The sequence below is a fragment of the Oncorhynchus keta genome, chromosome 30 (assembly GCF_023373465.1).
Source record: "Oncorhynchus keta strain PuntledgeMale-10-30-2019 chromosome 30, Oket_V2, whole genome shotgun sequence".
Taxonomy (NCBI): domain Eukaryota; kingdom Metazoa; phylum Chordata; class Actinopteri; order Salmoniformes; family Salmonidae; genus Oncorhynchus; species Oncorhynchus keta.
In genome coordinates, this window is record NC_068450.1 from 46,566,880 (window position 1) to 46,638,968 (window position 72,089).

The 72,089-nt window shown below is 41.0% G+C and overlaps 1 long non-coding RNA gene across 1 annotated transcript; it reads left to right on the forward strand.

Moving 5' to 3' along the window:
- The first annotated feature begins 22,243 nt into the window (after window positions 1-22,243).
- LOC118363113 (uncharacterized) lies at window positions 22,244-39,362 on the forward strand. The gene is made up of 3 exons (XR_004821353.2): window positions 22,244-22,530; window positions 37,298-37,390; window positions 37,651-39,362. It is a non-coding gene; the product is annotated as an uncharacterized LOC118363113 (long non-coding RNA).
- The last annotated feature ends 32,727 nt before the right edge of the window (window positions 39,363-72,089 follow it).

Here is a 72,089-nt window from a genome sequence, read left to right on the forward strand (position 1 = left end):
AGATAGTTTCCTTAGAGACAATGAAAATAATTACCAAGATGTCCTTGATCCAATTGAGGAGTAAGTAGGCTATTTTTAAGTTGTGATATCGTTAGGAAATATTTAGACCTATTGTGTTGATAAGGAAAATGTGGTTTATTTGAAAATAATACATTTTTGTTGATAACGAGTTGAAAGCACGTACGCAATATTATTTACTGTGTAGAGTAGGCTAGTGTACAATAATAACGCAATTTTTTATGTTATTATTATTTATCAATTCAATTGTACATTAAAATATACACATGTTGCTATAGGATATACATATTTTACATTGTAATACACTACCCCTACATGCCATTTTACTATAGGATATATACATATTTTACATTGTCATACGCTACACATACATGCCATTGTGTGCTGGAGCTATGGATTTGTTTTTCCACTGTCAATAGGCCTACACATTCACACTCAAACTGAATTGAATGGGGGATGCATAAGTACTGTTCACTGAAGAAGGGAAATGAGACACAACATACAACTTTGATCGAGGACCTAAAATCATGCCTTACAAGACCAATGAAATCATAACGGTATCCTAATATAATCTGGATACAGGGGTAGCCTATTTTACAATAATGTAACTGTATGTGCTAGTATTATGTATCTAATTGATCAATTAAATTGTAAATGTTGATGGGTATGATACATCATTAAATTGTACAAGGTAGATACAGGAGGAGCCTATAGCCTACAATAATAATGTCATTGAATGTGCTATAGTATAAGTTATTTCATTGATTAATACAATTGTAAATGGGGATGAGTGAATACTTCATTCAGTGCATACTGAAATATCTTGCTATCTGTGGGAGTATGTTAATTAAGGCTTTTCAGCTGTTGAACTATGCCAATGTCTAACTCATTTCTAAATCTATCTTTCTTTTAGTTAAGAAGTGATGAGCCAGAGAAAACAATCAGCGTCACTGCAGCTGTTCTACAAACCACCCACACTGCTCACCCTCCACTATCAACTGCATCCTCTTCTCCTGTTCTAACTCATTTGCTGCCACACTGAGAAGGATTGTACATACATACCACTGTGCCCATCTCATTGCAACATGATCCATCCCAGCCCTCAGCTGGATGCCGAAATTGTGAGAAATGTGAACAAGATGCTACAGTAGTGTGTGTGTGTGTGTGTGTGTGTGTGTGTGTGTGTGTGTGTGTGTGTGTGTGTGTGTGTGTGTGTGTGTGTGTATGGATGGAGTTCCAAGAAAAGACATGAGAAGATGGTAAAGGAGATAGTGATGACAGTAAAAGCATACAGTATGAAAATAAAGACCCCTTGGGATCTAAAATGAGTGTGGGGGGCCCTCTTGTGTCTCCTTTTTGTCCATTTTGAGGATACCACAGTCACCCCTACTGGGTGATGAAAACCTTCAAAGGTGGTTGTGCTATGTTGCGTGTTATCTTGAATACCTGGCAGATGTTTGAGTACAGAATGAAATGAGTTCAAACAAGGCTCTTTTTCTGTCACCAAAGGAGAACCCTTCTTGGTTCCAGGTAAACTCAGCAAAGAAAGAAAAATCCTCTCAATGTCAACTGCGTTTATTTTCAGTAAACCTAACGTGTAAATACGGTATTTGTATGAACATAACAAGATTCAAAAACTGAGACAAACTGAACATGTTTCGCAGACATGTGACTAACAGAAATTGAATAATGTCTCCCTGAACAAAGGGAATGTCAGAATCAAAAGTAACAATCAGTATCTGGTGTGGCCACCAGCTGCATTAAGTACTGCAGTGCATCTCCTCCTCATGGACTGCACCAGATTTGCCAGTTCTTGCTGTGAGATGTTACCCCACTCTTGCACCAGGCACCTGCAAGTTCCCAGACATTTCTGGGGAGAATGGCCCTAGCCCTCACCTTCCGATCTAACAGGTCCCAGACGTGCTCAATGGGATTGAGATCCGGGCTTTTCGCTGGCCATGGCAGAACACTGACATTCCAATCTTGCAGGAAATCATGCACAGAACGAGCAGTATGGCTGGTGGCATTGTCATGCTGGAGGGTCATGTCAGGATGAGTCTGCAGGAAGGGTACCACATGAGGGAGGAGGATGTCTTCCCTGTAACGCACAGCGTTGAAATTGCCTGCAATGACAACAAGCTCAGCCCGATGATGCTGTGACACACCGCCCCAGACCATGACGGACCCTGAGTACAGGCCTCAGTGTAACAATAATTCCTTCAACGATAAATGCGACTCCGACCATCACCCCTGCTGAGACAAAACTGCGACTCATCAGTGAAGAGCACTTGTTGCCAGTCCTGTCTGGTCCAGCGACGGTGAGTTTGTGTCTAACATGTCTAACATGCACCGTTATGCAATTATTAAGAGACTACAAATAGCTATTCCTGGCGACCAATGTTCTAGCATTAATTAACCAGAGATGTCAAGGTAATATGCTACAGTATATGTATAGTGTAAATAACAACTACCAATAGACTTACTGAATTATAAGCATTTAGTCAATCAATGAATTGCTCTGTAAAACGAGGAATGCAGGTATTCTATTAACTAATGGCTGAAAGAATTGACACTCAAACAATTAGTGTACGTGAAATACAATACAGAATAACACAGAGTATATGACTATGAACATTTCAAAAGACAGGAAAACACAGCCAGATTCAAATCTAATCAATTCATTGTAAATGATCGGAGTGCATCCTTTTTTCGCTCCCTCTTTGAACTTTCCGCTGGTTTGGATGAACGGACCAACCACACCCTCAAGACTGCCATGGGCAAGTCCCTTGTTAACCCTCGCAAGGCTGCTGGCCAGACGGCATACCTAGCCGCGTCGACAAAGCATGCACAGACCAGCTGGCTGTGTTTACGGACATATTAAATCAATCCCTATCCCAGTCTGCTGTGCCCACATGCTTCATGAGGGCCACCATTGTTCCTGTACCCAAGAAAGCTAAGGTAACTGAGCTAAATGACTATCACCCTTCTGTCATTATGAAGTGCTTTGAGAGACTAGTCATGGATCATATCACCTTTACAATACCTGATACCCTGGATCCACTCCAATTTGCCTACCACCCCAATAGGTCCACAGACGACGCAATCGAAATCACACTGCATACTGCCCTAACGCATCTAGACAAGAGGAATGCCTATGTAAGAATGCTGTTCATTGACTACAGCTCAGCATGTACCCTCCAAACTTGTCATTAAGCTCTTGAGACCCTGGGTCTCGACTCCGCCCTATGCAACTGGGTCCTTTCTATCGGGCCGCAGTGGTAGGCTTGATTACCAACAATGACGAGACTGCCTACAGGGAGGAGGTGAGGGCCCTCTGAGTGTGGTGTCAGGAAAAGAACCTCTCACTCAATGTCAACAAAACAAAGGAGATGATCGTGAACTTCAGGAAACAGCAGAGGTAGCACCCCCCTATCCACATCGACAGGACAATAGTGGAGGAGGTGGAAGGTTTTAAGTTCCTCGGCGTACACATCACGGACAAACTGAATTTATCCACCTACACAGACAGTGTGGTGAAGAAGACGCAACAGCGCCTCTTCAACCTCAGGAGGCTAAAGAAATTTGGTTTGTCACCCAAAACCCTGACAAACGTTTACAGATGCACAAACGAGAGCATCCTGTCCGGCTGTATCACCGCCTGGTACGGCAACTGCTCCGCCCACAACCATAAAGCTCTCCACAGGGTAGTGAGGTCTGCACAACACATCACCGGGGGCAAACTACCTGCCCTCCAGGACACCTACATCACCCGATGTCACAGGAAGGCCAAAAAGATAATCAAGGACAACAACCACCCGAGCCACTGCCTGTTCACCCCGCTATCATCCAGAAGGCGAGGTCAGTACAGGTGCATCAAACCTGGGACCCAAAGAGACTGAAAAACAGCTTCTATCTCAAGGCCATCAGACTGTTAAACACCCATCACTAACATTGAGTGGCTGCTGCCAACATACTGACTCAAATCTCTAGCCACTTTAATTATTGGATGTAATAAATGTATCACTGGTCACTTTAAACAATGCCACTTTATATAATGACTACATACCCTAGATTACTCATATCATACGTATATACTATACTCTATACCATCTACTGCATCTTGCCTATGCTGCTCGGCCATCGCTCATCCATATATTTATATGAACATATTCTTCATCCCTTTACACTCGTGTGTATAAAGTAGTTATTGTGAAATTGTTCGATTACTTGTTAGATTTTACTGCATTGTCGGAACTAGAAGCACAAGCATTTCGCTACACTCGCATTAACATCTGCTAACCATGTGTATGTGAGCGATACAATTTGATTCGATTTGAGTGTACAGAAAATCTGTGAAAGTAAATTGACACACCTTTACCAAAAAAAATTATATCTAAGTTTATATATTTAAATATATACTTAATATTTACTAAAATATTGCCAGGTTGGTTTTCACAGCTGTTTCACAAGGTGCTCATTATTGTAAGGTATTTGTTAGTTCAACATTATTAATTGTTGTATCCTAGGACCTACAATAGATACATTTAACCACAATGGTGTACTAATGAGCTATTCTTTTTTGTTATCCTAGCGGACTATTGAAATAATGTTTTTTCAGTGTAGACAAGGGAAGGCCAGCTTAAAATGAAAAGATGCTAGCCAGTCAAGCCAGTGTATAGGCGGCAGGTAGCCTTGCGGTTAAGAGTGTTGGGCCAGTAGTAAAAAGAGAATTACAGTACTGCTAAACAGCTTATACCTCCAAGCCATAAGACTTCTGAACATCTAGTCAAATGCCTACCTAGACTAGTTGCATTGCCCCCCCCCGCCCTCTCCACACCACTGCCACTCTCTGTTGTCATCTATGCAGTCACTTTCATAACTCTCTGTACTGGCACCCCCCTGTATATGTTGTTATTTCTTACTGCTGCTCTTTAATTACTTGTTACTTTTATATCTCTTATTCTTATCTGTATTCTTTTGAAACTGCACTGTTGGTTAGGGGCTCGTCAGTAAGAATTTCACTGGAAGGTCTACTACTCCTGTTCTATTCGGCACAGGTGACTAATAATATTTTATTTTATTTGATGCCGTTAACCTCTTGAATCCATCCTCATGTTTGTTATGTTTAAAAAAAAATGAGGGCGGCAGGTAGCCTAGCATTTAAAATGGTTAGGCCAGTAACCGGAAGGACGCTGGTTTTCATCCCTGAGCCAACTAGTTGAAAAAAATCTGTCGATGTGCCCTTGAGCAAGGCACTTAACCCTTTTTGTTTTACCCCGTTGCCTGTTTATTCATAAAAAGCAGATGATAGTAAATGTCATTAACTTTGAGATACCCCCCTTCTCTCAATTTCTGCCTGAAGACATACCCTAATCTAACTGTCTGTATCTCAGGCCCAGAATCAAGGATATGCATATGCTTGGGATCATTTAAAAGGAAACACTCTGAAGTTTGTGTAAATGTGAATTGAATGTTGGAGAATATAACACCATAGATCTGGTAGAAGAAAATACAAGGAAATAAACATACGTTTTCTGTTTTTTTATTGTTGTTGCATCTTCTTTCAACTGAACAAGAACAGCGGGCAAGAGGGCAACAATTTGAAAGATATTCAGAAAGATATCTTCAGGAATGAGTGAGCTACATGACATTGAGCATGTCGTCACCTAGGTGTCCCACACAAGTTGCCCAAATTTACCCAAGTGGCCAAATTGGTACAGTGACACATTTTGAAGTAAATGACTATATACAAAATACTAAAATGCTATTCTAACACCCCCCACCCAAAATGGCACTTTATTTTTAACTTTTTATGAAAATGAGAAAAAAATAGCAAGAGTAACTATTTACACACATTCAATGTATAATGTACAATATTGTGAAGACCCTCAGTCCTCTACACAATATTGTGCTGCTGATGACATGCCCAATAGCAGTCTCTTTCTGCTATAAAGCAGGGGGTTACTGAACAAGTGGTGCAGGTGATGGGGCATTTCCTGTGACAAAGCACAACACGACGCCTCCCCACTGTGCCCTTTTTGCCCTGAGGCACATTCATGCCTGTAGAGATGAATCTGGGCAGGTGAACACCACTGGTGGGAGCAGAAGGGACAGAGGTAGAGGGGACACTGAAGGTGCTGCAGTGGACTTGCTGTAGGAAGCAAGCTCCTGGATGAGCAGCTCTCGGAAGGCTAGCTGTGAGATGGGGGGCTGTACACAGCTCTTAGCCATTTCCTTCTGGAGGATGAAGGCATTCACCACAACAATGTCGATGAAATTATTGAGAAATGTCTTGTACCATTTCATTGTCTTGTGGAGAACATTGTAGTAACCTATCAGCGCGTCTGACGGGTCCACATCTCCCATGCCTTTGTTGTAATCCTTTATGGCTGCAGGAATGGGGGACATTTTTGGTGGTACATGCCCCAGTAGTGCACTTCACACGCCTGACGACGTGATCGCCACTGAAGGACTTGTGGATAGTGGTGCACATGACCACCTCTCTGGTAGCCATCCACTTCACAAAGAGCAGGCCATCTTGGTGAATCCATCTCATGGTACCGCGCTCAGCCCGCTTAGGCATGTCATTCACCTTGGTTTTCGGAAAGCCCACTCTGTTGGTCCGAATGGTGCCACAAGCCCACACACTTCCTCAGGGCTGTGAACAGGGTAGGGCTTGTGTAGAAGTTGTCCTCTCATCGATGGAAAGGTTCTGGGCGGGCTGAAAATAGGTCTTGCAGGCCTCAACCACACTGTGGTAGAGAGGTTTTATTTTGCAGAGCCTATCAAACCTTGCTGTGCCTCGCTTCATGAAGCGCCCGTGAGATTGTCAGAAACCTTTTGCATGACATGACAGTGGAGGGGAAAGGCACTTGATAGAGGGGAGCAGTTTTCCAGTAGTATTTCAGGGTTTTCAGCATCACAAGACCCATGTAAATGACCATTGACAGGTAACAAAAAAGATCTGACATGGACTTCCATCCCTCTTTCATGCCTGCCTGCTTCTCAGCACCATACTTATTAGTGTTCAACACCAGAGAATCAACAACTGACAAAGCGAAAAACAGCTGAAAAAGCTGCATGGTGCTGTACTTTGAGGTCATGTCCAGCTGAGTTCCTTGTGGCCTTTTCAGTCTGAATATTGGAGGTGGTGGCGCCAGATCCTCCTCCAGCACAGAGTGCCAACGACCCACCTGCTCTCTGATTGCAGGTTTATCTCTTCCCCACCTCCGCTTCTTTGTCACCGACTTCACACCTGGCTGGGTGGGGGTAGGTGTGGAGCCAGAGACAGCAAGGGTCCGGCTAGATGAACCAGCTCCTGTGGGGAATGGGCACCGTAGCAGTGGGGGCTCCCAATCAGAATCGGAGGGACTGTGAAATAAAGACATAGACACACATATTATATATAGCGTAGGGAACCCAATCACTATGGTGAGGTGCTGTTTCATTCCATGTTTAGATAAAATACATCTAAAAAATATTAAATATATAGATACAGACAGACATACATACACACACCCAGTGTAGAGCCATGTGTACTTCACACATTTCATTATTGATTATATATTTATACGTCAAATAAAATAAAAATATCTCCAAAACAACTCAAATGAATAATATTTGATATTATATTAATTTCAAACAACGGCATGAGAGGTACTTACCAGTCCAAAATTGCATCCTCTCCGTGCAAAAACGTTTCCTCAAATTGGGAGTCCAAATTTGTCTCACAATCTGACTCAGTGTCACTTTCTCTATCAACTTCGTCAATAATATCGTGTAGATCTGTATACCTGGACTTTGCAATGGCGAATGGCTGTGTTACGCTCGACTTTCGTTCAAGAGCTGGTCGTCCCGGATATAACCATTAGATATTGCCATTTACCTCAGCTCATTGGCCATCTACCAAGCCAGATTTCAAGACGATCAGTGGTCATTGGGCTGAAATACAGTCAATCAACGAAGCACTGGTCATATCATTGGCGCGCAATGAGGCCATTGTTTGGTGTGTTCAAATCATTTCCTTTCGGTCAATACGTCCCGCAAAAAGAACCATCATGTATGGATGTGTTACTAACAAACAGAGGACTGCAATGAAACCACCATGACTAGATAAACCTACGTTTAGTGTGAGTAATACATAGAATGTTTTGTCGAAAGATGAAGGAGACGGAATTCATGACAAAAGCCGTTTACAAAATGTTTCGTGTTATGCTATAAAAATGGATTTTATCGAACAAATGACCATTTATTGTGAAGATTGAACCTTTTGTATTGCCAAAAGAAGATCTTCAAAGGTAATTGGTTATTTTATTGCTATTTCTGACTTTCATGACGCTAATGCTTGGTTGGAAAATGCTAGTAATACTTGTGTGCGGGGCACTGTCTTCAGATTATCACATGGTATGCTTTCACCGTAAAGCCTTTTTCAAATCTGACACAGCGGTTTGATTAACAAGAAGTTAATCTTTTAGATGATGTAAGATACATGTATTTACAAGAATGTTTAATATTACGAATGGTGTATTTAGAATTTCACGTCCCACCTAGCCTCGGGAGGTTTTAAAATTGCAATGGTTAGCCTATGCAAATTAATAGGAAAACATTAAAAGACTAATTGGGAACAAATACAACATGGGGAAAAGTCAAAGGATCCTAGTCAATCCTAAAGGATCCTAGTCAATCTACTGCTGGTCAAATCCAGAGTAAATATAGGCCTTCATATGTATCAAATCCCTAGTCGATTGTGGGTTAAAACAATGACAAATATAGCTGGAATGTTCAGGCTTTATCATGATCTGTCATCAAAACAGGCTGTGGTGTTTTCGGTTCCGTTTAGCCTAAAGTTAAGGGGGAAGAACGAAACTGCACTGAAATGAATAGACTGACTCAATGTTATTATCCTGAATAATAAAGTATTTATCTGTTAAACTGTTTGGTGTATGGCTAGACCCACACCGATTCTATATTTCTTCTATTGGCATAGCCTACCGCTAATATTCTACACTTAATTAATCCATGTTTTCCTGTAATAGTGACACGTGATTTTTAATTAAAAGTGTATTTGTCAAAAGCCTGTAGGTCTACCAAGAAACCATGTTGAGGCTGAGCAAGACCTTCGATAGGCTAGTAGACTGTGGAAATAAAATCGGGGAGTAAATCTTGTTATAGCCCAGATTGTTTTACATAATCTGGACCGTTGTTATTTCTTAGGCTAAGCAAACAAGGGGTAGCATATGCCTTTTGCCCGTCTCCATAACAAGGGTTAGGCCTATATCCTCACATATCCCCTCATTTCGAGCCCTGCTTTTATCAGAAATGTATAGTCTACGGATTGCATGGTGACAGTGATTGTGTCTGTTAAACTAGGAACCCTGGGGGGGGGGACAAGGTCAAATCACGACATCAGTGATTTTCAGGTCAGAGAAAGATGCCCGAGTTTCTGAATTGTAATTCCGAGTTGGATGACCAGTTCAAATTATTTTTCCCAGTGGTAGCTCGTTTGTTTTCGAGTTCCCAGTTGTCTTGAAAGCACTGAAGATGGAAGTCAGAGATTTGCCGAGTTCTTTTGAATGCACCACTAGAGACCTAGGCTACCTCTTCTTTCTGAATATGGCTACCTTCAACAAAGAAGCCCTTGTGTCTATATTGATGTGAATAATAGGCATATCTACACAGTAATGGTGGATGGCTGTGATATCAACTCGCCTAATCATTTTTGTATTGAGGTGATATGTCTATTTCAGCTAAATCGACAAATGAAATTGATTTGATTACTCTGGAAATAAGAACTGATTTTTTACAAAATCATGTACATGTAGACGTTTGTAAGGCGTTCATGGTGAGATCTTTAATAATAAACTAAACAGACACGTGACGCATAACACATGTAGACGTTTTTAAGGTGTGCATGGTAAGATCATTCGTAATAAACTTACAAGCAAACTGACATGACGTCGACATGACGTGTATGTGTCACGTGACATAGCTGTGTTCGAATACTCATACTAACTGTACTATTTGTGATGTAATTTGGGTATATAGTATACTTATTGGTCATAGTATGGATATCATTAGTATGCCAAAAGTTCCCGGATGTCGCTTTTAGGGCCCATTCTTACGAAAATAGATGTGGCTTCACAACGTTTTCAAATTTGAAGAAAATTGTGAAAATATGCAACCGAAGAGCTGATACAACTTCATTGCTTTAACTTTTTGTAGCTGCAGGGGCAGTATTGAGTAGCTTGGATGAAAAGGTGCCCATTGTAAATGGCCAGCTCCTCAGTCTCAGTTGCTAATATATGCATATTATTATTAGTATTGGATAGAAAACATTCTGAAGATTCTAAAACTGTTTGAATTATGTCTGTGAGTTTAACAGAACTCATATAGCAGGCAAAAACCTGAGAAATTCCACTTCCTGTTTTTTTTCTTCTGGGGGTGGCAGATCTTCAACCAAGCTCTCATTGAAATTAGAGCGATATATGGATGAGTTTTCACTTCCTACTGCTTCCACTAGATATCAACAGTCAATAGAACCTTGTCTGATGACTATTCTGAAGGTGGGTCGAATGACACAGGAAATAGTCACCACTGCCACGAGTTGACCATGCATTCACTATGCGCGTTCACAGGGGAAGCACCTGCGTTCCACCGCTCATTTGAAGTCATTCTAATTCTCCGGTTGGAACGTTATTCTAGATATATGTAAATAACATTCTAAAGATTCAGTGATTCATTACATCGTTTGACATGTTTCTACTGACTGTTACAGAACTATTGGACATTTCGTCATGTTATAGCTTTGAAGACAACAAGTAATGACATCATTGTGCACCAATGATTTGCCCGCTGTTTTGTTGATTGACTGTATTTTAACCCAATAACCACTGATCGTCTTGAAATCTAGCTGGGTAGATTGCCAATGAGCTGAGGTAAATGGCAATATGTTATGTTTATGTGTTGGAAGACCAACCCATGTACGAAACTCCGACGTAAAGAGGGTAATTCGCCATTGAAGTTTCATACCGGAAGGAGCAACACATGTTGCGCACAGCGTTATTTTGGTAAAGCGCATATTCAGATGTTTATATATCGCGACTAAGTCAGGGAAAGCTATATCTAAGTCTAGATATACAGATGTACACACAATTTTAGAAGAAATTGATAGAGGACGATTAATTTAGCGATTCCCAAACGGAGGAATATTTTTTGAACGGAGAGGACATCGTTTTGGACTGGTAAGTTCTTCTCATGCTAATGCCATTGTTTGAAATTAATAATATAAAATATTATTTGTGAAATGAAATAGCTGAGGATGTTGAGGGGAGGGCAGGCCCACAAAAATGGCCAAAGTGAAACGGAGACAGTAGATACAGCTGGTCTGTTGTAATATAATAAAGACAGTAGATCTAGCTGGTCTGTCATAATATAATAGAGACAGTAGATCTAGCAGGTCTATAATAATATATTCAACCTTATGTTCCCTGTACTCTATATATATCTGTTTAATATACCTGTTGATACATGGCTCATATGTGAAACTATTCTAACTGAACATTTTCTTTCACAGTGACACTGACTCCGAATGGGAGCCCCCAGTGCCAAGGTGTCCATCCCCCACGGAAGCTGCCATAAGTGGTGTTCACCTGCCATATAGCTCACATAACGAAGGTTACATATGTAACCATGGTTATGTTTCACTATATTGGATCACTCCAATATATTGGTATACCCGTACCAGATTTAGTTGATGCTAGAGGGATCTGGCCAGCCAGCGGCTGGACCAAGACGCAGGGGATGCCCAGCACCGCTGAACCAAACGTGGAGGGAAGTGCCATATTTATCCGATAGTACCTAGTAAAGGTGCAAGAGGAAGCCCAGCTGGCCGCAGCACCGATATCAGCGAGGGGCACTCCTCTCAGTAGAGCCCAGGACTCAGCCACACCTTGTGTTGAATGTGACACCACAGATCCCAGCACCGGCCTGCCAGCCAGGCAGTATGCTGTCGTAATCATGTCCACGATCCAGTGAGAGAGCCTCTGCTTTGATGTAAAAGCAATTCACAGCACACACATAGAAGAAGCCAGTCGGCAAAATGTGTAAATTACAGTTTATGGCAGCAAGAGCCACCATACTAATGGATGCACACAGAGTCGTAGTGTAATGCTAACGAAACACAAGTATACAACAAACCACGGGCGGAAGATACATTGTCCTTCTGTAGCTCAGTTGGTAGAGCATGGCGCTTGTAACGCCAGGGTAGTGGGTTCGATTCCCGGGACCACCCATACGTAGAATGTATGCACACATGACTGTAAGTCGCTTTGGATAAAAGCGTCTGCTAAATGGCATATATTATTATTATTATTATATATTATACAGATCAACCACACGCAGCGAGTGGAGCACTCAAGAGGGGCTGGCCATGTAACCAGCTGCTCCAGGCTGTGAGTATACTGCCACGCAAGATATGCAGTATACTGCCACTTACCAAGCGAACTTCAGAAAGTCTGTACCTTAAACCATACAGACGCCTGCCGAGAAAATGACAAAGAATGTGTATCGCGGCCATGGGGTCAATATATAGGGGCGGACCCCAGCCGTGACACAGGTGTACACGGGAGTAAATCCTCACCTCGGACATATCCCTCTGCCGCGGAGTGATAACGATATATTGGAGTGATCCAATATAGTGAAAGATAACATTCCACAGGCCTGATCAACTATGCGAAGGAGATGTGTTGTGCTGCATGAGGCAAATGGTGGTCACACCAGTTACTGACTGGGTTTCTGTCCATACCTTTTTTTAAGCTATCTTTGATCAACAGATGCATATCTGTATTCCCAGTCATGTGAAATCCATAGATTAGGCAGGGCTGTCCAACCCTGTTCCTGGAGGGCTTACCATCCTGTAAGTTTTCACTCCAACCCTCATCTAGCGTACCTGATTCGAATAATTAGCCGGTAGATAAGCTGAATCAGGTTAGTTACAACTGGGGTTGGAGTGAAAACCTACAAAAGGGTAGCGCTCCAGGAACAGGGTTAGACAGCCCTGGATTAGGGCCAAATTAATTTATTTAAATGGACTGATTTCCTTAAATGAATTGTAACTCAGTAAAATATTTGAAATTGTTGCATATTGCGTATTTTTTTTTGATCAGTGTACATTGGCCTCACTAGTACAGTAATATTAGTTAGGATCATGGTTCCTTGCTGTTTCAAGACTGAACCAGTCCTCTCCAGAATACCTTACACAGGCAGCCCAATTCTGATCTTTTACCCAATCACTGGCAAAGGAGTTGATCCTAAGGTATGTAGGTAATAGGTTAAACTGGCTGTAGTAGCGAGACTGCAGATCAAATTCCTTCCAACTGTAAGGAGGCCAGGTGCACACTGAATATGTAACCACAGACCAGCACTCTCCTCTCCAACTGCACTCACCACAGACAGACACCACAATCAATCTTCAAAATCATATTTTCTGTGTATGAAATGGACAGTTGATACATTGCGGATCTCTATCCTCCAGGTGATTAAGAGCCAGGCGGCTGTAGCATGAGAGGCTGGGAAACACTTGTCCATTGAGGAGGTGAAGGTAGCCCCACCAAAGGTCCACGAAGTGCGCATCAAGGGAACGGCCCCTTCCCTACGACAAAAATGTCTCAGACAAATGCTCCTGTATTGTATTTGCACTCACATGACAATTCCAGCAACAACATAACCAACCACCCCAGCCTGCAGCAGACCTTGGTTTTGTGTGCAGTATCTTTGGTTTGTAAATGTGATTCAATATATCTTCCCCCTAGAATAATATGTATGTGAGCTCTTTTGCTCTGTAAAACAAAAAGGACATACTGTTTGAGGCAGGCTGCTTTTCGGCAGGGATGAACTGTTCAGCTGATGGAATACTGTGGGGAGCATCAAGTGTTTTCCTTGTCTCCCCGCCCAAATGGATTTAGTAGGCCAGCTGTGATGAAGCCATCTTTTGGAACGTGTTCAACAGGGTCTTTAGAAAACGTTGTTATTCTAAGAACTTTACCACGTTCCTTTATTGTACTAGCTAGCTGTCTGTCTTGCACCATTGAGAAACAACCTTGTGATAGTTTCTATTATCAACATAGCAGGTGCAGTAGTTGGTATTAAAGGAATAGTCCTAGAGCGTTGGGACTTGGTTGAACAATTTAGGGTGTTTTAGGCTAGTTGGCAACACATACTTCATAGCTTACTGGTTGTATTGAATGAGAGAACCTAATGGCAATGTTGTGCGTTTCAGATCTTTGCGACGGGGGTGTGTCAAACGGATACCTACACTCTGCGCGGCAGCAACCCTGAGGGACTCATCCCTGTCATCCTGGGTCATGAGGGCGCCGGGACAATCGAGAGCGTGAGCGAGGGAGTCACCAAGTTCAAGCCAGATGAAGGACTGTAAATATCAGCAAATGTATTCTCCCTAAAACAGTGTTTTACTGTCCCGGCGACCCACTGGGGAACATACTTGTTCCCGTCCAGTACAAACACTCCAGAATCAAATAATGCAATGACTTGATTATGTTGAATCAGATGTTAAATGAAAGTCTATTTTCTCTCCCAAGGTGATACCGTCATCCCATTATATGTGCCACAGTGTGGTGAGTGCAAATTCTGCAAAAACCCCAAGACCAACATCTGCCAGAAGATCAGGTAATTGGAATGCAATCTCGCCTGTCATCAACTATAGCTTGGAAGGTTGTGGTCAGGATTAGGTTTGCAAAATTGCAGGAAATTTCAATAAATTCCCTGGTTTACCAGAAATCCCAGTTGGAGGATTTCGTATTTCCGGCTTATTCCGGGAACTTCGAACAGGGATTTCTGGAAAATCAGGGCACTTATTTAAAGTTCCCGGCATTATACAACCCTAGTCAGGATCATTCATTATTTACATTTACATTTAAGTCATTTAGCAGATTATTGACTCCCCATTTTCAAAGTTGCCAAGTAGACAGTGAGCATATCTATAATGATAGTTAGATTAATCTTAGAAATAGTACGACAGTATTCTACTCCAATCTTGGGATTGCAATTGGTGATGTGCAAGCGAAGAAGTAACCAGGCTTGCAAACACCAACATTGCAACTTCCTCCAAATTCTGTCTGGCAGGTAGCCTAGCGGGTAGCCTAGCGGCTAAGAGCGTTGGGCCAGTAACCAAAAGATCAGTGATCAGACTAGGTGAAAAAAAATCTGTCTGTGCCCTTGAGCAAGGCACTTTACCCAAATTGCTTCTGTAAGTCACTCTGGATAAGAGTGTATGCTAAATGACAAGAAAATGCATGTATGAAATAGCCTCTGAAATATTTGGCTAAAGCATATAGAGATCACTGGCTTTGACCCCTTTTTTTTTCACCTTTATTTTACTAGGCAAGTCAGTTAAGAACAAATTCTTATTTTCAATGACGGCCTAGGAACAGTGGGTTAACTGCCTGTTCAGGGGCAGAACAACAGATTTGTTGTACCTTGTCAGCCTCGGGGATTCGAACTTGCAACCTTCCAGTTACTAGTCCAACGCTCTAACCACTAGGCTACCCTGCCGCCCCTTTACTGATACTCATCCATCCTCTCACCAGGATAACCCAGGGCCGGGGTCTGATGCCCAACAACACCTTGTGGTTCACCTGCAAGGGCAAGCAGCTGTCTCACTTCATGGGGACCAGCACCTTCTCCGAGTACACGGTGGGTTCCGACATTTCGGTGGCCAAGGTGGATGAGAAGGCCCCCCTGGACAAGGTGTGCTTGCTGGGCTGCGGCATCTCCACGGGCTACGGAGCTGCCCTCAACACTGCCAAGGTGGGTGGGTGAATCCAGGTTGCAAGACAAAATACCCCGTCTAGAAGTGGAAAGCGCAAGCAATGAGCCACAGCTTTGTCATCTTTTTATGTTTTATATCCTGTGAATTAACTTTCCACTCGTGCAAACACAGTTCAATGAATAGACTATGATCATAACACACATCTTACACAAAAATAATATCATTGTTTTACTGACAAAAGCCATTCTATAACTCTTGTTTGGGTGCCATCGGCCTTGCCGTCATCACGGGCTGCAAAGTCGCTGGGGCAACCAGGATCATCGGTGTGGACATCAACCCGGACACGTTTGACAAGGCCAAGGAGTTTGGAGTCACTGAGTTTGTGAACCCCAAAGACCATAGCAAACCTATTCAGGAGGTACTAGTGGAGATGACCGACGGAGGGGTGGACTACTCCTTTGAATGCATTGGCGATGTGGGAATCATGGTAAGGCTGGTCAGGGGGAGTGAAAAAAAGAAGCTTGGGCGAGAGCCTCCAATCCTAGTTCTGTACTGAGCTCAGGGGGCTGTTCAGAATGGTTTAATGTTACAGAATGTATTTTTTACCTAACACTTATTTTTCTTGAAACTGCAATGTTGGTTAAGGGCTTGTAAGTAAGAATTTCACTGTTGTATTCGGCACATGTGACAAATACAATTTGATTTGATTGTGGACAAGTTAAAGATGTCTGTCATGTGAATAGGGAATCGTGTCACCATTGTAATTCCGTCTGAAACTTTCTGAATGGTTTCCCCTCACTGAACACACCCCTGCTGCCCATGACCTTTCCACAGCTCCTACTGAGATGGTGAGGCAGGAAACTGGGAAAGTAATTGAACTGTGGCCCTTTTTTTTGCTCTCACATATGGAAGGTGTTCTACTCTTCACCACCAGAGGTCACTGTAGTTGACACTTCACAGGCTTGGACCGCAATAGCAAAATACTTTTCACTTTGCTAAGTAGATTGGCTTCCCCTAAATACTTGTCTTCTGATGATACTCAATCTGTTGTTTCAGAGGGCGGCTCTGGAGGCGTGCAACAAAGGCTGGGGCAAGAGCATCATCATCGGGATGGCAGGTACAGGACAGGAGATCTCCACTTCAGCTGATTACCGGCCGTGTGTGGAGGGGCACAGCATTTGGAGATGAATGTCGTGGATGATTTTTGACCAATTTTGTCTTTTTGATAAATGAGAAGCAATGTGGCACTAGCTATAATACTAGAAATAAAAAATAAGTACAGTTTTTTTTCTGGAAGTATGGTAATGCCATAAGGTAATACATAGATTACTCGTGTTTTCCTGTTCCCCTGTCCTAGGCTGGAAGAGTGTGGAGAGCGTCCCCAAACTAGTGACCGACTACATGAACAAGAAGCTGAAGGTGAATGAGTTTGTGAACCACACCTTGCCCTTTGACCAGATCAATGAGGGCTTTGATCTCCTGCATGCCGGAAAGAGGTGAATAGATCAAGTGTTGCATCATATTACATCAATTAGTTACGTTAGTCTATTCACATATTTGTTCAAATTGAAAAGTTTCCAGCACAAAGTTTATTAAAGTCCTTTAGAATTGTATGCTAACCACTTCATTTTAATTTGTCTATTCCAGTATCCGTGCCGTCCTGAAGTTCTGAAGTGCTTGCCATGTTGAGCCTCACTCACCTTTGCCTTTTATAAACAAACAATCACCTTTCAATTGCTGAAGCACTTACCTTTCAGAATTATATTGTCACGTGTGCTCCCTCTCCGGCCTCAAGGTCATCAGGCTGCTCATAATCCTACACACCTGTCACCATCGTCACACGCCTCATGACACTCACCTGGACTCCATCACCTCCTTGATTAACTTCCCTATATATGTCACTCCCTTTGGTTCCTTCCCCAGGCATTATTGTTTCTGTTTCTTGTCTGTGCGTTGTTCGTGGTTCTTGTTTTGTATTATGTTTTGTTTATTGATTAAATCACTCACTCCCTGAACTTTCTTCCCGAGTCTCAGCGCACATCGTTACAGAATAACGCCTCACCTAAGGGAGTTTTTTTTCTTTCCCCCCCCCCCGATGGCGTAAAAGACGTCAGGTCCGGGAGCCACTACAGGCTCTCACGCCTCAGCCGGCTCGTCGGGCTTTCATGCCTCCACCAGATCGCCTGGCTCCCCTTTCTCAGCCGGCTCACCAGGCTTTCATGCCTTTGCCGGATCGTCAGGCTCTCATGCCTCAGCCGGGATCTCCAGTCTCCCCTGCCACAGCCGGCCATTTAGTCATATTAAAGCCTAACAATCATCCAAAGTTACACGAACAAATTGTTTACTTATGCGTCATGATTTGATTGATCATGGGGAAATCATTGAAAGCGACATCAAAACCACATCATGTAAGACAATCGTGATTGAACATTGAGAAGTATTTGGAGTAGCTGCATGCTATGACTAAGCCCCAACCCTAAACCCTACCCTGGAACACAGCTGTGAATATACCTTTTAGAAACCATGAGAGAAAATAGCCCAAATTAGGACCCCAATCAGTTCCTAGTGAAGGCTAATCTTAGATGTAGTCTTAAAAAAAATAGGTGGGGAAACTCTGATTGCCGGTGAAAATACAGGCCATAATCACAACCGGACGTAATTAGGGGCGCGCACAAAAAAAAAAACTTTAAAACGGCACATTTTTCTCTGCACCTCCATGACAAAATGTGTAGAATTTTAGGAAATAAGCTTTAAACCTGCAAAATGTTCTCTCTGCCAACAAGAGGGGTGTGAACAGTTTGGGTCATGAGTCGTGCTTGTGCCCGTAGAAATAGACATGGCGGGGGTGTGTAGGATGTTCCCCATTGCAGGAAGGGGGACTTGGGTGAAAAAGGTTGGGAACATCTGGCCTAAATCCTACATTGATGACAAAGACTATTCTGACTTACTGCCTTTCACTACTATGCCTTTTCTCCTTTCCTCAGTATGTATAAATCAAATAACTTGATCTCTGGCTACTCACTTTTCAAGGTAAGGGTCATTTTCCCTATCTGTAATCTCACACCTGTTCCTTTTTCTTCCATACACCTTTCAACATCCATAACAGCACATTTGTCTGTTCAGGTTGTGGCCAATAGCAGCAACCCATTAATTGTCCATAACATGCCATTAATTCACCAAAGTTCAGTTGAGTTCTTGACTTGCCCAGTGCCTTTCAGACCCAAGGGCTACACTATGACAGGGAGTTGTCACATTTCCCATGGTCTTGTTTCAGCCTGTGGCCTTAGCTTTTACTTCAAGGGTTAGGACTCCTCCCAGGGAGGTCTGTCCGCATCAAATAGACAACTACTCAGATTGATGCAATTGTACAAGCCTCTCCCAGTGATATTTAAATGTCATACTTGGCTACCAGTGTCTGTTGGCTGCTTTTCACTTCAATCCTCTTCCAATTTCAGTTCCATCTTTCAATAACAACCAAACATTCAGAAACTGAGAACAGAGTTGTTCTTGGGTATAGCTTAATCACTTCATCTAAATACAGTTTAATCCAAAGCCCATCTCCTACCATGTAGTGTCAAGTTCTCCAACAAAAACAAGCAATTGTTGTCACGATCGTCGTGAGAAGCGGACCAAAGCGCAGCGTGGTGTGAATGCATCATTTTAATGGATGACGAAACCACGAAGTAAACTGAACAAAACAATAAATGAACATCGTCCGTGCCGCTATATACGAAAAGCATAATCGTACTCACATAGACAATCACCCACAACCCACAATGACAAAACAGGCTACCTAAATATGGTTCCCAATCAGAGACAACGACTAACACCTGCCTCTGAATGAGAACCATATCAGGCCAAACACAGAAACAGACAAACTAGACATCCAACATAGAATGCCCACTCAGATCACACCCTGACCAAACAAAACCTATAAACATACAAAACAAACTATGGTCAGGGCGTGACAATTGTTGAGGTTTCTACAGTTTACTCTGTGCAGATGGCAATCAACCCCTGATCTATAAAGGTGAACATGGTGTAGGCCTAAAATAAGGTAATGTTCTTGACCTTTACCCCCTGAGCCTGGCCTGTTGTGCTGCAGGATGGTATCGAGCCCATGTGGAAGGACGAGAGGAACAAGCGTGGTGGCAGGTGGCTCATCACACTGTCCAAACAGCAGCGCAGGGCCGACCTCGACCACTTCTGTTTGTGATGTATTTAAGTGTGTGGGACATACAGTTGAAGTCAGAAGTTTACATACACCTTAGCCAAATACATTTAAAATCAGTTTTTCACAATTCCTGACATTTCATTCAAGTACAAATTCCCTGTCTTAGGTCAGTTAGGATCACCACTTTATTTTAAGAATGTGAAATGTCAGAATGATAGTAGAGAGAATGATTTATTTCAGCTTTTATTTCTTTCATCACATTCTCAGTGGGTCAGACGTTTACTCAATTAGTATTTGGTTGCATTGTCTTTAAATTGTTTAACTTGGGTCAAACGTTTCTGGTAGCCTTCCACAAGCTTTACACAATAAGTTGGGTGAACTTTGGCCCATTCCTCCTGACAGAGCTGGTGTAACTGAGTCAGGTTTGTAGGTCTCCTTGCTCGCACACACTTTTTCAGTTCTGTCCACAAATGTTCTATTGGATTGAGGTCAGGGCTTTGTGATGGCCACTCTAATACCTTGACTTTGTTGTTCTTAAACAATTTTTCCAAATTTTTTGGAAGTATGCTTGGGGTCATTGTCAATTTGGAAGACCCATTTGCGACCAAGCTTTAACTTCCTGACTGATGTCTTGAGATGTTGCTTCAATACATATTTTTTTCTGCCTCATGATGCCATCTATTTTGTGAAGTGCACCAATCCCTCCTGCAGCAAAGCACCCCCACAACATGATGCTGCCACCCCTGTGCTTCACAGTTGGAATGGTGTTCTTCAGCTTGCAAGCCTCCCCTTTTTCCTCCAAACATAACGATGGTCGTTATGGCCATACAGTCGTATTTTGGCGGTTTTGGAGCAGTGGCTTCTTACTTGCCTTTCAGGTTATGTCGATATAGGACTCGTTTTACTGTGGATATAGATACTTTTGTACCTGTTTCCCCCAGCATCTTCACAAGGTCCTTTGCTGTTGTTCTGGGATTGATTTGCACTTTTCGCACCAAAGTACGTTCATCTCTAGGAGACAGAACTCGTGTCCTTCCTGAGCGGTATGACGGCTGTGTGGTCCCATGGTGTTTATACTTGTGTACTATTGTTTGTACAGATGAAAGTGGTACCTTCAGGCATTTGGAAATTTCTCCCAAGGATGAACCAGACTTGTGGAGGTCTACCATTGTTTTCTGAGGTCTTGGCTGATTTATTTTGATTTTCCCATGATGTCAAGCAAAGAGGTACTGAATTTCAAGGTAGGCACTGAAATACATCCACAGATACATCTCCAATTGACTCAAATTATTTCAATTAGCCTAACAGAAGCATGACATCACTTTCTAGAATTTTCCAAGCTGTTTAAAGGCACAGTCAACTTAGTGTATGTAAACTTCTGACCCACTGGAATTGTGACACAGTGAATTATAAGTGAAACAATTGTTGGGAAAATGACTTGTGTCATGCACAAAGTAGATGTCCTAACCAACTTGCCAAAACTACAGTTTGTTTACAAGAAATGTGTGGAGTGGTTGAAAAACAAGTTTTAATAACTCCAACCTAAGTGTATGTAAACTTTCGACTTCAACTGTAACTGCTATCTAGTGACCTCTCTCTGACACACACAACATAGTACATCCACCCATGTAATTAATGTCTCAGAAAGTTGACTATGTTTATCTGTCATTATAATGTTAAATACATCTGGCTGTCCATGTGCGATGCAGCTCCTGTGCCTTGTGGGTGAAGCTTTTGATGACCATAGCAACTATACTGTAGACAGGTGTGTGCCTTTCCAAATCATGTTCAATCAATTAAGTTCACCACAGGTGGACTCCAATGAAGTTGTAGAAACATCTCTATTATAATCAATGGAAACAGGATGCACCTGAGCTCAATTTTGAGTCTCATAGCAAAGGGTCTGAATACTATTTCTGTTTTTTATTTGTAATACATTTGCAAAAAATTCTTAACCTGTTCTCGCTTTGTCAACATGGGGTGTGTGTAGATTGCCGAGGATAATGTTTTTATTTAATTCATTTTAGAATAAGCCTGTAATGTACTGTATATGGCAGACAGTTTTACCATCTTTCTTAAAGATCTGAATGTTGTGTGTTAAGTATTGGCAGTTCATAGCGCATTGAGTTAAGATACTACCAAACAATCACTCTCTACACTAGTAGATGATAGTAAGTATACTCTGAAGGCTACTGTGAGGCAATTTCCTGTTTAGAGTTGATAAAATGAAGGGTGTGTCAAGCCTCTTGTATTTGGGGTTTCTTGATACCACGTGGTGAGAGAGATGGTCAGGTTGTTGTGCTCCTACACATAGAGACTAGATGGACTAATGTGGGACTTCAGTCCCGTTGAAGTACTCAACTTAAACCACTGAACTACCAGGCAATACTAGAGCAGGATGGCCTAGACTGGTCTACCAGGGAACGTTGGTGCTGGTTGGCCTAGAATGGACTAAATTACCAACCAAGCAACGGTCGAGCTGGCTGGCCTAGAGGGAGGTCAGAGGTCAAAAGTGGAAGGCGGCAAATGGCTTTGGCTAAGATGGACAACACTGGTATGCTTATTCTTACTTCCACTTCTTTTACAGACATTTATAGCAGATTACAACCCCTATGTGTTTCAGCATAGAGCCTTCATCAAGGCTGGCTGGCTACCTGGTTAAATCACTCCTGAGCAGCCTCCAGTGTTGACAGCCTCCTACCTGGATCATGGGAAATTCACTGAAATCTAAATGTATTTCAATCATCCACAAGGAGGCAGTATTGGACCACTCGATCGGTTTACACCTGTACTGTCGTCTGTATGAATGACTCCATTGTGAAAACGTAATTTGAAAAAAGGAAATTAGGATTCCAATCTGAGACTGTCTTCATCTCTAACGTACACACACCGGGGGGAAGAGGTATCTAGAAATAGCAGTTGGAGGTTTTTTTTCCAGTTTTTTTTCTCTCTCCCACTTTTCAATTTTCCCCAATGCCTTCCTGCTCGGTCAACTTGTATATCACATACAAAGGGGGACAGAGCGAGTCAGGCAGTGCACTGATTCTCAAGCTATGATGTTTTAACCCCATGCACTCAACACTCTCTGGCAAACTCAACATGAGGTTCCATGTTGTTCCAGTCTAGAGGTCCACAAGAGGTGTAGCCTAAATCCCCCTCTAGCTCCCATGACAGAATGTCACTGGCCTCTCAGTTCGAGAGTGAGATGTTCAGTCCCACTGTGCTTGGTAGGCTGGAGTACGGTGGCTGGGGCCGGCACAGAGGGTCACCAGACACACTACTGTTATCCATGACAGAGCTGTCAGTTTCTCACAGCTGTAATGATCTCTGCCGGTTTCTGTTTCACTCATAGCGGGACTACAAACACACATCTACACATTCATCTTGTAACTGAGACTTGTGATGCTGTTCAGGTGCCTACATTTATGGTGCATGTAATGGATGGGCTTGGGGGAAAATGAGGCAGTCTATAAAATTCAAGACTTGTGTCTACAGGGTGGCAGGTAGCCTCGTGGTAAGAGCGTTGAGCCAATAACCGAAAGGTTGCTGGATTGAATGCCCGAGCTGACAGGGTAAAAATCTGTTCTTGACTGACTTGCCAAGTTAAATAAAGGTAAAATAAATAAATTATGCTAATTACAGACACACACATAAACACAGACAAGCTCTTAAAATGTGTTTTAAAGGTGTTTGACCCCCAAAGAAACAAATAACTAACATGTGTGTCATAGACTGTACATTCCTCAAAGCCTCCCCTGTCATCCACCTTTGAGCCCTTCTCGAGGCGACTGCTCCTTTTACGCGGGTAATGGGGGGGAGAAAAAGCGTGTTAATTGCCCTTGACTGGTTGAAAGTAAATGAATTATTGATTGGCTTCTCAACTCCTCTTCTGTACTTACATACCCTTACAAATCCTTTTATCTTCCTTCTGTGTCAGTACATTTCCTTATTCTTTTATTATTATGCAGGGAGGAAAGCCCACGGACCGCTAACCACCTCATTAGCCAAAATAGTTATTTTGCTGTTGCCGTTTTGCTACATCGAGGAGGCTTTGAAAAGGCACACTGAGTGGCTTCTTGGCTTCTCTCTTCTCTTTCTCTCCATCACACTCCATCAGGCTCTCTCTGTGTCTTTCCATCCCTCCCTTTAACTCCCCCATCTCCGCCTTCTGCCACAAACACACGCACACCTGCACACTCAATCCAACCTCAGCACCAAGTAAATAAGAGAGCAGATGAATGAAATTAGTTTTGAGGTCCAAAGGCTGTGTCTTTTAACGGATGATTCTGAATATAAAGGAAGAAAGGCAGCGCAGACAGGACTCGCATCATTATTCTACCTATTGATTTTTCCCTTCCCCTCCATCACCTCTGAAAAGAAAGCCACACAGTTTCTTGAAATGAGCTATACACAAAGTACAACATGATATAACTGGTTATTTATTCAGCTCTGCTAGACGGCAAGCCTCCCGGATTAAAGCTTGAAAGTGGAGGTGCATGGCGTGTGTTTTTATGCGTCCAAGCATGTGTGGGTGCAGGTGTGTGTGCTTGTGAGTGCGAGCCTCTGGGTGGGTGGTTGAAAGTGTGTGTGTGTGTGTGTGTGTGTGTGTGTGTGTGTGTGCGGGTTGGATGCGTGCTTGTGTATTTGTGCGTGTTGGTGGGTGGGTGAGTTGGTTGTGTGTGTGTTTGTGGATGGATCTATATATTTGAGGTCAGCCAGTAAACATGCATTTGGTTGAAAGTCCGGATAAACCGCTTTCCTCTACCATTGCTGGTGATAGACAGTATTCTTGGACAAGTGATACCACCAAACAAGCCTATTTGTCTGGTTCAACTCTGTCAACTTAATCAAACAAGATCCTACAGTGGCAGATCTAGAACTACAAGACATAAAGAAGAGTGAAATCCTATTGAAAGGGTAACTATGCGTCCCGGGGCCATGCTGTATTGGCAATGGCAGTTCTGACCTTTTTTAACGAGAAAAGTCCAAAGTGTTTTTCACTTTTCCAATGAGACATGACTTGATTATCCAAGTGCCTTGTTTCTTCTTGTGTCCATTATATCCTTATTACAAAAGTGAATTCCTCTATTTTCTGCCTGTGAAGTAAAGGGCCATTGAGGTGTTCTGCCTTTTGGCAGGGAGCTGTGAAATGAATGGAGAGGTGCAGCCCACTTTACATTTACATTTACATTTAAGTCATTTAGCAGACGCTCTTATCCAGAGCGACTTACAAATTAGAGCTGAAATGTGTGCTACACCTCTAGTTCATTTAAAAGCCACAAAGAAAAGTGTAAATGGAGAAGAAACCTATCCGGGATCATCTTATTTGTCTACTAGGGAAGCCATCGACAGCAAATTTCAACATAAATACAAATCATCATCATCATTATATTATTAATATTATGACAAAAAAAAACATATCATTAATTGTGTGAAAGCCACAAGTTTGATGTTGGTTGCAAGCAAGTTCAACAGTACATGCAGTAAAGACAGTTGATTGAGCTCTTCTATATTTCCCATTATAAACTGGGTGGTTCAAGCGCTGAATGCTGATTGGCTGAAAACCGGTGTACACTACATGAGCAAAAAGTCAAGCCTTCCAGGATTTTGCGAAAACATTTTTTTGGTGAATTCTGTGGCCAAAAATACTTGATTTTGTGGCAGCTTTTACGAAATTCTGTGATACTTTTTGCATTTCATATAAAGCAATAAAAAGTCATATGTGCTCAGTTTTAGGACGATTTTAAGCAGAATACATAATACAAAAATAAAGTGCTTCATTTTGTTTATTTTCCTGATAAAACAGCTCTGTCATAATCCACTCACACATTCACTCACAAACACACCTCTCCATCAGGCTTGGGGCTTGCTATCAACACGAGATACACCTCCCACTCTCTCTCTCTCACAAAAAAAATAATAAATAATAATAATAAATAAATTAAAAGCTGATCAATCGCTTTCAATTTGAGGATCACTATTTATTTAGCATATTTTTCTTCTAAAAGGGTGGTGAAGGAGAAAAATAACAGAACAAGTAAAAATAGAGTATTGTGGTTGATATGTACTTTTACAACAGTATTAACATTTTTTTTTTAAATCTAGAAAGATTGTGCTTTCGTGATCCGTATTAAGTTTCACAAAGAGTTTAAAACGGCAAAGATGACAAATTACACTCAGTGCTTTGAGGAGCACTCTCCATTGACAGACTGGGGAGAGCAGAGTGTCGACGACCCTACTAAAGCCAAGATGAGCGGAGTAAAAGTTTGAGTAAAACGCCACTCACCTTGATTCTTCCAGCGCTCGCCACTGTCTTCCCTGCTACCAGTTCAGTCATGGTGATCTGCCGCTCCTGTTGGATCTGTTCTGACATTCTAATATGCTTTGCTGTTTCGAAGTTACCGTTGATTGTCGACTTTCTCTTGTTTCCAAAACATTTGGAAATGGTTTCGCACGGTCTTTAGCTGTTCTTTTTTGTTGGCAAATGAGATTTGATTTATGTTCATTGTACTGCCTGTTAGCCATCAACAATCACCCATCATCTTCACACGTGAATACGCTGACAGGCCAGGGGGAAAAAACTTTGTTGAGGTGTGTTTGCATTGGGCCATTTTCCACCGTAACAGTGCAGTAATTTGGTCAACATTACAAACCTGCTTTTGATTGGACCCTTTTATGCACTAAAAGTACAGGGATTGGTCAAAATCATGAGCTCTTGCAAAATATGCTCTGATTGGTTGATTTTGCATTGAATCATGCCATTGCGGAATCCTGGAAGGACTGAAAAGTATGTGGACACCTGCTCGTCTAACATCTCATTCTAAAATCATGGGTATTAATATGCAGGTGACCCCCCCCCCCTATTGCTGCTACAACAGCCTCCACTCTTCTTGGAATGCTTTCCACTAGATGTTGGAACATTGTTGCTGGGGAGTTGTTTCCATTCAGCCACAAGTGCATTAGTGAGGTTGGACTCTGATGTTGTGCGATTACACCTGGCTCGCAGTAGGTATTCCAATTCACCCCAAAGGTGTTCAATGGGGTTGAGGTCAGAGCTCTGTGCAGGCCGGTCAAGTTCTTCCACACCACCTCACATTGTGCACAGGGGCATTGTCATGCTGAAACAGGAAAGGGGCTTCCCCAAACGGTTGCCACAAAGTTGGAAGCACAGAATGTGATTGTATGCTATAGTGTTAAGATTTCCCTTCACTGGAATAAGGGGCCTTGCCCGAACCATGAAAAACAGCCCCAGACCATTATTCCTCCTCCATCAAAATTTGCAGTGCAGTTGGCATTTGGGCAGGTAGTGTACGCCTGTGTACGCCTGGCATCCTCCAGACCCAGATTTGTCCTTCGGACTGAAATACACATTTCCACTCCAGTCCAATGGCAGCTAGCTTTACACCACTCCAGCAGACGCTTGACATTGCGCATGGTGATCCTACACTTGTGTGCTGCTGCTCGGCCATAGAAACCCACTTTATGAACTTTCCAACGAACAGTTATTGTGCTGACGTTGCTTCCAGAGGCAATTTGTAACTCGGTAGTGAGTGATGCTCCTAGATGTTTCCACTTCCCAATAACAGCACTTACAGTTGACCGGGGCAGCTCAAGCAGGGCAGAAATTTGACGAACTGACTTGCTGGAAGTCACTCTTCGGTAAGACCATTCTCCTGCCAATGTTTGTCTATGGAGATTTTATGGCTGGCTATGTGCTTGAATTTATACTGTGGCTTCCCTCCAGGACCAAACACCTTTCTCTAGACTCAGGTTAAAGATATGACAGATAGGAGTGGCCATAGAGTCAGCTACCATTCTCAGTAGCCTTCCATCTAAGTTGTCAATGCCAGGAGGTTTGTCATTATTGATTGACAATAATAATTTCACCACCTGTTCCACACTAACTTTACAAAATTAAAACTTACAATGCTTCCCTTTCATTATGTTTTTTTAAATGCATGAACACAATGGCTCACTGTTCGTTGTTGGCATTTCAAGGTACATTTCTTCCACTTTACTTATGAAGTAATGATTAAAATAATTGGCAACATCAAGTGGTTTTGTGATGACTAAGCCATCTGATTCGATGTTGATTTTGTCTTTCTGCCCATAATTTCATTTAAAGTAGGGGTCTACCTTGCTCGCTTTTCCAACCTTTGTGCACTCGAGGAGTTAACTAGTTTTGTCTTCTTTTACTAAATCAGACGTTATTATCCTGGGTGACCTAAATCATGATTGTCTGAAGCTTGCATTTCCCAATCTAAAAAAAACACGTTTCACCATCTAAACCTAACCCAGCTGGTGACTATGCCTACACGACCCAACCCTATAGATCCTTCAACGTCAACTCTGATTGATCTTATTTTCACGAAAACACCAGATAGAGAGATATAGTACTGGTCAAACGTTTTTTTTTAACATCTACTCATTCCAGGGTTTTTCTTTATTTGGACTATTTTTCATTTTTTTTTTAATAATAGTGAAGACATCAAAAACATGAAATAACACATGTGGAATCAGAATTCCTCCACAGCGACATGAGAAACTGATAAACAACTACAGAAAGCATTTGGTTGCAGTCAGTGCAGCTAAAGGTGGCACAACCAGGTATTGAGTGTAAGGAGGCAATTACTTTTTTTTTGCACAGGGGCATTGGGTGTTGCAGAACTTTGTTTAAGAAATTAATTAAGTATTTAATAGTTGCTATTTGTTCATTCAGGTTCCCTTTATCTAATAGTAGGTTTTGATTTAAGATCTGTTAACATTCAGTATAAATAAAAATATGCAAAAGTAGAGTAAATGTCAAATATAAAAATAATGCACATTGACACAGTCCACATAACACCACTGACGACTTGAGGGTTATGACATTTAGAGCAATGTGTTTTTTTTGGTCATAAGGTTAGGTGAAACACATGAACAAAGTTGTGTGTGTGTGTCAAAGCCTTTGACTATCGTGGAGTCGCTTGCCATAGGCCTAGGAGAGGCGGGGTGAAGCCTTGGCATCAACTCTTTGTCATTACCATCCACTCAGTCATGTCTGAGAAGGTCATTTTGTGCAACTAATGGTCTCCAATGTCACTGCTTTCCTTTTATACTTTTCCATTACATGTCGCGTGAAATATTCATGGGCCACCGCCATGTTTGTTCTAAATACGGAGGCCATTCATATTTTATATCTGCTTTATCCCGAAATCCTCCTCTCTAAACCACCCAGTTGGATCATGCTGCTCTGGATTTTATCATTGGGAAGATTGTGTCACGGGAGGCATTTTCAAACCTGCCAGCGTTAGTCATGAATTGTGAATGCACCGTCACTGATGGACTCCTGTTCAAACGTTTAAGGAGCCTATTTAAGCAGCACGTTATAACGCACAACATTAAGTTACCTGAAATGCCATTTAATTTGGCAAAACTGATATAACATAGCCTCCATTCTTATCAATATGAGTAAGTGAAAAAGTTTTTTGAGCATTAATGAAGGATTCAATGCTTGTATTGTATGATTATGTTGTATGACGCAACGATTGAGTCAGCCTCATTAAGGCACTCACTGTAAGTTGTCCTGGATAAGAGCGTAAATGACTGGAATCCAAAACGTTGTAAAGGGTGTAGACTATCACAGGGGAGCGTGTGTGTGCGTGCGTGCGTGCTTCATCCGTGTGTGTGCGCACAACTGTTTGATTGTGTGTACAGGGCAAAGGTAGCCAAGCATTTACAGTTCTTCTCACGCGTTGGATGCAGTGATTTCCTGACCCTCCCTTAAGAAGACTCATTTGGATATCATTCTCCAACTCCCTCAATCCTCTTTCTGCACCCTCCACATCATCTGTCTCTCCCTCTCTTATCTCGCTCTCCCTGTCTCTTCTCTTTATCTGACTCCCTTTCTCTCTCTACCTTTATCTCTCTCTCGCTCTGACACATTCTCACACTTAACTATGCCAGGTGAGACTGGCAAACTCATTTATTAAAATGCTTTTTTTTTTTCAAGAGCTCAGGCTCTCCTAGCTCTCTTTCTCTTCACACCTCCCTCTGTAACACCCACCTCATAACTCATCCCTTTTATCAGCACTCGATATGGCCCAGCCACCACATGCACATTTTAGAGGATGACACCAATTGAGTGTTTGCGATAAGCACCTCACAATGAGCGACACCTTTTTTTCTTATCAGGTTCCAATGAGCGTGTGAGGAAGAATGCGAGGGAGATAGTTTCGCCAGATCTTGTTGATTTCACAGCCAAACAATGAGATTAAACCTACAAAACCTTAATAATTTATCCCTTGGTAGGCACGTTCACGGTTTTGGCTTCATGCAGTGTTCCTGGTTTTCTTTAAAGGAGAACTCTGTAGATTTTCCTCGACCTGATTTATTACACATGCATACAGAGTCAATCAGTTGACACACACACACACACACACACACACACACACACACACACACACACACACACACACACACACACACACACACACACACACACACACACACACACACACACACACACACACACACACACACACACACACACACACACACACACACACTGTTGTCTAGTTCGCCATTAGGGATGCCCTCTTTAATTTTACACTTGAAAAACACAAAATATCCTCCTATTTCAGAGTGTACCTTCAAAAATAATGATAGAGCATGGCTGGAATGACTTTGGCCTTTACAACCTCACTACATCACACAGACACCAAGCACACTAAAATACCTAATGAAACTAACAGCATATCTCAAGATCCCTCTTTGTGGTAATAATACACAGCAGACAAATATTTTCATGATATTCCATCACCAGTAAACAATAATAGAGTTGGTTAAAAGTAGGGGGCTCCGTAGCCTAGAATTGGATGGCTACACAACTCTTTAGCATGCATGCTTTGATTGCCGACGGTGCAAGTGTTTATCATATAAAATGTATTAGTAATTTCCCAGGCCTGCAAAAATATTGACCCTGGTATTTGTCTAACCTAATCATGCTTATGCCTGCAGCGTGTATATCATGCCAAATCAGCTTTAATTACGGAGAAGTGCGTTTGCGTCGGGTACAACGGAGATTTACTTTCGTTTAGATTTACAGCTGTGTTTGGTTTTACGATCTTATCAGACGGATTCATGGTTAGGGTGCAGATAATAAGCAGATGATTTGTGTTTGTAGAACATAGGCCTACAGGATTATGTGTGGGTACATTTGGACATGTCATAACACAGAGGCAAAGAGAAAAGCATGGGAGAAATGCTATCACTTACAGAAACTCTAATATCTGGACTACTATTAATACGGTGCAGGATCTTATGTGCTGGGTACATACAGAGTTGGACATGTCATTAACACAGAGGCAGGAGAAACATCAGAGAAATGGATGCCACCTACAGAAATTCCAGTAAAATGTGGTATTACTGTTGAAGGTTCGTCATATGCAGATTTCTGTCCATTTCCTTATCCACATATTCCCGATCACCCACACCATTAGGCATAATAAAATGTTAATAACCGATCATCTGTCATCATAGGAAATAATTGTCAAAAAGTCATTTTAAATGGACAGAATCTGCATATGACAAACCTTCAATGAAATCTGCATATGACAAACCTTCAATGGTAATACCAAATATTCCTGGAATTTCTGTAGGGGGCATCATTCTTTGATACTTCTCCTGCCTCTGTGTTGTGACATTACCAACTCTGTATGTACAAAAAGCATAGCTGCATTGCTTTAGGTCTCACAACAACTTGCAGCAGCTGCAAATTGAAATGTATGCATGGGAGATCCAGCGTCTTAATGTAGACAATCTGAACATTCAAACACCCCAAGTAAAAGATAGTGTCAGTCTATCAGTTAAACGAGAGAAGACGATTTATCACCTACATATTCTTCATGACCCACACCATTAGGCATAATATAATGTTAAAACATCATGTGTCATAGGATTTAAAAACCTTTTTTTTTTTTTACATAGTCCCCCCTTGTTTAATATATGGAATGACTGTCTTATGACTTTTACTTGGGACATTTGTATGTACAGATTGTCTACATTACAACATTGGATCTCCCATGCATACATTTAAATGTGCGGCAGCTGCAAGTTGTTGTGAGACCTAAAGCAATACAGCTATGCTTTTAGTCACTAAACCTTACTTTACCTGTTTTTAGTCACAAAACCTTTTCCCACTTGTATATCAGATAAGTATGAATTCCTTTCATGTGCAAATCAGATAAATGTTTTATATTTCCTCTGGCTAGCGTCATGCTTTAGTTTTAGTACGCATACTCATGATAGTTCCCAAGTCATTACATTCATCAGGAGCAAATGGGTTTTATATATTTATTTTTTATTTTGGCTGTCCATTTTTTTCGGTAGCCTTTTAAGGTTGTTGGGCTACATGACTGTATTCAGAGAGCTCCTCAATGCTAGCTTTATTGGGGTGGCTTACATTAGAGAATAAGACAGTAACAATGTAGTTACAGTCTGATATAGGCATGCTGCATACACAGTCCACTTCATCATTCTCAATTCTTGGCAGACAATGTCGTCCAGGGTGACTTGCATAGGCTCGTGAGTTGGCTCCTGCACAAGTCTATTGTCTCCCATTTGACATATTCAGTGACAATTTAGGATAAACTTCTATCTTAGAGGAAGAGATCAGCACCTCACAGGGTATTGAAATCTGCTGCCATGCTTTAATTCACTTTCTTAACCACCATGGAGTGTCCTGAACAGCAGGCACGTGAGCACACCGCAATGGTTTAGTGCAGAGGTGGAGTGTGTATGTGGGTGTGTGCTGGAGGCTGTAGTGACGGTGAGGGAAGTGTACTGCAGTAAAGTCCATGCTCTGTTGGACCACTCCTTTCTTTGTGCATCTTAAAGAGTGACTGCCCCTATAAAATAACCTAATCCCTTTGAAAATGCCCTATGTGGCATAATTTATTCACGTGTCAAAATGAACTACAAAGTGTAAAGAGGGTAAGTCAGTCTCGTCTAAAATGTATTTTGGAATCTGTGCATCACAATGAGTAAAGGAAGGTTGGGTTTGAATTACAATGATGTCAACAATTCTTGCTCCCCTTTGCCAAACTCCACGTGCAAATCGCCCCTCTGCCGACTTCGCTTCCCTTCATTGAATTGGGCTCAGTTGTTTCATTGCCGCCAACGCGTAGAAAGGAACACGGGCCTTATACGGATTGACAAAGCCTCCACAACCAAGTTCCTTTGTAGGGGTAGGCAACCCTGGTCCGGGAGTGCCACAGGCACTTCATGTTTTTGATTTAACTGACCTGGAAGACCCAAGTGTGTTGAGTTTGATCAGTTAGCTCAGTTGGTCAGGTGTGGTGCCTAGTTGGAACAAAATCCTGCAGTACCTGTGGCAGTCCGGGAACAGGGTTGCCTACCTCTGTTCTATGGTTGCATGCCCTGTTGAAGGACCCTAGTAGTATGCAGAATAGGTGCTTTGGAATTTGTCTGTCGCTAAGTCTGCACCAGTAACGCTAGCTTGGTGTGCAACGGCCGGTGGTAGTGGTGAGTATAACCAGAGATACTGGAATAGAATTACATCTCTGGTATAACTTAGCTAGTGACGTTAGATAACATTATTGGTGGTTAATCTTAAGGATCGGTGTCCCGCGAGAAGGACATCTTCCGGTGAAACTGAAGGGCATGTAATTCAAATAATTTCTAATATTTATTATGAATTTTAAACATTTAGGTACATATAATTGTCTTATATTGGCTGAAAGCTTAAATCCTCATTAATCTAACTGTACTGTCCGATTTACAGAAGCTATTACAACGAAAACATGACATGCGATTGTTTGAGGACGGCGCGCCACATCAAAATACTTTCCCACCGGCACAGGTTTCATACATTCACATATAAAGATTAAATATTCACTTGCTTTTTGAAAATCTTCCTCTGATTTGTCTTCCAAAGGGTCCGAGCTATAACATGTAGTGTCGTTTTGTAAGATAAAATAATTGTTTTACATCCCAAAAAGTCAGTTTAGTTGGCTCTGTCAACTTGCGGAGAAAGGAATCCAAAAATCTACCCCTAAACTATGTTTCAACAAGTCAAAATACGTTTCTATGTACTCCTCAGACACCCTAAAATGTAATCAAACTGATATTTATTTCGGAAAGAAGTATGTTCAATAGGAAACCGATTTTAGCAGGTGCGGAACTTCGTCATGGCGTGAAAAAACACACATTTCCAAGACTGTGTCCTCATACAAAAACTGTTATTTATTATTCGTTTTTGAAGTTACAAGCCTGAGACCTTGAACATAGACTGCTGACACCCTGTGGAAGCCATAGGAATTGCATCCAGGGAGCTATTTTACAATATGACCTTTCTCTTGTATTTCTAAGAGGATGGTATCAAAAAACAAAATATTCTGGTTGTTTCTTCTTGGGATTTTATCCTACCATATCTATTGTATTATATTCTTCTAAATTATTTGAATATTTCTACAACCTTCAAAGTGTTTTCTTTCCAATGGTACCAACTATATGCATATCCTGGCTTCAGGGGCTGAGCTACAGGCAGTTTACTTTAGGCATGTCATTCAGGTGGAAATGGAGAATAAAGGGGCCTAGCCCTAAGAAGATTCATTAATAAGTAGCTATATTTTGATAAAGCGAGGCAGGCTAGCGAATGTTAGCTTGTGAGGCAGGCTAGCTAAAGGTTAAGCTAACATTAGCATAGCTCATTAGATATTACAACTTAGTTGGTTCGTAGCTCATACATGTTTATTGTGTGTTATCTAGATACTGCTGGTTATTTAACATTATCATTTGATATTGCTGGCAAAGCAGGCTAGCTAACGTTAGCCTACAAGTCAGATTTGCAAGTTAGTTCATAGCTCATAGTTTACTTTTTTTTTTTTTACCTTTATTTAACCAGGCAAGTCAGTTAAGAACATATTCTTATTTTCAATGACGGCCTGGGAACAGTGCCTGTTCAGGGGCAGAACGACAGATTTGTACCTTGTCAGCTCGGGGGTTTGAACTCGCAACCTTCCGGTTACTAGTCCAACGCTCTAACCACTAGGCTACGCTGCCGCCCCCATAGTTGTGTATTATCTAGGACAAAACGAAATAATGGCTGGTAGTATGGTGGTAAATAACTCATGTCTGAGTCTAACTACTACAGTGAACTAGGAGCAATAAACCGTAACGCGTCACCGGCCTGAATATAATCCAATCTGGAGCTACAGTTAATCTAGATCTGTAAAGCATAGACTTGGGGTTTCCACTAGTTATCACAGCCACAAGACAATGGGCTATAATTGTACAAATTCATTAAAAACAAAAATGAGTATTTTTGTCTTAACTTAAGGTTAGGGTTAGACATATGGCTATCAGTGTGGTTAGGTTTAAAATCACATTTTGAGAAAATAAATTGTAGAAATAGGCAGGCATTATGATTGTGGCTGTGGAAACTAGTGTCGGCGTAGAATTAGCTTGACCCAAGTTACTGCACTGATGACACAGACTGATTCATCAAGAACGGTAATCTGTGTTATTACAAAAGTTGTATAAAAAAAAATCAGTTTGACAAACTATTAGGTTATTTACCCAACCAAGCAGATACAAGTTGTAAAGTCATTTTGATTGTGAAGTGCATTATAACAAAATGCAATTTACCACATCACTGTCTATTGTTTCACCTTGTCACATTGTGGGACTGAAAGTGATTACTAATAATACAGTACAGCAGAAATGTCCAGTATTTGAAAAAACATTTTCATTCCATGTGTCACTGATGAACTCTAGCTGAACTCTAGATATTTCTACAGATGCAGTGGACTGTTGAAGTTTTGGGCAGACGCCAGCCTCTGTCGTTTGATGGGGGGGACCATGATTGGATAGGTTTAGTCTGACCTCTTCAAACGTAGTACCTGTTTGTGCATCAGATACTGTATTACCTATCCTAACTGTCATTGGTAGTAGAACAGTGACTATGTGTGTATGTCTTAATAGGAACACGTGGAGCCAGCACATGTAGAGACTTGCAAGATGATGTGACGCAGTCCAGACTGACAGACATACTTGATACTGACGTCTCTAAATGGAGAGAGACCTATTACTCTGCACAAAATTGTCACGAGACTCAACTTTTACTTGTGTTGTCTTTTTAAATGTTGAATTGAATGGTATCAGTCAATATGAGGAGGAAGAAAACCTGTGTATTCTACACCAGTATCAGGAAACTCCTGTTTCATACACCACTCAGAAAGGTATGACCACTCTGACATGTTTGCAAAGTAGCCCCATTACCACCAGACAAAAAGCCCATAGTATCCGTATTCACTAGCAATGAGAATGAAATGTGCACATTGTTATATTAGCAGAACACTGCTTAAAGGTTATTAATTCTACATGGACTTGTTACTACATTTGAAAGTTAGCAAAACACTTAAGTTTAGAATACAAAATTCAGCAATTGCATTCTTCGCATTCTAAGGCATCTCACCATACATACATACATACAGGCAGATGCCTGTAGTTACTGAACTCAACCTGCAGGAGTTTTGTTTGTTGTCATTGATTGGGGGGGAACAGCAGCGGGCAAGGTTCTGACAAATGGGTGTGTCTCGGGGGTGGCATGGAAACACCAAAGAAACACCCACATCAATCCACACCCCCAAGCCAACTCACGTTAGGTTTTTGTCATGGCCGCCATCATTTCTTGAGGAGCAAGTCAAAAAACAAGGCTAAATCAGCAGATGCAGTTCCCCTTTAACCTTAAAAGCCTGGCAAAAACAAATCTCTGTTTCCCATCTCGTCCCCTTCTCCGTGAGTTGGTATTCATGTCAGAGCCCTCAGGTGGAAGACTCTCGCCTGGCAAGGAGGGCTGAGAAGGATGGCCCGTCAATACACATGCCCTTTATTCCCACAGACTAGCTGATATTGAGTATGCCAGACAGATTTTCAGGAGTGCCGCAGAGTATTTCAGGGTTTTATCATGACTAGCCTCAGACCAGATCACGCCACGATATTGTAATGCAAAGCCACAAAGAGATAGAAACAAAGGTGACCTCTGTCTGAACTGTTTAGTGATTTTTTTTATTTTTACATTGTTAGGTTATGTTGGCGTATTACCAGCCCTATGTTTTGATGATTGGAAAGGGAAAGGCATTGATGTCAAATGTAGGCTTTATCAGACAAGGGATGATATGAGGTACTATAACTCTCTATGGCATGGTGTTGCCCTCAGGCAACAAACTACCCTTTTGGACCTCACACCGCCCCTTTAATTTTTAAAAATATATATATATATTTTTATATAATATTGCCTGACATGTCTGTGTCCAAAGAAATGAGGGGCTGAAGTGGGTGTGGCCTTTTGTCTGGGGGTGGAGCAGTCCTTTCAGGACGCAAAGCTGCATGGGACACAGTGCCACCAATTGGTAAGATAAAATCACTTTTTAACATGTTTAAATTGAAATAATTTCAAATTAATAAAATATATGCATGAGTATGTTTGATTATTTAAAGACTTATTTTGTTTTTATTTATATACTAAAACTGTGTTTTTTGGTTCGTTGTCTCAGGGCATTATTGTGCAGTTTTGTTCGGGCAATATCATGCTAAAGTGTGGCGACGTGCTCGGATGCATAATTATGACCATAGTCGATTTTTTTACTTTACTATCTACTGATACTTGCAGGAAATGGACACAACAACATTTTATGGGCAGAAGGAACAGGAAGAGTTGTACAACCCCCTGAGCTAGCAGATGTGGGAGCAAGTGTCAACGTTGTCCTCCGCCTGGCCCAGCCTATACCCAATCGAGAGAACTACAAGCTCTTCTTCGACAACTGGTTTACGAGTGTCCCTCTTGTGCTCACATTGGCTCAGCAGGGAATTCACTGCACTGGTACTGTCCGTGGCAACAGACTACCAGGCGTCAACTTGATGTGCGATGCTGAGCTGAAGAGAGCAGGACGTGGATCTTTTGAACAGAAGATGGCCATGGTTGGGGAAACCACGTTGTGAAGTGGTACGATAACCGCTCAGTGACCCTTCTGAGTGATTACACTGGAGCCCACCCAGGAGGAGGAGAAGAGGAGAAAAGGACCCGCTGCTCCAATTCCAGTCCCTGATGTGCTCCTGGATGCCACAGCCCACTGGATAATTATGGTTGAAAAGAAGGGAAATGCAAGGTTCCAGGGTGCACAGGTACACCAAAAGCCAAGTGCCAGAAATGTGCTGTCCACCTCACATCCACCAGCAACTGCTTCGTGAGGTTCCTCACAGAATAGGAAATCAGAGTGTGCTTTGTCAAAAAGAGAAACACTGATTCAAACAATAACACACACACACACACACACACACACACACACTCACACACTCACACTCACACTCACACTCACACTCACACACACACACAGTCATTTTGATGTTGGTTTATATGTAATGTGAGAAACATTTATACTGGAGGTGTTAGTTGTAATTAGTAGTAGTTTGTTTATTTGAATTATTTGGTATTTTGACTTTAAAGCTGCTAATTGTGATTGGTTGGAACCATTTGTGGTTGATGTTTGTCGAAACAAAAAAAAATTCTAATGCATATATTGCTTGTTATCCTTATACCCAATATCTGATTGGGTGGGGAGGGGGAGGGGGGTGCAGACTACAGTTACTGATGTTATTGGGAAACCCAGACTTAGTTTAACAACCACTGCCTTTCCATTGTGTAGACAGCCAGCCACTGAATCCACATGGCCATTTTAGTCCTGCACTCAATAAAAACCCTCAACCTTCCTGGGCCACACAAAACCGCTTACAGTGTTTACCCCCAATTGTCAATTCCATATGCCACAAGCAAGGAGAACAACTGTGGGACACAGAGTTGGATGTCAGCTTGCAACATTAATGGAATTTAGCAGCTTGTCTCGCTTTGTGTGTGTGCACAGAATGGTAGTGCTTGACACAATTCAATAACAAGTGTGTATATTCATGCAAGTGTGTGTACCCACATGCATGTGAGTGTATTTATGTTTGCCAATGTTTAGGCTGAGCAGTGATGTGCTGTCAAGGTTGGCACCTGTATTGTAATGGAGAACAGTAGTGTGATGGACTGCAACAGGAGCAGCCAGCAGCGTTTCACCTTGGGACAAGGGTCACACTCCTCCCTCATAATCCATAAAGCCGACCATAATAGCTTTTGTCCCAGAAGTAACCCTGCTCAAAGTCAAGTAGAACAATATGGCCGAGGTGGGCCCCTCGACATTGGACGTCTGCATAGCCATGACCTGGGAAATACACACACACACACACACACACACACACACACACACACACACACACACACACACACACACACACACACACACACACACACACACACACACACACACACACACACACACACACACACACACAGTTTTTTAATCGTGTCAAACTCTGTCATTATGTTAGACATTTATATGACCATACTATAGGGAGCTTGTTGCACTTGATTCCAATTTAAAAATAAACATCACAATTATACAGAGAGGAGAAAACATATATTCTGTTCAAGGGAAAGAACCTATCCTCTGTAACTAAATACAAATTATAATTTGCGAACAGCCTGAGACAGGAGCATTGCACCTCATAGGTTTCATTGTAACACTGATTCCACATCCATGCCTGCATCCTAGCTTGCCTACAACCAGCTTCACCTCATCTCTCCAACTGATTCCTCATAGTAATCTGATAAAATAACTGCATATAATGTCATTACTGGCTCCCCATTGATGCAGAAAGTCTTAAGAAGTTATCGGAAATCTGCAGTCACCTCATACCCACTGTCTATCTGCTTTTGCCGGCCACAGACAGAAGGCCATTATAAAGGGAGAGAGCAAGAGAGCTTCTGCCAAACTGTCCAGAGGCCTGGTGTTAAATGAGCTCAGTGGCCCCTGTGTCAGCTCTCCTCCTCATTCTCCCCCCATCCATCTGTATCTCTACAGACATCACTCCGCCAAGCACACACCCTCTGTCTGAAAATGGGGAACTGAGACACTCTTTTTGTCCTGAAATCATATTACATTGTTACTTTTTTCTGTCTGTCTGTCTGTCTGTCTGTCTGTCTGTCTGTCTGTCTGTCTGTCTGTCTGTCTGTCTGTCTGTCTGTCTGTCTGTCTGTGTGCTTGCTGTCCCAAAATAATGGTCATCCGGAATAGAAGACTGACGGGAGGGAATTATTTAATTGCCGCTGGGTAATACTATCAGACCCGGTTGCAATGTCGGACTAAAGATGCTATGAGTCTGGCTGTACATCATCAAAGCACTGTTGTTTCCTGACGTTCCGACTTACCTTTGTTTTGGTAGTGGCCGAAAAGAGCAAAGCCCATGAATACTCAGTACCGTCATGTGGAAACCCTGAAGGACATTTCAATGTCAACAGAACTGGAAACCTGTAAAACAACATGTTCTTGGCTAGTGGGGACCTCCTCATTTATGATGTGTAGTAAACACCCTCAAAGTAATACCTTTCATCTATTAAAAGGACTATACACTGTACAGAAATATAAACGCAACATGTAAAGTTTCATGAATTGAAATAAAAGATCCCAGAAATGTTCCATATGCACAAAATATTTTTCTCAAAGCTGAATAAACAGGATGATCATTACAAAGGTTCACCTTGTGCTGGGGAAAATGAAAGGTTTTTCCTCAACACAATTCCACACAAGTTTGAGGGGAGCGTGTGTCAGGGAAATTCTATAGGAAGAGAGAGACTGTAGATTCTTCCAACAACAACTTTATTAGATTCGCAAAAATTAAGCAATCAACATCACCAAGAATGGTTCAGAGTTGAATGTTTAACAAACATAGCCAGGTCTCTGCTTTCATAGAGAAAATCCAACCCCTTTCTGTATATGTGGCAGTCAGCAGATGGTGTGTAAAAGGTAATTTGTTGTCTGTGCAAACTTAAGATCAGTCTAACTGCATTCACAACAACAAATACTATAGTGTACTCCTTTTTGAAAGTTTCCATGCATGTGACTTTTTGTAGACAGTAAACCCACGGGATTTCACATGCTGCGGTTGCACCCAAATGTCTCTTAGCTGTAAGCAGTCTTATGACTAAGTCACACCAAGAAACGTTTGTATAAAACTTGAGCATATAACAAGAGACTATTCTTTAAGCAGTAAAACACAGGATTGTATGACTAATTATGCAATTTTCCACGACATGTGCAATTGTCATAATGAATGCTTCCTTCAATGTCATTTTAGAGAATTTGCCAGCCCAGGACCAAGAGATCTGTCTTTTTTCCCTGCGGGATCGTCTGAGACCAGCCACCCGGACAGCTGATGATATTGTGGGTTTGCACAACTGAAGAATTTCTGCACAAACTGTCAGAAACCATCTCAGGGAAGTTCATCTATGTGCTCGTCGTCCTCACTAGGGTCTTGATCTGACTGTGGTTTGGCGTTGTAATCGACTTTAGTGGACAAATTCGCACTTTCGATGGCCACTGACATGCTGGAGAAGTGTGCTCTTCACGGATGATTGCCCATTTCAACTGTACCGGGCAGATGGTATAGGCAGGCATAATCTACGGACAATGAACACAATTGCATTTTATCAATGGCAATTTGAATGCACAGAGATACCGTGAAGAGATCCCGAGGCCCATTGTCGTGCCATTCAGCTGCCGCCATCACCTCATGTTTCAGCATGATAATGCACAACCCCATATCGCAAGGATCTGTACACAATTCCTGAAAATTAGATGTCCCAGTTTTTCCATGGCCTGCATACTCACCAGACATGTCACCCATTGAGCTTGTTTGGGATTCTCTGGATTGACCTTGAAATGATTGGGATGCTCTGAATGAACTCTGAAGTGCCAGGATGGACTCTGCTGCACTGCTAAAAATCTGTCTGGTCACGGTATCTCTGTGCATTTAAATTGCCCAGGACAAGCACACCTGATTCAACTTGTCAACTAATCATTAAGGGGTTACAACAAAAATGTCTGCTGTTGGGTGTATCGGAGGACTGGAGTTGGGAAACACGGGTTTATCAGAAGCTCTAATCCAAACCAGTTTAAAGTTTAGAACTGTCTAGGTTTGTGAACAGTCCCCAGAGAATCACAGATGGCCTTTTCCCCCAGTCCTGTGGTCAGGCCTAACTACAGTGCATTCAAAAAGTATTCAGACCCCTTCCCCTTTTTCACATTTTGTTTTACGTCACAGACTTATTCTAAAATGTATTAACTACATTGTTTTCCTCATCAATCTACTGTACACACAATACCCCATAATAACAAAGCAAATGTTTGCAATTACAATAAAGTATTCTGACCCTTTGCTAAGAGACTCAAAATTGAGCTCTGGTGCATTGTTTCCATTGATCATCCTTGAGATGTTTCTACAACGTGATTGTAGTCCACCTGTGGTAAACTCAATCGATAGGGCATGACGTGATTGTAGTCCACCTGTGGTAAACTCAATCGATAGGCAGACACCTGTCTATATTAGGTCCCACAGTTGACTGTGCATGTCAGAGCAAAAACCAAGCCATGAGGTTGAAGGAATTGTCAGTATAGCTCCGAGACAGGATTGTGTTGAGTCACAGATCTGGGGAAGGGTACCAGAAAATATCTGCAGCATTGAAGGTCCCCAAGAACACAGTGGCCTCCATCATTCTTAAATGGAAGAAGTTTGGAACCACCAAAACCACCAAGACTCTTCCTAGAGCTGGCCACCTGGCCAAACTGAGCAATCGGGGGAGAAGGGTCTTGGTCAGGGAGGTGACCAACAAAGTTCCTCTGTTGAGATGGTTGTCCTAGAAGGTTCTCCGCTCCATGCAGCACTCCACAAATAAGGCCTTATGGTACAGTGGCCAGCCGGAAGCCATTCCTCAGCCTGCTTGGAGTTTGCCGAAAGGCACCTAAAGACTCTCAGACCATGAGAAACAAGATTCTCTGGTCTGATGAAACCAAGATTGAACTCTTTGGCCTGAATTCCAAGCATCACATCTGGAGGAAACCTGGCACCATCACTACGTTGAAGCATGGTGGTGGCAGCATCATGCTGTGGGGATGTTTTTTAGTGACTGGGAGACTATTCAGGATAGTGGGAAAGATGAATGGAGCAAAGTGCAGAAAGATCATTGATGAAAACCTCCTCCAGAGCACTCAGGACCTCAGACTGGGGTGAAGGTTCACCTTCCAACAGGACAACAACACCAAGCACAAAGCCAAGAAAAAGCAGGAGTGGCTTCGGGACAAGTTTCTGAATGTCTTTGTGTGGCCCAGCCAGGGCTCGGACTGGAACCCGATCAAACATCTCTGAAGAGACCTGAAAATAGCTGTGCAGCAACGCTCCCCATCCAACCTGACTGAGCTTGAGAGGATCTGCAGAGGAGAAAGGGAGAAACTCCTTAAATACAGGTGTGCCAAGCTTGTTTCGTCATACCATAAAATTGGTGACAATTTTCAGTAGTTTATTCTTTATAAATGTGCCAAAAAAATATAGAAACCTGTTTTTGCTTTGTCATTATGGAATATCTTGTGTAGATTGAGGATTTATTTTGATCCATTTTAGAATAAGTCTGTAACGTAACAAAACATGGAAAAAGTCTCTCAAAGATAGGGGTGAAAATGAATGGCACCCCAATTTTCAATACATCAACTTGCGAGAATAACAACACTGAGCACTTTTTCTCAGATGTTTTATGAGATTGGAGAATATGTTGGGCGAAATCTCTATACCCAGATCCTTGATATCCTTCATCTGCGCTTTGCCCTCTTCAATTCCAACCACAACATTTCAATGGGTGGGCTTCAAGTGTGATGGTCATTTCAAAATGTTGATGTTGTGGTCAATTAACCATTTCTTTGTGGAATTTGATGTGTGCTTGGGATTGTTGTCTTGCTGGAAGATCCACTTTTTGTAAAGTTCCATCCTCCTGGCAGAGGCAACCAGGTTTTTGGGTAAAATGTCGATTACAAGGGCCCCAGGACCAGTGGAAGCAAAAATGCCCCATAATTTCAAATATCCACAACCATATTTTAGTTGGGTCGAGGAACGTATGGACTGGTGGATACAGTTCAGGACTTCGTGTCTCATTGCACTGTATCTGTCCCGTTGAAAGTGAGGCTTGGCAATGTACAAGGGGGAGGAGTGATGGAGTTGTCCTTTTGTCTTTCTAACCTGATTTAAAACAAAATTTATTGAATAAAAAGGAGGAGATGGCTTGGGCTGGGGAAGTGGGTAAACAACTTTATAAAAATAGAAAGTAGGAGAAACCTGCTCTTCGGGATACTGGGGAAGGGGTACTTTTTGATTGCGAGTGGTTGGATGAGCGGTTTGTTGTTGTAATAAGCTTTGTTTTCCTTTGTCCAACAGGAGCGGGCTGAAAGGATTACACACGTCTGGTTGTAAAAAGAACAGGTAAGTATTAAGTATGTTTTTAAAAGCAATGCATGTTCAGGAAGTATATTCCTCTTTACAATTTGTTAGGGGTTAAAACTGGGTTGGTTTGTTTCCATTTAAAATGACCTAAAAAAAACATCTTCATAGGAATGTAAAAAAAAATGTTTTAACTGATGTGAGCAAGTCAGATATCAACCTCCAAAATGTAAGATATCAGCGGAAGTAAAAGAGGATAAAATCTGGTTGAAGTACCTCAGAAATCCACTTAAAATGTTTGAAAGAGGTTTAAAAGTGATAAAAGTAATCAATATCTAAGAAGCAAAGAGAGGGGGTGCTGGCTGGATAAAAATCTGTGTGGGTTCGTTCTTGGATAATGGTTTTTAGTGAGGGGTTCCCCACTGACCTGAGGTTAAACTTGTGTCCCAGAACAGCCATTCTGTTCTTAGTCCTGCCATCTGGTGGATGTAGTGGTTGTTGGTATACATGGGGAGTCTTGATTGCCAGGTTCTGTATGGTTTTTAGCCTTTTTCAGATGAGAACCTTCCACGTTACGCCAGGCAGGACAGGCATATTCGAACAGATTCGATCCAGTCAAATTTGTTAAGAATTTGTGATGTAACTAAGGACAGTTTTACAACATACCTGTATCTCTGAATGTACATATTTCTCAGTTATCAGGGCCACACCAAGATGTTGTGGAACTTATATAATTAAATACAAAACTTTGTGAGAAGATAAAATGTGATGTTATTCTTCTAAATGAGAGAATTGTTATTCATATAAAGTCTTAACTAGTCAGTGAGCACAGACAATAAATATGTCGGCATCATGGATTGCCCCAGAGAACATAAAACCCACTTGCGACAAAATTGACATTAGACCAAGCAGGCGGACGTCACGAATGGTTAAGATATCTACAAAACTAAAGTTAAGAAAATGTAAGGACGGTAAGTCCCCACGTTGAAATTGCTACCACTCTATAGACCAGTTACGTGCAGTTCCAGCTGAATACGTTACAAACGGTTTAAAGACTACAATACCAGAAAATGGTAAGATCCTCAAACTCTTGAGTGAAGAAGACTTCACAGGAACAGTCAGTCTGCAGCTGTTTAAATACTGTTAGCCTAAAACTTGACCGAAGAAGAGCGAGAACAGTTTCCTCTCACCATTATAGATACCTTTAATGTTTATATTCTAACGATCCGAGCCCCGAGAACCACTGGGTGGTACTTTGAAAGATCCATTCTAAAGAACATTTCCCTATCCAACCACCAATGGTACATCTGACATATCCATTATAACAGATATCAGCTACAACTACAAAGGATATGGGGGACAAACCGGAGACTTCTGTCAAACTACTCTCCACAGACGGACCGGCGATTTCAACAGAAAGACAACAAAGGCATACATATATTAAATATATACGTTGCAATTATTTTTCAAATGAGCGGCCATTCATGTGCAAAGTATTCATATTTCCATGAGCCCAGTTATCAGTTGTATGAAAGATAGTGAAGTCCTTTATCTTTTCTCGCCCTCTTTCTTACATGCCCCTCCCTTTCCATTTTGTGGAACAAACCGTCATATCGGCTTAGTCCATTAGGGACCTTTCATTGTATTGTGTTAGTAACCAATAACTGTACTGTGTGTGTGTGTGTGTTTATGTAATTCTGTGTGATTAGTTAATTAGTAAATAAATAATTAAGCCAATTTGTATATTGCTGATTCAACATTTATGCTAGGGTTCGTGTAGATATTCAGAATGAGACTGATAGAAGGCCACAATTAATTGAATGACTGAGATAAGATATTTATGTCTTTAAGAGTCGTTAAATAAATAAATATAAAACTCGTTAAATAAACTTTTTCCATGGTGTCCCAAAATTGCTAAGGAGTTAATTGTTACAGGATTAATTTAATCATCATAATAATTCAACATAGTTAATCGATTCGCTAAAACAATCGTCATCACATTAATGATAGCCAAGACACGACAATGCTGCGCAGAAAATGTATATTTCAGAAAAGAATAGCATGCTCTAACTTGACCTTATGTTAAGTCCTAATGTGGCTATGCCAAAAGGCCGTGGGCTACACTAGTTCATTTAGCAGGCAAGAATACAATTGAACAAAGCTGAATGTAATACAAATATTTTCTCCAAATGATTTGAGGCAGTGTTGAGCAGTTAAAAACGAAATAGGTACCCCTATATGATTAATTGATTTTTAAAATTTCATTTGTATTTTTTTGCGCAGGCTGCACACACTCCAATAGTCTCTTATTCACATTTTGACAAGCACTTGTTAATGCCCCCAATTTCATGGTGGAATCCTTTTGTGGCCGTCGTGCACCCTAAAAAAATCCATGCCTTTTGCTTCCCGGAGTGCTGCTCTGTGCTCTGCATGTGCTGCACATTCCGAAGCGCCTCACTCACATGGCCGTCACGTGACCGGGCCTTTCTCACAGGCTACAAGCGAAGATGAGTAGGCCCAACGAGCAGCAAAACACTAGCCTATGTCAATCGACTATCCCCAATAGTACAAAATTCAACCTATTCTATTCTGTGTGAGAAAATAAATATTCCTGTCACGACTTCCGCTGAAGTCGGCTCCTCTCCTTGCTCAGGGCGGCGTTCGGCGGTCGATGTCACCGGCTTTCTAGCCATCGCCGCTCCATTTTTCATATTTCCATTTGTTTTGTCTTGTTCCCTGCACACCTGCTTTTCATTACCCAATCACACTGCATGTATTTAGTCCTCTGTTCCCCTCCATGTCTTTGTGTGTAATTGTTATTTGTTACGTGTTTTATGATGCGCCAGGCTGGTGTTTCCCGGGTACCGTTTGTCCACCCGTAGTATGTTTATTGTCATACTCCTTTTTTGCATCATTGTAACTTTGTCGCACTTTACACTTTCGCTTTTGGGTGAAGGTTTGTTTCTGCCTAATAAAGTGTGTGCCTGATCACAACTCTCTGCTCTCCTGCACCTGACTTCTACACCAGCACGCACTCCCCTGACAATTCAAAGCATAGTCTGGGACAGTTGTGGGGTGCGATAGATCACAAATTAATACAACCACTAGCATCAAAAAACATTTCTTATGCAATGTGGCTGACGCAACAGATCAGAAAATGTAGCTTAATAAAATGTTGATAGACTATTAGGCTATTTCTTCACATTATAAGCGCAGCAATGCACAAATGGTAGTAGGCTATAAGCGCAAATGTTCCATTAGTGGAAAACACCATTATCAAAAGTGACCGCAAATGCAATTATAATAAAGGTGCATTGTATTGGTGAAAATGTTTTTCCCCAAACTTGAAACTCAAGTGCTGCTAATATATGCCAGTTAGGCTGTACACACCTTGTAAAGTGGATTCATGTGCTTAATTTTAAAAGTTATTTCACTTCACAAAATAGATGGCATCATGAAAAAGCAAAATGATGTGGATATATTGAAGCAACATCGCAAGACATCAGTCAGGAAGTTAAAGCTCGGTCGCAAATGGGTCTTCAAAATGGACAATGACCTCAAGCATACTTCCAAAGTGGTGGCAAAATGGCTTAAGGACAACAAAGTCAAGGAATTGGAGTGGCCATCACAAAGCCCTGACTTCAATGCTATAGAACATTAGTGGACAGACCTGAAAAAGCGATTGCGAGCAAGGAGACCTACAAACCTGACTTAGAAACACCAGCTCTGTCAGGAGGAATGGGCAAAAATTCACCCAACTTATTGTGGGAAGCTTGTGTAAGGCTTCCCGAAACAACATTTGATCCAAGGTAAACCATTTAAAGGCATTGCTACCAAACACTAATTGAGTGTATGTAATCTTCTGACCCACTGGGAATGTGATGAAAGAAATAAAAGCTGAAATCAATCATTCTCTCTACTATTATTCTGACATTTCACGTTCTTAAAATAAATTGGTGATCCTAACTGACAGGGAATGTTGACTAGTATTAAATGTCAGGAATTGTGAAAAACTGAGTTTAAATGTATTTGGCTAAGGTGTATGTAAACTTTCAACTTCAGCTATGTGTGTGTGTGTGTGTGTGTGTGTGTGTGTGTGTGTGTGTGTGTGTGTGTGTGTGTGTGTGTGTGTGTGTGTGTGTGACTTAAATGTATGTATATATATATATATATATATATATATATATATATATATATGTATGTATGTATATGTATATATATTGAATGCTTTCCGATGTGTGTGCGTGTATGTATGTGTATATATATTGAATGCTTTCCGAATGTGTGTGTGTTTATTATATACAGTATATATATATATATATATATATACATTCACACACACACATTGGAAAGCATTCAAATAAATGTAGATTTTTTTTTTTTTTTAAACTATACCAATTTACCAGTTATTTGTTTTGGCATATGAGAATGAGACAGAAAACAATAGAGAAGGTATATAATGAGGTAGCAAATGGAGATGCGAAATCAACGGGCATCAAAGGGTTGGTCCCTTCAATTTGAAGCTCCTTGAATATTGTGTACCGGGGGAAAAAAATACTTGGAACAGTATAAGCTTGAAATACATTTATGTCACAAGGAGAGAGGGCATTTATTTTTCCGCTGACTCCACTGCCATGACAACGGCTGAATGAAAGGTTATCAACGATAATGCTTAGTCTTGGGAAGCCATTTTGTATGCTTTCATTGCTTTGCATTTATAAGGTTTTGTAATTACAGACTATTTACATTTATGCCTTGAGAATATCCAAAAAGATCGGCTTCATGACAGATTTGGTGTCTCACAATAACATTTTAAAGCAAATTTAACTCAGAGAAATGATTGGCGGGGATTATATAGATTGTTTTCTGTTCTTGGAGTTGTTGAATATTCCAAATCCATTTCAGCATAAAAATATATATTTCTTCCATTCACATGGTGTCAATCATCATCTGAAAGTTTGTGGACTACGGATGGGAGATTGAGGGCGTAGCATTAAGTCTGGCAATGTATCTGGGTAGGCAATATCCAGTTCTGTATGCAAATGAGCTATAATAATGCTCTTTAAGTTCCAATCCTTCCTCTTAATATTAGCCCAGAGCTAGCAGGTTCAAGGCTGCAGACAGTTGCATGTGGGTGGCAGATTCGAGCTACGAGTCAGCGATAATATCACCTTACTCTCTCAATTAAACAGGTTACCCTTGTTTCCTTCCTCCCATCCTCTCTTCTCATTGACCAACTCGGAGCAAAGGTTTCGAACAACTTCTTCAACATCCCATTGTGCCATGATTCTCAGGCTTCAATCCCTTCTTAATTTTTCTTCCCTCACCATTTTCCTATGCCTGTGATAGAATGAAATGTGATTTTCATTTATATGAATGTGAAATGATACGTGCTTTATTGATGTCTATTTGTGCAGAGGTTGAGTGATGCCTAGGAAATCCTTTAGGGGGTGGACGGAGATTCCCAGTTCAGTCATTACAACTGACTTGAAGCGGAAGATTCTCCGTGTGAATCATTTCTGTAGTTCCCCTCTTTCAGGCAGAAATTCATATTTGGAATGTATTTGCTCATGTAAGAATGTTAAACGTTAATGTGTGTTAGTTACTGTTTAGCAAATGTGTTTGATTAATGATATCAATGTGTCATTTGAATGCTTAGCACCACTCTGAATTAGCTATTAGCCGTTTGCTCATGAGCTCACAAGGTGTCGGGATTATCAAAGGGTGACCCATGCAGCTGTGAGTGGAAGCCAATGTATGCTTGCTCCAGCGATGTGCGGCGGAGGCTCCGTACAGGTGGTGTGACACAAATAGGGAAAAATTGAGCTCCGTACCGCATGGCACTCCCCAAATTTTGTAACAATGCGGAGGGCTCCGTATAGCTATGCATTGACATGATTATTTGACGGTAGGTGGTGCATACTATATAAATGCAAACTCACTTCCTTGACAACTTCCTTGACAACAAACATGGAGAACTATGATGAAAGGCTATCAGATTAAGTTCACAAATAAAAAAAACATCTTTATGATATCTTGTGTAGGGATTTCAAAGACAGGAAAGTGAGTTTGAACACCTGGAAAGAGATTGGGGTGCTAAAGAGATCAATGGAATGCAGACTGTGGGGGACGCTGGATTGGCGCACATCTAACAAAGTGGATATTTGTAAAATCCTTAATGATTGGTGTATTCTTACAGGCCCACAATGAGGTCACTAAAATCCCATCTGGATATATTTGGCTGTTTTCCCTGCATAACATTTTAGAATTTGTTCCTTTTCAGGTTTAGATAAAAAAAAGTGACTGGGTGCTAACTCCCATTCGTATAAGCTGCTAGCAGAGCTAGCATACAGAAATCGGTAATGGTAGTCAAAGAAGTTTTTAAGTGTAATGTAGTTGATTGATAAAGATGCCATAAACATGTTGACATCCATGCAAGCATTATATTCCGATTTTTACCTCAACATAGTGTGAAATACACATATAAACAATAGACTGAATGTAGGTTAATTTTGGATGGAGATGCGGGTGGGAAAACGGTGCAGTCTTTTTACTTTATGCGATCTTGGCTGGGAAACAAACTCGAACGTCTCAGAAGAGCTATAGGTATTTCCGTTTAGCCAGTTGCTTGTAATTAGCCTGATGGCTATAAGAGATTAGCCCTGAATCCCTATGAGAGGTGCAGTGCAAAACAATTTATTAGATGCCTATGACAGCTCCCCCGAAGCTGTCAAGTATGAATCCTCTGAGGCTGCATTGATGTGATGTTGGATTGACCATGCAGAGTCTTTGAGAGAGACGTGTGCGCAGCTCGTGTGTGTGTGTGTGGTGCGCCCGCAGAGCAATAGAGAACTGTTGGGAAATGTGAATAAGATGAATCTTATCTAAAGCAATAAATACGAATTTATACAAGGTCATGTTTTTGGAGAGTTTACATACTGATAGGAATGAGTAAGTATGTAATACATATGGAGACATGGTAAATGAGCATAAGTCATGGTGGTAGGAATAATAATAATAATAATAATTACTTGCAAAGTTCATTTCCTGAAGAAAATGTGGTGTGCATGCTAGCTTGTGAAGGATCAATTGATTGATAGAATAACCTGAACATGTGAAAGTTGGTTTGTTGTCTGCAACTTCCTTTGTTCAAAAATGATTGTTGTTGGGTTATTCTATGCTGATTTATACAGAAAAAAAAACTTAAATAAGGATTTCCTGAACCTGTAAAAGTTGGTTGGGTGTTTCCAGCTAGAACGGTTCAGGAGTTACAGTTGGTGAGTAATTTTATGCAAATGTGTGCAAATTTAGATAATTATAGTTGGTAAACATTTTTTAAATCAAATGTAATTTGTCACATGTGCCGAATCCAACAGGTGTAGTAGACCTTAGCGTGAAATGCTTACTTACAAGCGCATAACCAACAACGTAGTTAAGAAAAAGATTTAAGAAAACAATATATATATATATATTAATAAACAACAATAATGAGGCTATATGCAGGGAGTACAGGTTAGGTTTAAAGAATTGGAAGTTATCATATCCTGAACTTGTGAAAGTTGGTTTGGTGTTTCCAACTTAAACATCTCAAGAGTTACTGTTAGTGAGTTATTTAATGCAAATGTATATAGTTATGTTTTTTTAGAATCTTAAAATAGTATGGCCTGTATATAGACTTTTTTAAATATTGTGTTGACTGTACGCTTGTTTATTCCATGTAACTCTGTGTTGTTGTTTGTGTCGCACTGCTTTGCTTTATCTTGGCCACGTCGCAGTTGTAAATGAGAACTTGTTCTCAACAAGCCTTCCTGGTTAAATGAAGGTGAATTTTATTTTTTTAAACAAAACATTTGGAAGTTGGTTTGGTGTTTCCAGCTTGAACGGTTCAAGAGTTACTGCTGGTGAGTTATTTTATGCAAACATATATAGTTATAGTTGATAAAGATCTAAAAGAATTTGAAGTTAGGACAGCCTGAATGTTTTAAAGTTGGTGTTATAGCTTAATTGGCCAAGGAGTAGGACCATTTAAAATAGCTACCACTGTATTACTGTGGTTTTAATTAAATCCCATGTTCATTCATGCAAAAGTTAAATGGTTATAATTCCAAAACTATAAATAGTTTAAATCTGAATACAAGCATTAGTAAATTGGGTCAGTCTGGACAACTCAACGTTAGTTTGGCAGTGATCCCTTCAACGGTGTAAGTACAGATGTGAATCCAAATACTTCCCATTCAAGCCAACGGAGCTTTTATTAACATTTAAAATGGTTTTAATTCCAAAAATGTTATCAAAATTATGAACGCAAGCAATCTAAGTTGGGTCAGTTTGAACATCTCAACATTGGATTAGCATTGATATATGGAGTAGGAGATGTGCCCAAATTGTATTGCCATTGAAATGCATTGTGAGCTCATTTGAAATATTATTGTAGTCAAAGTATAACTAATATCAACAAATATTTTCTCAAGCAATCTAAGTTGGGGAAGTTTGCACATTTGGAAGTTGGTTTCATGCTATTAGCTTAAGTTGTTGAAGTGCTGGAGCGAGTGGAAGAAATCAAATAATAATAATAATAGGAGTATTTAAGAAATCTGGAGTTGTGCATTGCTTTGCATCCATGCCGAATAACTTCATTTGTAAAGCACTTTTGAATACACATAACAAAGTGCTTCACATCATAAAATAATCAAATAAAATGACTAACAATGAAACAAATACAAGAGGAAGGAGAATGAAAAAAAAGACCATACAATCATACATTGAAGTCATGCATTAAAAGCATCTTTATAAAAGTGTCTACAGCAAGGATTTAAAAAGAAGCACTGAACCTCCTCTGCCAGACCATTCTGAAGTCTAGGGGCCCTAAATAGCAAATGCCCGGTCTCTTTTGTTTTCAACCTACATTAGCCATTGGAATGGTCAACAGTACCCTGCCAGAGGATGTCAGGCTGTGTCCTGCTTCCCAGGGAGATAATTCATAGAAGGATATGTGATGAATTTAAAAGGTTAAAAGGGTTTTGTGATTTATTTCATTGAGTCAACTTTGAATATTAAGAATACAATAGTACATAAGAACACATTAAGCTATGGTAATTGATAAATGCAGAATACTGGCTTATGGAACAATGTAAGAAAAAAAAAATAATAATAATATATGAGCTTCCCTAACATATTTTGTAACAATGTAAGAAGTTGATACAACTGACTGTAAGTTGAATCTATTTCTTTCTCCATGTGTCTCATTTCTATTTCCCCCATTTTAGGGATATAACACCTCAAACCACTACTAGGTCTAATTTCAAAGTCATACGTTGAATGAAAAAGCCTCACACATCGACGTTATCAATAAAGACACAACAAATGTCATCATAAAGCCTTCATGTGGGCGTTTTCTTGTTTGTACAGTACTGGGGAATGACAACACAATATGAGGAAATAGTAGAAAGAGGATTTTGTAATATTCCCTTCGCAACAATGCTGCAGGAGTAACCAATTATGACACCTTACATGGAGTAGCATATTTATATTATGGTTACTCTGTAACTTCTGTGGTAACTAGAGTAACAGTTATCAAAGTTGTGGTTCATGATATGGTAACAGCAGGTAAAGCACCAGAAACAATGGCTGCAATTCGTAAACTGGGCTTATGATCCCAGCTGTGTCAAACCCTGAATCCTCCCTGTGTAGACCACTCCTAAAATCACTCTTATGGTGGAAGTATTTGACATTTTCCCTCTGCTTGATTGTGTTTCTCGGGACTAGATGTGCTCTTACCTCTGCAGTCGCTCTCCCTCTCTCGTGGCTCGCCGTCGGCTGCCTGAGAGGGGCGTGTGTTTGTGTGAGGGTGGATGATTGAAAGAGTGATGGTTGTCAGTTGGCTCATAGCTTAATCTTTCTACACAGGCCTCCTCTGTACTCCTGTCTCCCCTCAGCCATGTCTTTAGCCTTCTACCTGGACCCCAGCCACCGCTGCCGCAAATGATCCAGTGTTTACCATAAGGCTCTGACGCTGTCATAGTCCGCGTGGATCGAGTACCTTCAAACCAAGGTGAAACTGTGTCTGTCTTTGTCTTTCCCATTCAGCCTTGTGTTGCCTAGACAACCATGCCACAGTGCTCTCTCTGTCTTTACTCATTCTACAGTATTTGATCAGAGGTGTCCAATCAGATTGACCCACATGAGAAGTTGTTAAGCATTGAAATGCATCTTGACGCATGGAGACAATATTGGGGGGAAATTTCAATGTCAATTTATTTAGATTAGAATTGCATCCCTGCGAGACGTTGTGACATTTCAACGAGACACAGCCAAGGTTTGGTTGCATAAGGCCTCATGGCTCGGTGCATTGTTCTACCACAGATGGTCGATAGAGTATATGCAAAAATCACTGCTCTACACGTGGTGTGTGCGTGTGTGTGCGCGTGCGTGAGCATGTTTTGTTTGGGGGTGAATGTAAAAGCATCAGGACCCTGGAGCGTCTTTCTTTTCCTGTAATGTGAGGCACCAATAGGATGTTGTAAAATGCTTAGAGCCCTTAGAGGCACCCAGACAGAGGTGTTAATGAGTGTTGGCTGATGTATAAGTACATGAAATATTCTCTGACTGGTTGCCAGCTGCCCTACTATCCTACTATCCTTTCATTACTCATTGCCAATTCAAGACGCTTTTGCGAATGGGTTTATCTTCAAGTCGAAGCGCTAGCTATAGCTAACTGCCTTAGGATCCTTACAAGCAAGCTAATTGTGTTGTTTAAGAAACAGTCGGTAACAGCTGTAAAATTAGGGTGAGAATATGTTACTTCCTTCTAACTATTATTTAGATAGTTGTTACTAGCTGGCAATAGTGATTTACTTGGTGTGAATGTGCTAACTTTAGCTTTAAAGGAATTTTCCATTGAACTTTTCTGTAGTCAATTCACCCAAAAATATCTGGATATGCATTTCTCTTTTTTAGATACTCAACAGGCATATTTTGCATTTCTAATATGACATCACATCAAAATTAATTTAGCAAAATAATGATGAGACCCATATAATAATGTATGTAGATGGAGTGTGGCAACGTGTGCGAATTGTTCTAAAATAAGGTTACATTTTGGGTTCTGACAAGCCTGAGAATGAATTCACAATGGTGCTCGAGGGGGCTATTATACCCAGGGGGTTTGATGCCAAAGCAGGGGGCTTGGGTGGCAATATCCACAGCTAAGACCCCTAGGGAGATTGATGGGCATTCTAGCTCTTTCTCCAAATACTCTGAGACAGCCAGACAATGTTCCGTCAGGTATCGTTCAGAGAGCAAAAGCTTACAAGGAGAAAGGCAGTATTCTGTAGAATGCTGTAGCAAACACCTAATATAAATATAATTACGCATTGTGTTGTCCTTTTTGGGAGGGGATAATGGAATCCAGGTTTACATTACGAGGTGTAATTGATGTTATTTGGATGTTAATGGGCTGTATTTGAGAATACTTTTTTCAGATTAATAGAACACTGCAGGTAATAGTCATGAGATCCATTTTTAGCATTGAGAGAGACACCTTACATTTCTTAAGGATAATTTGCCAATGAATGTGCACATAACTTCACATATGCAAATTTATGTTTTTATAGTGCAGCAATGACTTTGATTCATTGATTCAATCAATCTTAAAATCTAGCAAAGACATACGTAGTAGTTAAAAGCAGAGACATTTTCCCAAACCAAATAAGATATCTCATGCAAAAACTCTAGAGGTAGCAAAGCAATTCTATGTATTGCTGCCATTCATTCCTCATCTGTCAACTTTTAGAAGTCTCTTGTCGGTAAACGCTTTCTTTGTGACATAGATTTAAGTCCAAACTGTAACTCAGGAACATTCACTGGAACATTGTTGGAACGAGAAACATAAGCATTTCGCTACACCCGCAATAACATCTGCATGTGATAAATACGATTAGATTTTGTCTTCTTGGTAAGCAACTGCAGCGTAGATTTGGCCTTGTGTTTTAGGTTATTTTCCTGCTGAAAGGTGAATTTATCTCCCAGTGTCTGGTGGAAAGCAGACTGAACCAGGTTAACCTCTAGGATTTCATTTTAATCCTGAAAAAAATCCCAGTCCTTAGCGATTACAAGCACACCCATAACATGATGCAGCCACCACTATGCTTATTAATATGGAATGGTACTCAGTGATGTATTGTAATGTATTTTCCCCAAACATAACACTTTGTATTCAAGACAAAAAGTTAATTGCTTTGTCACATTTTTTTGCAGTATTACTTTTATGCCTTGCTCCAAACGAGATGCATGTTTTGGAATATTTTTATTCTGTACAAGCTTCCTTCTTTTCACTGTGCCAATTAGGTTAGTATGTGGAGTACCTACGATGTTGTTAATCCATCCTCAATTTTCCTCAGTCACCATTGGCCTCATTGTGAAATCCCTGTTTTCCTTCCTCTCCGGCAACTCAGTTAGGAAGGACGCCTGTATCTTTGTAGTGACTGGGTGTATTGATACAACATCCAAAGTGTAATTAATAACTTCACCATGCTCAAAGGGATATTCAATGTCTGTTTTTTGTTCAGCTACCAATGCGTGCCCTTCTTTGCAGGGCATTGGAAAATCTCCCTGGTTTTTGTGGTTGAAGCTGTGTTTGAAATTCACTGTTCGACTGAGGGACCACCTTATAGATAATTGCACAACAGGCGGTTGGTGGCATCTTATTAATTGGGGAGGATGGGCTCATGGTAATGGCTGGAGTGGAATCATGGAATGGTATCAAATACAGCAAACACATGGTTTCCATGTGTTTGATGCCATTCCATTGGCTCTGTTCCATCCATTATTATGGAATCATGTAGGTCTAATATACCATGGCTGTCAGCCAATCAGCATTCAGGGCTCAAACCACCTAAGTTATAATACAAGTTCATTTGTGGAATTTTCTTTCCTTCTTAATGCGTTTGAGCCAATCGGTTGTGTTGTGACAAGGTAGGGGTGGTGTACAGAAGATAGCCCTATTTGGTAAAAGACCAATTCCATATTATGGCAAGAACAGCTCAAATAAGCAAAGAGAAACAACAGTCCATCATTACTTTTAAGACATGAAGGCCAGTCAATTCGGAAAATTTCAAGAACTTTGAAAGTTTCTTCAAGCGCAGTCGCAAAACTCTTCAAGCGCTATGATGAAACTGGCTCTCTTGAGGACCACCACAGGAAAGGAAGACCCAGAGTTACCTCTGCTGCAGAGAATACATTCATTAGAGTTAACTGCACCTCAGATTGCTGCCCAAATAAATGCTTCAGGGAGTTCAAGTAACAGACGCATCTCAACATCAACTGTTCAAAGGATACTGTGTGAATCAGGCCTTCATAGTTGAATTGCTGCCAAGAAACCACTACTAAAGGACACCAATATGAAGAAGAGACTTGCAGTGGACATTAGACCAGTGGAAATCTGACCTTCGGTCTGATCAGTCCAAATGAGAGATTTTTGTGGGAAGCAAGAGTAGGTGAACAGATGATCTCCACATGTTTGGTTCCCACCGTGAAGCATGGAGGAGGTGTGATGGTGCTTTGCTGGTGACACTGTCTGATTTATTTAGAATTCAAGGCACACTTAACCAGCATGTCTACCACAACATTCTGCAGCGATACGCCATCTCATCTAGCTTGCGCTTAGTGAGACTATAATTTGTTTTTCAACAGGACAATGAACCAAAACCCACCTCGAGGCTGTGTAAGGGCTATTTGTGATGGTGCTGTATCAGATGACCTGGCCTCCACAATCGGCTGACCTCAACCCAAGTGAGATTGTTTGGGATGAGTTAGAACGCGGAGTGAAGAAAAAGCAGCCAACAAGTGCTCAGCATATGGGAACTCCTTAAAGGCTGTTGCAAAACCATTCCTCATGAACCTGGTTGCGACAATGCCAAGAGTGTGAGAAGCTGTCATCAAGGCAAAGGGTGGCTGCTTTGAAGAATCTAAAATCTGAAATATATTTTGATTTGTTTAACACTTATTTTGGTTACTACATGATTCCATATGTGATATTCTGTAGTGTTGATGTCTTCTATTATTCTACGATATAGAAAATGGTTTTAAAAAAAATAAAGAAAACCGTTGAATTAGTAGGTGAGTCCAAACTTTTGACTGGAGCTGTATATAAACATAATTCCACTTTGACATTATGGGTTAGTGTGTGTTGGCCAGTGACAAAACATCTCAATTTAATCCATTTTAAATTTGGGCTGTAATACAACAAAATGTGGAAAAAGTCAAGGGGTGTGGACTTTCCGTAGGCACTGTATGTGGTATTATCAAGCCTTTCACCTAGTGATCTTACTATGTTAGAAAAGTAAACAAAGACATTCTACAAATGTCAGTCTCTCTTGCATGCGCTACCAGGCAGGGTTCCTTTGAATTGTGTGTTGTGTTCTTTGTATGGAGAGTTGCATGTCCCTGCTTCTTGTTCTTTTCGGTACCATCTGGCACTCGACAGAAGCTACATTTCAGTCCCTTTCATCTGAACTAATCAGCAATCGGTTTTCCTCAGGTTTTATCCATTGTGAGGGTAGAGTTAATTGTGAATGAGTTGTCATTACTTTCTGTTGTCACAGTAATGGAAATTACCTTGTTGTTCCCATATTTCAGACAAAAGGAATCCATACATGTGGCATAGTCCAGATGTTGCAACTTCATTATGGTTTTCTGAAAATAACCTGCCACTCCAAGGATTTGCAAATATCACAGAGGTTGAAATACATTTTCCCTCTTTACTCTATTCCCATAATTCGTCCATTGGAAAAAATGTTTTTAAAACAAAGGTATTAAAGCACAGCAATTTAACATCATGGCACAACAGCAAAGGCAAAGATACGTTGTCACAGAATTGTATTACAACAATTTAGCTATAACTATTCACTGTATTGATGTCCAATTGCGTATAGGAATGTTCACTGCATTTGACGTTAGAAATATGTAAAAAAAAACGAAGGCCAATTCATTACGTTTTAAGTCTATGAAGAAAAAGAGTGGTTGATGGACAGCGTTGCAATAATAGCCCTGGCAGCTAGTGAAGGCTGCTGCTGTGCTTGTGTTGAGTGCAGGTCTGACTCATCGACTCATATGAAAAGCCTAGGCCTCATGTTGTTTGCTGGTAGGGAGAGTATACATCAATGAAACCCCAGCAGACTAATGAGCAAGATATTGGATTTCCCCCAACTTCTCTTTCTAAGGGGCCTTTGAAGTTGATCGCTTTTGTTTTTGTCAGTATCCACAAACCCCTCAGACCTTCCCTTCCCTTGACCTTCCCGACTATGTATGGCCAAGGCTCTAAATTAAAAATGTTCGACTTTAAAAAGTTATGTGCACAACATAAAATGTAGGAGCACCAGAAGAAATATTTGAAGGGCAATTTTCAACCTCATTTTGATTATCTCCAGCACAATACCAGTGTCTATATACAGTTGAAGTTGGAAGTTGACATACACCTTATCCAAATACATTTCAACTCAGTATTTCACAATTCCTGACAGTTAACCCTCGTAAACATTCCCTGTCTTAGGTCAGTTAGGATCACCACTTTATTTTAAGAATGCGAAATGTCAGAATAATAGTAGAGAGAATGATTTATTTCAGCTTTTACTTCTTTCATCACATTCCCAGTGGTCAGAAGTTTACATACACTTGTTAGTATTTGGTAGTATTGCCTTTAATTTTTTTAAACTTGGATCAAACATTTCTGGTAGCCTTCCACAAGCTTCACACAATAAATTGGGTGAATTTCGGCTCATTCCTCCTGACAGAGCTGGTGTAACTGAGTCAGGTTTGTGGGCCTCCTTGCTTGCACATGCTATTTCAGTTATGACCACACATTTTTATAGGATTGAGGGCAGGGCTTTGTGATGGCCACTCCAATTGCTTGACTTTGTTGTCTTTAAGCCATTTTGCCACCACTTTGGAAGTATGCTTGGAGTCATTGTTCATTTGGAAGACCCATTTGCGACCAAGCTATAACTTCCTGACTGATGTCTTGAGATGTTGCTTCAATATACCCACGTAATTTTCCTGCCTCATGATGCCATGTCACAGTTTTCATGTGGTGAAGGAGAGTCGGACCAAACTGCAGCGTGTATATTGCGATCCGTGTTTAATCACACAACGTAAACACGAATAAACACAAACACTACAAAACAATAAACGAAACGAAAACAGCCTATACTTCTGTCAACTAACACAGCACAAGGACATCAAGACACTCAGGACAATCACCCACACCACAACCAAAGAATATGGATGCCTAAATATGGTTCCCAATCAGAGACAACGATAAACACCTGCCTCTGATTGAGAACCACTTCAGACAGCCATAGACTAACCTAGAACACCCCACTAAGCTACAATCCCACTATCTACACACCACATACAAAAAACCATGTCACACCCTGGCCTGACCAAATACATGAAGAAAAACACAAAATACTACGACCAGGGCGTGACATGCCATCTATTTTGTGAAGTGCACCAGTCCATCCTGCAGCAAAGCACCCCCACAACGTGATACTGCCACCCCCGTGCTTCACGGTTGGGATGGTGTTCTTTGGCTTGCAAGCCTCCCCCTTTTTCCTCCTAACATAACAATGGTCATTATGGCCAAACAGTTCTATTTTTGTTTCGTCAGACCAGAGGACATTGTCCAAAAAGTACGATATTTGTCCCCATGTGCAGTTGTAAACCGTAGTCTGGCTTTTTTATGCTGGTTTTGGAGCAGTTGGCTTCTTCCTTTCAGGTTATGTCGATATATGACAATTTTTAATGTGGATATAGATACTTTTGTACCTGTTTACTCCAGCACCTTCACAAGGTCCTTTGCTGTTGCTCTGGGATTGAAAAATGATGCAGAAAAATTCATACATGCTTTTGTTACTTTTAGGTTAGACTACTACAATTCTCTACTTTCCGGCTACTCAGATAAAGCATTAAATAAACTTCAGTTAGTGCTAAATACAGCTGCTAGAATCCTGACTAGAACCCCCACAAAATATCATATTACTCCAGTGCTAGCCTCCCTACACTGGCTTCCTGTTAAGGCAAGGGCTGATTTCAAGGTTTTACTGCTAACCTACAAATCATTACATGGGCTTGCTCCTACCTATCTCTCTGATTTGGTCCTGCCGTACATACCTACACGTACGCTACGGTCACAAGACGCAGGCCTCCTAATTGTCCCTAGAATTTCTAAGTAAACAGGGAGGCAGGGCTTTCTCCTATAGAGCTCCATTTTTATGGAATGGTCTGCCTACCAATGTGAGAGACGCAAACTCGGTCTCAACCTTTAAGTCTTTACTGAAGACTCATCTCTTCAGTGGGTCATATGATTGAGTGTAGGCTGGCCCAGGAGTGTGAAGGTGAACGGAAAGGCTCTGGAGCAAAGAACCGCCCTTGCTGTCTCTGCCTGGCCCTCTTTCCACTGGGATTCTCTGCCTCTAACCCTATTACAGGGGCTGAGTCACTGGCTTACTGGTGCTCTTTCATGCCATCCCTCGGAGGGGTGCGTCACTTGAGTGGGTTGAGTCACTGATGTGATCTTCCTGTCTGGGTTGGCGCCCCCACTTGGGTTGTGCCGTGGCAGAGATCTTTGTGGGCCATACTCTGCCTTGTCTCAGGATGGTAAGTTGGTGATTGAAGATATTCCTCTAGTGGTGTGGGAGCTGTGCTTTGGCAAAGTGGATGTGGTTATATCCTTCCTGTTTGGCCCTGTCCGGGGGTATCATCGGATGGGCCACAGTGTCTCCTGACCCCTCCTGTCTCAGTCACCAGTATTTATGCTGCAGTAGTTTGTGTCGGGGGGCTAGGGTCAGTTTGTTGTATCTGGAGTACTTCTCCTGTCTTATCTGGTGTCCTGTGTGAATTTAAGTATGCTCTCTCTAATTCTCTCTTTCTCTCTTTCTTTCTCTCTCTCGGAGGACCTGAGCCCTTGGACCATGCCTCAGGACTACCTGGCATGATGACTCCTTGCTGTCCCCAGTCCACCTGGCCGTGCTGCTGCTCCAGTTTCAACTGTTCTGCCTGTGATTATTATTATTTGACCATCCTGGTTATTTATGAACATTTGAACATCTTGGACATGTTCTGTTAAAATCTCCACCCGAAACAGCCAGAAGAGGACTGGCCACCCCACATAGCCTGGTTCCTCTCTCGGTTTCTTCCTAGGTTTTGGCCTTTCTAGGGAGTTTTTCCTAGCCACCGTGCTTCTACACCTGCATTGCTTGCTGTTTGGGGTTTTAGGCTGGGTTTCTGTACAGCACTTTGAGATATCAGCTGATGTACGAAGGGCTATATAAATAAATGTGATTTGATTTGCACTTTTTTTGCACCAAAGTATGTTTATCTCTAAGGTGACAGAATGCTTCTCCTTCTTGAGAGGTATGATGGCTGCGTGGTCCAATGGTGTTTATACTTGCGTACTATTGTTTGCAATTATTTTCTGAGTTCTTGGCTGATTTCTTTTGATTTTCCCATGATGTCAAGCAAAGAGGCACTGCGTTTGAATATAGGCCTTGAAATACATCCACAGGTACACCTCCAATTGACTCAAAATTATGTCAATTAACCTATCAGAAGCTTCTAAAGCCATGACATCATTTTCTGATTTAAAAAAAAGGCACAGTCAACTTAGTGTATGTAAAGTTCTGACCTACTGGAATTGTGATACAGTGAAATATAAGTGCCTGTAAACAATTGTTGGAAAAATGACTTGTGTCATGCACAAGGTAGATGTCCTAACTGCCAAAACTATAGTTTGTTAACAAGACATTTGTGAAGTGGTTGAAAAATGAGTTTTAATGACTCTAACCTAAGTATATCTAAACTTCCGACTTCAACTGTATGTCTATATAACTGTGCATTTCTGCATTGTGTAGAAATTAGGAAAGTTAAAAAGTTTGACTCGATGACATGTTTGAAAAATCAGTTTTTGTTTTTTAAAATTAGTTTTTCTAACTTTTAACCCTACCATGTGATTTTTTGAGGGACCTTTTCTTTTTAACCACAGAAACATGCCATTTTTTTGAAAAGGGGTGGAATTGCGCTTTAAAATTGATCTAGATATAGTCTATATGAATTCTGGCTACTTCTGAAGCATGTTGTTCCACACAAAATGATATGTAACTCTTTAGATACATTTGTTTATTATGAAAATGTAAAATGTTGTTACAAATACATGTAATTGAAAAAAAAGTAATTTCTGGAATTTTAAGTTATGTAAAAGCATTATGTTCCTATTTACATTGAAAATAGTACACTGTCTCTTTAAAGCTGAAATATGTAACTTTTTGGGTGACCCAACCAAATTAGTTAAAGATCTGTTAAAGATTTGTCATTCTCATTGAAAGCAAGTCTAAGAAGCTGTAGATCTGTTCTATGTGTGCTATTTCAATGCTTTTCATTGTTAAGTTTAGTTTTTGTCTTACTTTTCTAAAACATAAAAAAATATAGAATATTTTGGTAACTGAACAGATATTTCACAGCGATTTAGATGGTACAATAATTCTCTACACTTTTGTCACATATCCTGAAATTAGGCGAACTATTAAACTTTTAGCAACCCGGAAATGGTAGTGATTTGTGCATATTGCACATTGAAGAGCATCAAGTTTTTGATGACTACGTGCATAAGATCTGTCATTCATTCATTGCTATGATCATTTATCCCCTGAAGAAGCGATACCTTTTCCTTTCTGTGTCCTCAAATGTTTGGATATACTGGTAAATAGCTAGCTAATGAGGTAACAAACATGAGTGAACAAGGTGTAAAATACAGAAAAATTGTTAACAGCCTTCACAGAGTTTTCGAACAGCCCGCAACATGGTTTATGAATGTAAAATGTGGCCGCCAATCCTCGACGGGAAGAAAAAAAACATTGTGCTGGTAATAAGGGTCAGATAATTTGAACTGTTTCCCAACAAAGAATATTATGTTGTCAATGACTTACTGACATTGTAACTTTTTTACCACTTACGTAACTATCTTACTTATACCCGTAAGAGTGAAGTTCCTTGCTTCACCGTAACTTGCTTACATTGTAATTTCGTCATCAATATGTCATGACAATGTGATGTAAATAAGGTTGCCTTTTCGTCATTTGCCAACTATTGTCAGCCTTTTAGGTATTTGGTAATGCAATGTTTATTGTTGCACTTGCAAACCAGTCCATCCATTCAGCCTAGGTACCACAGCTAGCTGTTATACTTTCTGTCAACTCCTGGTCTTCTCTGCAGTATCAACCATTTCAAATCCCATTTAGCCATTGTGCATGGTGTGGTTCTATATAGTTCTTAAATATCTCTGCCATTTTCTGGTTACTAAAATTCTAATAGTTTGCCTAATTTTAGTATGTGACAAGACAAGCAATCTAAAGTGAGGACATTCATTGTGCCATCAAAACTGCTGTGAAATATATTTTCAATAACCAAACATTTTGTATTTTCAGCTTTTTGAAGCTAGTGTACAAAACTGAAAGTAAGAGACACCAAAACTAAACTTGATAACAGAAAGCATATCAATAGCTCGCATAGAACTGATCTACCGCTTCTTAGACTTGCTTTCAATGGGAATGGCATATCTATAACTTACTAACTTTAAGCCTAACCCAGACAAAGGGTTTAAGGAGTTTAATAATGATACTGGGTTCTGGACTACATTTACATTTTACATTTAAGTCATTTAGCAGACGCTCTTATCCAGAGCGACTTACAAATTGGTGCATTCACCTTATGACATCCAGTAGTATAGTCACTTTAAAATAGTGCATCTAAATCTTAAAGGGGGGTGAGAAGGATTACTTATCCTATCCTACTCCTTGACTGCAGCAAGCTATATTTTAAAACAAAATTGGGTCGACTGTGTCCTGGTTTGCAGGTGCTTCAAAAACTTAGGATGGACCACAAATATGCAACTATTGTGTGTAATTTCATCAAGCAATCAATGAAATTTCAATCAAATGTATTTATAAAGCCCTCTTTACATCAGCTGATGTCACAAAGTGCTATACAGAAACCCAGTCTAAAATCCCAAACAGCAAGCAATGCAGATGTAGAAGTACAATCAAAATCAAAATCAAACAATGGGAAGATATTAATTGCCATTGATACATGCGTGAAGTGAAACCCACCTCCTACAAGGTAGTGATTGTACCCTTACTTAGACCTAAAGTAGCACACAGTCTAAATCCAGATTAGTGACAATGTAGGACTACTTAAACCATTTGTAAAACAGAGTTTTAGGTAGTCCAGCATGAAGGTGCAGTTTAGTTTACGATAAGGCATAATCTGTGTTTGGGAAAACACCCCAATATCTATTACCATTGCTTGCCAGAAGTAACTGTGTTGAAATTGAACTCATGTTTGATAACAATGTATACTGTTTTTCCCTTGTAGGCTATAGTGCTTCCAAATATGGCTGGAGGCGGTGGTCCTAATTACCTGCCTTTCATAGTCTCCCGGGTTGGCCCCACCAATCAGGCTGAGATGGTGAGTTTGCAACGTAAGTAACACAGAAATTGAATCAGAAATACTTTCGGGTTTTATTTTTTTATTTTTACCTTTATTTAACCAGGCAAGTCAGTTAAGAACACATTCTTATTTTCAATGACGGCCTGGGAACAGTGGGTTAACTGCCTGTTCAGGGGCAGAACGACAGGGGTTTGAACTCGCAATCTTCCGGTTACTAGTCCAAGGCTCTAGCCACTAGGCTACGCTGCCGCCCAAGGAATGCATAGTCATTAAATCGTCTTACCGCCTTTAAGCTTTGGCATACACAATAGAGCTGTTATACAAGTCTCTGCATTGTCGGTCAAAGAAGCTACTTCCCTCGTTGGAGCTCAGATGCAAGGACACCCCCTCTCTCTCTCTGTTCAATTCTCAATTTGTTCAGTCCAAAGAGATAAGGTGCATTGGGTGCATTTTCTAAGGTTCGTGTTCCCTTTTATGGAAAGATGAAGACTCAGTTTGTCGTAAGCGATCAGAGTGTATTGTTCAGCAAAGTTCCTCTCACTTGATTCTTCTGTTTGAGTAGTGCAAGTCAAAGTTGAGTAGGTTTCTCACAGCGATTGATCATTGAAACTGAAGATCTGATCTGAAGATCCGATTCTGTGAACCTGAGAAGTGTTCACAGAATGTTTAAAGGTGTCTTAAATAAGATAAACAATCTCGAGGATGAAATACGTAGTATGTAGAGTCCAAATATGGATAATGTCATCATTTGCAGAAAGTTGTTGACACATCAACCAGGATTAAGGGTCAGAGTAATTTGTGACTAGCACTTCAGTCTCCCCTGGTTTAGCAGCTGTATGCGTGAGTCATGTCAGAAGTGGTTTTGTCGCAAAATTAAGACTGTTGCCGAAACAAAGATAGTTCTGTGGAGTAATTCAAGGAAGGCTTCACATCACACTCTAACTTGAGTATCTTACCTAGTCTTTCATATCTAGTTTCTGCTCTTTTTGTAGCTTTGGCAACTGTGTGTGTGTGTTTTCTATACCTGTTTTCTCCTCTCCCTGCTTTAGACACTCCCCATCCTTTCGCTGCAACCTTCCTAATTTAGTGTAACCTGCGTGCACAAGCCATGTGGAATTCCAGGGCTCTGGCAGCGTTTGAAACAACTGATCTGCTGTTAAGAATGCCGTGTTCATCTCAGCCTATGCTGCCCTTCAGTCCCATGACATTTTGGCCCTGACGAAGACACGGATCATCGCAGAGAACACTGCTACTCTAGCTGTTCTCTTCATCTGACTATGCTTTCTCTCATAGTCTGAGAGCATCTAGTTGTCACGGTGGTGGCACAGGGCTACTCATTTCTCTTTGAATATTGAAACAATGTTGAAAATGTCGGCGAGACAAACAGCAAGGTCTATACAAATCTCCGATGTTGAAAAAGAGAGATAATGTCTAGATGCTTTTATAGAGGAGATCAAGTTTAATAAATGCCTTGCTGGGTTGATGAGACAGTGGATTGTGCAATCAGATGGAATATTTTAACCAATCAGCATTCTGGATTAGAACCACCCGTTTTATAGCAAACTATACAATATTTCATAGAATCCCTTACATGAATGCAAGATGTTACTTTTGGTTTTGGTATGAGGTCTTCTCTCTTTTAGAGCAGCGTTGGGTAGCATATAGTTATGTTATTAATCATATTGTATTAAAGCTGTGACTGGTTTTTCCACTGTTGAGCCTCATCTATCAAGTGTAACCCCCACAAATCTTGAAAAATTCATTCATACGCTTCGAAAGCAAAGTATGAGAGAGCATAATTCTTCCCATTTTGACCATATGGATAATTTCTTATGGGAAAATATCAGCATCACAGAGAAAAGTTTTATGGCTCTCCAGTTTTGCCCACACAGTACTGTATGCAGTTTGAGTGCTTAACAATGACATCTGGGAAGATTGGGATATTAATTGGTCCAGTACTCCTTGTCAATACTCAGGGAAATATTACAATTATGCTGTGTTTTGAATGGGTTTATTCAGTAAAATTGGGTAACGATTTACTTTAACTGTACTGTACACTGAGTATACAAAACATTAGGAACCCCTAATATTGAGCTGCACCACCTTTTGCCTTCAGAACAGCCTTAATTTGTCAGGGCATGAACTCTAAAAGTTGACAAAAGTGTTCCACAGGGATGCTGGACCATGTTGACTCCAATGCGTCCTATAGTTGTGTCAAGTAGGCTGGGTGTCCTTTGGGTGATAGACCATTCTTGAAACTGTTAAGTGTGAAAAACCCAACAGTGTTGCAGTTCTTGACACACTCAAACCGGTGCACCTGGCACCTACTACTATACCCTGTTCAATGGCACTGAATGGCACACATACAATCCATATCTCAATTGTCTCAAGGCCTCAATTGTCTCAAATCGTTCTTTAACCTGTCTCATCCCCTTCATCTACATTGATTTGAAGTGGATGTAACAGGTGACATCAATAAGGGATCATAACTTTCACCTGGATTCACCTGGTCAGTCTGTCATAGAAAGAGCAAGTATTCCTAATATTTTGGTCACTCAGTGTATATCAAAACGCCTATTACACATCTTTAAGCACATCAAAAACATTTCTTAGCTATTAATTACATTTACATTTAAGTCATTTAGCAGACGCTCTTATCCAGAGCGACTTACAAAACGTTAATTATTATCTATAGATAATGTGTCAGTGTTCCACAGGGAATGTTCAGGGACCAGTTCACATGGAAAATGCTGAACTGAGGAAGTGGTAGTTTCTACAGTCAAGGGTCTGAGAGCCCATTTTGTTTTCTGAGTATATTCCGTTTTTGCTGCTTCCTCTCCCTCAGACAGTTTGGCTGTAGTCTAACACCTGCTGCAGAGACTGTCTGGGGCTGACCTGCAAAACACTGACTCAGAAAACCCTAGTACGCCTGTAACCGTAACAGGGAGCCACACACACACAAACACACACTACACACTATTTAAATTTCCCTTATAATAAAAACATTGTAGTATAATCCATTTGGTCAATTGTATTTGTAGATTATATTAGTTGTAGAGTTATAGTAATTTATAGAGTGGTCCAGCTACAGGTTCTTTTGTCAAAGTAGAAACTAAAAATATAATACAATATAAACCACATAGTTGCACAGGTGAAATTAAAAGCACTAGTGCATGAACAATTGTAAAGGGTGAATTGCATTAATAAATAGTGTAAATATATTCTTGACAGGATATAAAAACAATCATTTGTTGATTTAATCGGACACAATATTGTGCCCTTATGTGTGCCTTTAAGCATGAATCAATCTTGTCTTCTCTTTATGCTTTGGGTCCACATTCAGCACAGTGCTTCGGGGCTTTGTGTGAGTAAGACCCACAAATAAATCGGTTGCACTGCACACAGTTTCATTGGCCTTGTTTCTTGTGCACCTGCCGCAGGTGTCACATAATCTCTCTGATGCGCTTACATGGCATGGTCTCTCTGAAGCGGTTGCATGAAAACGACCACCCCATACCTATCAGACCAAAATGACTCCACACCATGCTCTTTCTACTCTGTCCCACGTACTGTTCCCTTTTCTGTGCCCATGAGCTACAGTACAATATCTGATGTGCTGTATCATGACTCTCTCTCCCTGATGAGGATCAAAGGTGCCAGATCAGCTTGGCACAGGGCTGATAGATAGCCAATTGCCAGGGAAAATGCAGAGCGCTAGATTCAAATAAAATACTATAAAATTCAAACTGTCATTAAATCACACATAAGATAGCAAATTAAAGCTACATTCGTTGTGAATCCAGCCAACATGTCAGACTTCAAAAATGCTTTTTGGCGAAAGCATAAGAAGCTATTATCTGATGATAGCACAGCAGTAAACAAAGAGAGAAATAATATTTCAACCCTGCAGGCGCTACACAAAACGCAGAAATAAAATATAAAACATGCCTTACCTTTGACAAGCTTCTTTTGTTGGCACGCCAATATGTCCCATAAACATCACAAATGGTCATTTTGTTTGATTAATTCCGTCCTTATATATCGAAAATGTCCATTTATTTGGCGCGTTTGATCCAGAAAAAAACTGCTTCCAATTTGCGCAAAGTCACTACAAAATATCTCAAAAGTTACCTGTAAACTTTGCCAAAACATTTCAAAATACTTTTGTAATACAACTTTAGGTATTTTTAAACGTTAATAATCAATCAAATAGAAGACGGTTCTATCTGTTTTCAATAGAGGACGAGAGGAAACTAACGCTACTTTTCAAGTCTTGCCCAAATCTCAACAGCGTTACCCTTTTCCAAGATGGCTGTACGTCTTCATTGCACAAAGGAATAACCTCAAACAAATTCCAAAGACTGGTGACATCCAGTGGAAGTGGTAAGAACTGCAAACAAAGTGCCTAAGAAATATTGTTTCCCCATGAGACCTATTGAACAGACAGCGACCTCAAAAATAAATCATTCTGAATGGTTAGTCCTCGGGGTTTTGCCTGCTACATATTTTCTGTTAATCTCACAGACATGATTCAAACAGTTTTAGAAACGTCATAGTGTTTTCTATCCAAATCTACTAATAATATGCATATCTCATATTCTTGGCATGAGTAGCAGGAAGTTGAAATTGGGCACGCTATTGATCCAAATGCGAAAATGCTGCCCCCTATCCCAAAGGGGTTTTAAACGTAGTAGGTAATTATTTGATAAATATCAGTCATCACATTAATTATAGTCACGACAGCTGCAACATCTGTATGTCACACAAACTCGTCACTCTTTTCAAACCAAACCGTGCCATCCCTCCCAGACTCCTGTTACACCGTGTCAGTTGGGATCACCATCTCAGTTGGCTCTGTTCTGTTTTTTTTTCTGCGGCGAGGCTAAGGCATCGGAGGTGGAGGTTCAAAGTCAACATCAGAATCAGATGAAGACTCTTCATCAGCAACGTTGATTTCAAGCTCAATATCCGGTCCTCTATCTGACTCCAACTCATCTAAATTCTGCAGCATTTGCCCATTCGTTTGGTTTGACTTGCCATTGTGAACTACATACATTATTGTATTAGTCACATGCGCCGAATACAACAGTGAAATGCTTACTTACGAGCCCCTAACCATTTTACAAAAAATTATAAGTATAAGAGATAAAAGTAACAAGTTATTAAAGAGGAGCAGTAGAAAATAACAATACACACAGGGGGAGCAGGCACAGAGTCAATGTGCGGGTGAAACGGGTAGTTGAGGTAGTATGTACATGTAGGTAGAGGTAATTAAGGTGACTATGCATAGATGACAACAGAGAGTGGCAGTGGTGTGGAGAAGGGATAGGGGGCAATGTGAAAATTCTAGATGTTCAGGATTCTTACGGCTCGGGAGTAGAAGCTGTTTAGAAGCCTCTTGGACATAGACTTGGCGCTCTGGTAACGCCTGTGGTAGCAGAGAGAACAGTCCATGACTAGGTTGGCTGGAGTCTTTGACAATTTTCAGGGCCTTCCTCTGACACCGCCTGGCATAGAGGTCCTGGATGGCAGGAAGCTTGGCCCCAGTGATGTCCTGGGCCATTCACACTACCCTCTGTAGTGCCTTGCGGTCAGAGGTCGAGCAGATGCCATACCAGGCAGTGATGCAACCAGTCAGGATACTCTCGATGGTGCAGCTGTAGAACCTTTGAGGATTTGAGGACTAAATATTTTTAGTCTCCTGAGGTGGAATAGGTTTTGTTGTGCCCACTTCACGACTGTCATGGTGTGCTTGGACCATGTTAGTTTGTTTGTGATGTGGACACCAAGGAACTTAAAGCTCTCAACCTGCTCCACTGCAGCCCCGTCGATGAGAATGGAGGCGTGCTGGGTGCTCTCTTTCCTGTAGTCCATAACCATCTCCATTGTCTTGATCACATTGAGGGAGAGGTTGCTGTCCTGGCACCGCACTGCCAGGTCTTTGACCTCCTCCTTACAAGCTGTCTCGTTGTTGTCAGTGATCAGGCCTACCACTGCTATGTCATCGGCAATTTTAATCATGGTGTTGGAGTCGTGCCTGGCCGTGCAGTCATGCGTGAACAAGGAGTACAGGAGGGGGCTGAACACGTGCCTCTGAGGGGCCCCTGTGTTGAGGATCAGCGTGGCGGATGTGTTGTTACCTACCCTTACCACCTGGGGGCGGCCCGTCAGGAAGTCCAGGATCCAGTTGCAGAGGGAGGTGTCCTTAGCTTAAGGATGAGATTTGAGGGCACTATGGTGTTGAACGCTGAGATGAAG